At 39.6% G+C, this 72,089-nt stretch overlaps 1 long non-coding RNA gene across 4 annotated transcripts; it reads right to left on the bottom strand.

Annotated features, from left to right (window-relative positions):
• Positions 1–45,239: 45,239 nt before the first annotated feature.
• On the bottom strand, positions 45,240–49,334 carry LOC145613515 (uncharacterized). Of its 4 annotated transcripts, XR_014106978.1 has the most exons (6): positions 48,984–49,334; positions 47,935–48,026; positions 47,319–47,387; positions 46,903–47,014; positions 46,299–46,356; positions 45,240–45,839 (listed from the first exon to the last, which is right to left on the bottom strand). It is a non-coding gene; the product is annotated as an uncharacterized LOC145613515 (long non-coding RNA). The 4 variants fall into 4 exon arrangements; XR_014106976.1 differs by having other exon boundaries at positions 45,240–46,356; XR_014106974.1 differs by lacking the exon at positions 46,299–46,356 and having other exon boundaries at positions 45,240–45,942.
• Positions 49,335–72,089: the final 22,755 nt, after the last annotated feature.

Genomic DNA, 72,089 nt, shown 5'->3' with positions numbered 1-72,089 from the left:
GCATATGCAATGAATCGATCCAATAAATCTTACATTGTTGAAAACCAAGCCAAACATATTAAACAACCATCATATTTCCGTTCATGGCCTATACATATTGATAGTCCTTTCAAAGAGATTTCAACAGTATTTTATAAGCCCAATTCCGAGTTAAAACGAAGAAGTTATGATCAAAACACTAAAGCGGTCCCTAAAAACGACACCCTTGCACTCCAACGGCCATATCTTTTTATCTATAATATATTTTAACCTAATTCTAACGGAATTAGAAAGTAGACATTCAAATATTTCCAATGATATCTCACACACCTGAATCCAACTTCGTAATCAAAAGTTATGGAAGTTTTAAAAACGCGTTTTTGTATAAGGCAAACTGCATACCAACGCATCTCAGTAAGTTACGCGCGGCTCCCAGTGCAACTCAGAGAGTTGCGCGTGCCATCTGATGGAGTGGCTCTAAAACCCTACACATTGATCCCTACACCTATATATAGGGGTCTTCGTTCAACATTACAAGGATCGAAAATTCAGAATTAAAACCCTAATCTATCAACTTCTCTTGCTGTCATAGTACTTTTTCTTCTCTCTTCCCAAATACTTTCCAAGCCTAATTGAATCCGTTGAGTAATTGGAGGTATGAAGAAGAAAGAAAGTCCATAAAAACATTAAACGAAGATTTAACATAAAAGAAGAACGGTTAGTTTCCTGAGCACTTAGATAAATCACTTTTCCTTTATAGTTTAAATAACTTTAATTGAATAAATAGTGTTATTTTATCAATCTAAACAAAATTTTAATTAATTAATTCACATAGTATTCTTTTGTTAATCAAGACTAGAATTTGATAATTAATTGTTGTTTTATCGCTTAAGACAAGACGAATATTGTTTATTTTGTTCTTTTCACGAATATTGATTAAACAAAGAATAACGACTTTTGCAATGTAATTCCTATGTGATTAATGCTTGTAAATAAAATCAACTAACTTAGTCTTTAGGTATCACGTTGCATATATTGTTTGGTAATGAAATTGTGAAAAAGGACGAGCTAGTGGAGGCCGCACTAGGGCTAGAATATCGATTCTCCTTTAAAAGGAACATTATTTTAGTACCCTCGCTCCCGAACTCATTTCTGTTTTATGTAGACCAATTTGGGCATGGGTAAACTTATGATTTGTGATAAATATACCATGAACTCCACTTGGGAGAAAGGCATGAACGAGGTTTAGAAATTTTCCCAAAACTCATTGGCGACTCCTACTTGTTTCTTACAAAAAAGCGTGATGATAGAATCACTTCTAACTCAAGGTCCCCCAAACAGTCAGGAATTCAAATCCTAATACACCCTAATAAGTGTAAAGTCCTAGGCTTTTAAATTTTCATGGGCATCTAAGGAAGGACCCCTACGATGGGATCACCCTCCTTACAGTGGCGACTCAACAGGGGACTTAGAGGTTACAAGATAGTTCTTAGTTATGGTCCAAGATTTCCAACACTAGGTTGCCTATGGGTTGTAACGGGAATTAACTTGGATAATCTCTGGTTAGAGAGCGAGACTTGAACACAAAATATCTTCCATTTGCACAAAAGTAAAAACCAAACAAGCAACATTGCATCATGCATAATCATAGCACACTTTAACCTTTGGGGATTGGCTCATTGACTAAGGGCTGCCAACACCAGGCTTCTATCCCGAAATCAATAACAATCATCCCACCCATATCGTCAACAAAATGTTGAGAGAGCAATGTCATGAGTCAACACGTTGCGTAATTGATTTGTGCATCGTTTCTTAAGATATGGTACCCTTGGACACCCAAGCCTTGACCTTAAAATGACATTGTATGCTTTGATAGTTCCTTTTATGTGCTTATGTGATTACATGAATAAGTGCTTTGTGTCTAATCTAACTAATTCCAACTTGTTACCTCGAGATATAATAAAAAATAATAATAATAATAATAATAAAAAATTCACAAAAATTATGGTTTGACTAAAGCAAAATACCAAAAAAACAAAAAAAAATACAAAAAAAATGTTTTTTATTGTTCTTTTTGCGTTTTCGCAAAAAAAAAAATGTCGAACCTACCAGGTGGCATGCACAACTATCAAAGTTGCGCGCGCCCTCCAAGCGCAAGTTCATCCGGAGAAAACGTTGACTTTGACTCGTTACGAGCAATATCATCCGGAGAAAACGATATTACTGCTTCAAGGTTAATCGTTGAGTAGGTGCTAAAAGTATCTCTTTGGCTAACAACGTTGTCTAACTTAGTTACCTTTACTTTGATCGTCGTTTTTGTTTTTTCAAAAAAAAAAAAAATCGAAAAAAATGTTTTTTTATCGTTCCTTTTGCGTTTTCGCACAAAAAAATTCAAAAAAATGTTTTCTTATCATTCTTATTGTGTTTTCACAAAAAAAAAAAAAAATGCATGTGGCAGATGCTACTCTTGAATATGCACTTTCCACCTTAGTGCTAGATAAAAAAATTGCGCGCAATACTATTTTTTATTATAATGATTACGTACTTTATAATCAAACTAATGACATTACTTCTTATGTGGTTAGTCATTAGAAGTTCGCATCCCTTAATAGGACGTCATCAATATGTTTATTCTTAAATGTGCCTATTTGGTGTTTATCACATTTTAGTTGTAATTGATCAACCTTAATTTAAGAGTATATTTTTTTTTACATCTTTTATGTTTTAAGAAGAAAATCCCGAGAACCTTACTTCGGATGTTTGCCACACACACACACAAAAAAAAAAAAGAGAAATAGAACAAAATAAAATTATAATTTTTTTTTTTTAAAAAAGAGAAGATAATGAATGATAAAACCGAGAAAATGATTTAATTATTTCTTTGATTTTACATTCAAATGTCATCATTATTTTTAAGCAAAAAGTAATATATTATCCTTTAAGGATGAGTAATATGAGAATCATAATTGAAAAAAAATGATATAGATCTCTATTGCTATCTAAATGATCAACAAATACCATAGTATATTTGATCATTTTAAGGAGTATGTTCGGGTTGATTATTATTCCTAAAAATTTGATGAGCATTTTCAATCAACTTTCTTGTCTTTCTCTTCTACCTTTTTTTGAAAACAATTCATTTAAAGTAAAATCCTTAGGTGATTACCTTGTTGAAGTCAACACAAATCATGACGTTCCATTAATGATTATTCGTAAAAAAAAATTGAAATTTTTCATCGACAAACTTGCTTAAAGTGAATTCATATTACAAGGATTAAAAAAAAATACAGCAATCATTTTGACTTTGAATTGTTTGAATGCTTGCCAGAAAACGCGCTCAATTTCTCGTGATACACATTACTAGATCATCTTCCAGATTCGCATACTAGTCCAATCATGGGTGACAAAGCAGCATTGGATAAACTTAGAGAGGAACTCCAAAATATAAAGGCCCTATGAGAAGAAGAAGCCCAAATGAAGGCTCATAAAAAAGCAAAAAGGGCTAAAATAAAAGCAGAAAAAGAAAAAGAAAATATTCTGCAAGAAAAAAAAAAGCCGAAAGACTAGAGGCCTTTGAGAAACTTGTCCTTTGAGCTAGCTGATGGACTAAGTACTTCAATTATGAGCTTGCACCACAACCTAGTGGCAAGACTCTTCCAAAAAAGTTCTTGACTACGGATTTACCAACCTTTAAGGTTATGGATAATCCTAGTTCTCACTTAATGAGGTTTATTGGAATTATAGCATTAAAAGGGCTTGAGCAACCATTGGACCCAATATAAAATATAACATCAAGCTCACAACTACCTTGCGCGATCCTGAATTGCTTAAGCAAGGGGGAGAAGAAGGCTTCATTGGCCTCTTTTCTAGGTGGAGATCAAAGGTTGCTCTTCTTTCACAAAGATCTCCGGATCATGAACTTGTCTTAAAGTTCATAGACAATATGTCTCCACCATACAAGTGTCATTTACGATACCTTGGTTTAAATACATTTTAAAAGGTCTATACTGTGGTAACATTAATTGAAAGGGACTTGATGAATGAAACCATGAATCATATAGATGGACTTGATTTTTAGAGAGGATTTCAACTACGTCGGAAACGGACAAAGCTCAAAGACGCAATCTCAAGAAGTTGTCAACAATTCAAGATGTAGCACCCTAGGTCTTATTTTGTTTCTTTCCTATGTTTTTTGATAGACTAAGAGATTCATGCTGTCGAATCTACTTATTTTTTACTCTCATTAATTAATGAATAAAAAATATATTTTCAAGTACGTCTATCTTGTTCTCTTTTCAATCTCTTTCTTGTTATTGACTCGAATTACATAAAACGTAGGAATACATACTCAACACTTTAAGAATCTTGATGAGTTTTTTCTTACAAGATGTATTGAATTAAAAGAGGTCCATGTGAGGCCCACAGAGAAAGGATATGATGTTTTCACCAACACGGGAGGCAACTTGAAATTCCACAATTATAATCCCATGTTCTTAACTTTAGAGAAAATCCATCTTTTTGGCATCCCTTTTGAGCCTCGTCAATTGAGCGTTAGTTATTCAACCTACATTATTCCATACCTTGGGATGGGAATGGTGCAAAGATACAAATAGGAAATTGGGGGAACGAAACATAAGAGGGGGACACAAAGTTAGTCTAAACCCAAAAGGAAAGATCAAATGCAAAAGAAAAAAAAAAATTGTTCTAAACCCAAAATAAAACTTGTCAAAAAAAGAGAAAAAAAAAAAACAAAAGAGAGATGACAAGGAAAAGACACCTAATGTAGGAAGTTGCTACACAAAGCAGAAAGATTTAAATTTGAGAAGCACCAAAAGTAAGGGATTTTATACTTGATCTTGTCAATTCTTCATAACCCCAAGCCTAGCCACACAACCTTGGAAAGGCCCTCCTTGAGGTAGACCATAATCATATACCAAAATCATCATTCCATGAAAATATGGCCAATATTAGGCCTTTGCACATATGGACCTATTATTGAGTAGCCATGCCCATATATAAAATGCATGAAGTGTTGAGTTATGATTACAAGATCATATAAAAAAATTCAAACGATTTGGATGATTTGATAGCCATTGGCTTTATTACATCATGTTAGTAAAGCAATCGAATCAAACTAAATTCGATGTTTTCCATATCTTTTGCCAATGAATAATGAGATGATTATTAGTTTTATAAAAACAATCATCTTATTTTATTTTAATAATAGGGATATTTATTACCAAGGTAACTCAGGTTCTATATACATTGCCTAGAAAGAAAAAGAGTTAATACAATAAATTAATTTGATATATCGACAACCTTGACGTTAACTTTAGATGTCTTTTACAACTCTTGAACATTTGTCTTCTCACTTATTATGAGCAACTAATATGTCTGCCTGCGTGGGATATCTCCATCTTCTCTAAACGAGAAACATTGATTGAACATGATCGCTACATGAAAAATGATCGTTTTCGCTATCATACGTATACCTCACTGCCAAGTCATCACGATGATTCAAATATTAAGTCAGTAATTCTTGCTTTTCGATAACATGTCTAATTTTCTTTCTTTATTCTTCTAGGAGAAAGTTGGATTCCCCTCCCTTTTTATGTAAATCCGTATTTTTGTTCATTTCTTTTTTAGGGGGTAAGTCGGGATGATCCCTCCCATTTGGCAACTAAAATACTCGAAAATTGTATAATTTTTTCGCTCTTTGCCTCAACTTAGAGGATTAAAAAAGCCAGGACATCCCCACTTCTCTTTATTTACAGATTTGAACACGCTATTTATGCTGCAAAATCAATGTCATGCAAAGCTTATTACGAACCATCTTAATAACATTAAATGACAAAGGGAAGAATACCACTTACTATTATTTGACCAAGATAATTAATTATGTTACTTGATCAAACAATTTATGATAAACATATGCAATATTCCGCAAATCGAAAATACAAATCTTTAGGCCTTAAATAAACATGAGAAACATCCCCTAGCATATGTATACATTATTTAGGGTAAAATTACCCTAGACACGTGGACCAATGAGAGGAGGCCACGTGGTGAGTTCAGGATGGCTAAGTGGCCCAATACCCTCTTGACACGTGGTCCCCTCAGATAAGCCCCTGAAATGGCGGTCTTCGAGGGCCTAAATCCCAAGAAGCGCCGTAATTCGGCGCAGCCCACCAAAACCTAGGTCAAATGACCTAGATAGGGGCACTCCTACCAATGACCCTATAAATAGGGAGATATTTCTCCATTTTGGGGACACATTGAATCATATATTACACCTACTTTCTCTCTCTAATCAAAGAAACACCTAAGCTTGGAATCCAAGCAGATCCCTACCTAAATTTCCGTACTCTTTATTCTCTTTCAAGTTACTAACTTGATCGTCGGAGGCGGAGCTCCACCACCCGGAGTCTCCGTTGTTTTCGCAGGTACGGCTCAGCTGGACCAATCTTTGTGACGTAACTCTCCCGAGGGACAAAAACGCCCAAAACATTTGGCGTCGTCTGTGGGGAGAGTACCTCAAGGATGGTTCAAGAGTCTGTACCACCTCCAAAGCGTCCGGTGGACGAACCGGAAGTCTTCACTGACCAAGAGCATGAAGATCCTCAGGTTGAAAACAATAGCCGATGATGGCTCCTTGATAACCAAGCGCATTCGGCCCAGAGACACTCTGGAGCGGGGTGGCAGCCAGGCGGGTACAAAACGACCCCCTTGGCAGCCGGAAGGGGAAACTTATACGGCCAGCGGATCAGCTCCCGTCACTCGAGACAAACTCATGAAGTTCATGACAAGTTTCAAGGGTGAAATTAAAGATCTGATCACGAAGAGTCGGGCTGGCCCGATCAGGGGTCAGTCGGCAAAAAAGACTCCTCTGGAGAAGGGGAAGTCAGTCAGGGATCGGCAGCCAACTCCTCATCCGAAGGAGAAGGCAGCCGGGACCATTGATTAGTCCAAGATTATTCTGCCTAAGAGGAATGTCAACAATCCCCGCCGGACTCAACGGCCGGAGGGAAGAAAAAAATCAACTCTTAACGCCCGGGAGATCATCACCTGCAAGAGAAATAAGCAGTTGTCTGAGTCGGCTTCTACGTCGAGCTTTCCAGACAACTTCAGGAACACATCTGCAGGGAATGTACCTTCCTTGCATGAGAGCCAAACAGACGGTAATACCGTCCATTCTGGTCCTCAAATGATTGGGACTGCAACATATGTACCTTCTCAGGTCTACGGTCTGTATTCTCCCCATTTCATGCAGCCGGCCCTCTTCGCAGGTCAGGCGACATACAATAATGTCCAGCCACTAGACTGGCAGCTTCGTCTGCTCTGCCTGGGTGAACAACCTTCTGCGTTCACCCGGGAGATAACCGAGGTGGCACAGCCGGCCAAGGTTAAAAATGTGTTAGTAGGAACCTATGACGGTACCTCCAACCCGGAAGATCACCTCATGACTTACACCAACCTCATTTACTTACAAGGGTTGGATGATGCCACTTGGTGTCGATGCTTCCCAACTACATTAAAGGGCATTGTCCAACAATGGTTTGGCAACTTGCCAGCTGGGTCCATCGATAGTTTCAGGAAGCTTGCCTTCCTGTTTGCTTCCAACTTCTCGACGAACATCCCTGCGAAGAAAACAATTATTTACTTGAGCACAATTAAGCAGGGAGAGAGAGAAGGATTGCGCTCCTATGTCAGGCGGTTCAATCTGATCAGAATTCAGGTTTAAGGACTGTCTGATGAGGTAGCTTTTACAGACTTTTTCAAGGGTCTGAGAGACGAGTCAACTTTTAAGTTCGACCTAGTCAGAAAAGGGGCTTTCACTTTAAAGGCGGCCCTGAGGGAGGCGGAAAGCTATATTCAAGCAACCGACCTCTGCTCGCCTGGTAACCAGTCAGACTCTAAGAAGTCTGACAAGTAGAAAGACAGTCGGCCTGCTCAGTCGGCCAAGAAAAAAGAAGAGAGCAAGAAGAGAAAAGAATTCTGGGCGGTTAGTGATTCTGACCAGCCGTCTCAGAAGAAGAAGAAAGAATTTAAACCGTACGTTCCGAGGTACGAGTTTAACAAGGACTGCAACTCCCTCCTCATGGAGATCAAGGACCGGCTATCTCTAGAGAAGCTGAATCCAATGAAAAGTTTCATTCAATCAAGGAACAAAAATAAATTCTGCCAATACCATGAGGAAGTTGGCCATGACACCAACGACTGTCTCAGCCTTCAACGGGCGTTGGACCATCTGGCTAACAAGGGGATAATAAAGTCCTATATCATAGCAGGCGGGTTCTTATGCGGTGGCCCTACCATCCGGGGCACCAAGAGCCATCTTCGAAAGATGGACAATGATGATGATGATGATCAGGCAGGAAGTTCCTCCTTCCCAGACGTTCTAATCACTAAGAAGGATAGGGGCATTGTCCGGTGTCCGCATGATGACCCGGTTGTCATTGAATGCAAGGTCGCCAACCAGCTGGTTGGACGAATCCTTATTGACACCGGCAGCTTGTCAGACATCATCAGCCTCCGGTGCTTGCAAAAGCTGAAATACAACTTCAGCAACATGCATCCGGTTATCCACCCCTTGGTTGGTTTTGGGGGTGGGATGGTTTACCTAGGTGAAAAAGGGAAAGGGTGACATCTGGTCGTCAAGTTCTTGGTCGTTGAGGAACTGACCGCCTATAATATTATCCTAGGCCGGCCAATTCTCAACGAAGCCAAAGCTGTAATAATCCCTTCTCTCATGCTCATCAAGTATGAGAGGGATGATGGCACTGTTGGTTCCTTGAATGGGGATCAAAAGACGGCCCGGGAGTGTTACCTCTCAACCGTCAAGGATACGGTAGCCTCAAACGGGCAAGCCCCGGAACCAATAGACCTTGACAATGTCAAGGATTCTACCCCAGCCCCACCAGCAGTCGGGAAGAAAAGAAAGGCTCCCCTGCTGTTGGAGGTGAAAAAAGAGAAAAAATAGCAATCACTTACCGTGGAGCGGTCAGCCGAGCTCCGTCCCCAGCCGGCTGGAGACCATATTGATATACCTCTGGACGACAGCCTTCCAGAGCGTACTGTTAAGGTTGGGACGACTGCTTATGCTACGTTGGGTGCAGATCTGCACCTCCTGCTAAAAGAATTCAAAGACATTTTTGCCTTTGAAGTGGAAGCGATGCCACGCGTTAGCCCGGATTTTGCTGTCCACAAACTCGCCGTGGATCCTAAAAAGAAGCCCATCCGGCAAAAGAATTGAAATCACGGCGAGGAGAGAAGTCAGGCGGCAGCTGCCGAAGTAAAAAAGCTGCTGGACGCTGGGTTCATTCGGCCATGAAATTTTCCCGACTGGGTGGCGAATGTTGTGCTTGTAAAGAAATCGAATGGTACCTAGCGTATGTGTGTTGATTAAACAGACCTCAACAAGGCATGCCCCAAGGACAATTACCCGCTTCCAAAGATCGACAGTCTGGTCGATTCGACAGCCGGGCATGCCTTGATGAGTTTCATGGATGCCTACTCCGGCTTCCATCAAATACACCTGTGGAAAAAAGATCAAGAGAAGACGGCCTTTGTCACTAATCAGGGGTTATTTTGTTACCCTGTGATGTCGTTTGGCTTGAAAAATGCGCCGGGTACATTCCAACGGATGATTAATACAGTCTTCATTAATCAAATCGGGAGGAATGTGGAGGTGTACATTGATGACATAATAGTCAAATCCAAGCAGCAGGTGGATCACCTTGCTGATATTCGAGAAACCTTCACCACACTCAGGCAGCATAAGGTTATGTTAAATCCTAAGAAATGCGTCTTTGGTGTTGAGTCTGGGAAGTTTCTCGGGTTCCTGATTGATCAAAGGGGGATAGAGGCTAACCCCGAGAAGATATAGGCGGTAATTGACATGAAGTCAACCCGCACTATCAAGGAAGCACAAAGACTAACCGGTTTCCTGCCAGCTTTGGGGAGGTTCCTCAGCCGGTCAGGTGACAAATGCCTTTATTTCTTCCAAGAAATCAGGAAGAAGACCAGATTTGAGTGGGGGGATGATGCTGAGGCGACCTTTCAAAAGGTGAAAGAAACTTGCACTCTTTGCCAAGGCTTGTTAGCCCTCTGCCCAAAGAGTCGTTATATATGTACCTAGCCGTCTCAGATCATGCTCTCAGTGCTGTTCTCCTTGCTGAGAGAGACGGCATTCAGCTCCCGGTCTATTTCATTAACCATGTTCTAAAACATGCTGAACTCCGGTATCCCATGATTGAAAATTTGTCCTTGCCCTATATATGGCCTTCAAGAAATTAAAGCCGTACTTTCTGGCTCATTCGGTGGTAATTTACACCGATCAACCCCTCAAGTGGCCAATGTCTACCTTGGAATCATCCGGCAGAATGCTTAAATGGGTTATTGAAATGCAAAGTCTTGAAATCAGTTTTGAACCTAGAAATGCAGTGAAAGGTCAGGCGTTTGCCGACTTCATTGTTGAAATGATACGACCGGTTCAACTGGATAACATTGATCAGGTTTGGAAGGTGTATGTAGACGACAGCTCGACGAAGAACGGCTGCGGTGCAAGAATTATATATGAGTCTCCTGAGGGGGACAGATTTAAATATGCACTGCATTTTAAGTTTCAAGCCTCAAATAACGAGGCGGAATATGTAGCCCTGCTAGCTAGAATTCGCATGTGTAAGGCAGTAGGGGCAACAAAAATTGACGCCTGTTCTGATTCACTGTTGGTCGTAAGCCAGTATGAGGGAAAATATGAGGTAACTAATCCGGCTATGATCAAGTACCTTCAAGCAGTCAAAGAAGAGGCCGGGGCACTTGAGGAATTCCATCTGAGTCAAGTGCCCAGGTAAGATAACAACCAGGCGGATGCGTTGTCCAAATTGGCATCATCCGCCTGCTGTGATACGCCTCGGTCAGTCTTTTGGGAAGTTCTTTAAAAAAGAAGTATATATGAAGAGCCCATTGGAATCCTGGACCAACGCTCTACTTGGATGGATGGCATCTGGGCATATTTAACAGACGGTACACTTCTTGATTCACCATAGGAGGCCGCCGTCATGAAGAAGCGAGCAGCAAACTTCGAGATGAGAAACAGAGAGCTCTTCATGGCGGGTTTCCTTAAACCTTTATTGAAGTTTGTTACCCTAGAAAAGGGGAAAGAAGTTCTTGATGAATTGCATGCTGGATACCGTGCCTCTCATATAGACGGTAGGTCCCCAGCCGTCAGAGCCAGGTGGCATTACTTTTGGCCTACTCTTGAAGCAGACGCTAAAGAGTTGGTGAAGAGATGTGACAAATGCCAGAGGTTTGTCAAGCTTATTCACCGCCGGCTACTGATCTGATGGCAATCCACAGCCCAGTCCCGTTTGCTAAGTGGGGCATGGATATCTTGGGTCCTTATATGCCTGGTCCAGGCGAAAAATGTTATATTTTGGTGGCTGTGGATTATTTTACTAAATGGGTAGAGGCTGAGCTGGTCAAGAACATCAAGACAAAGGATGTCATCTCTTTCATTTGGAAGAACATCATCACCCGGTTTGGGGTACCTATGTCAATGGTGTTTGATAATGGCCCTCAGTTCGAAACGCCTCACCTTTTGACTTGGTTGAGAGATCAGGGTATCTTACATTGTTTCGCATCAGTCGGCCGACCCCAAGCAAACGGCCAAGTTGAAGCCTTCAACAAGCTCATCTCAGACGGCATAAAAAAGAAAATTGAAAGAGCCGGTGGCTTATGGGCAGAAGAGCTTATTAATGTCCTATGGGCCATCCGGAAGACTTCTTAAGGGGCAACCGGTGAAGCCCCATTTCTTATGGTATACGGTGCTGAAGCCGTCTTGCCCATTGAACATTAAGAGCCGACTCTCAGAGTCATGCTTTATGATGAAGAGGCGAATTGGGAGGCCATGCGGCTAGCATTAGACTCCCTCCCGGAACGAAGGGGCAATGCTGCCCTGCGCCATGAGATATACCGTCTGAGAATGACGAGAGCCTACAACAAGAAAGTACGCAAGCGCCCTTTGAAAGTTGGCGACTTTGTGTTACGAAAAGTGGAGGCTACCGGTAGGGCCAACGAAGCTGGAAAGCTAACTCCTAATTGGGAAGGCCCCTACCGGATCTATGAAGAAGTCAGGGATGGCACTTACCGTCAGGAAAATCCAGACGGTCGGCGCCTACCTCGAACTTGGAATGTAGATAACTTAAAAAAGTACTACTTCTGAGAAATGTAAATTTTTTGTAAACAGTGAGTCTATCAATGAGAAATCCGGCTTTGTTTGCAACATTGTTTGGTTATCTTTATAATTACTTACCCGCCTGGGTCATGCTCAGACGAAACTTTTGCTTAAATATCTACGTTTGACACTTATCGTAGATTCAACGATATAACTACTTATCCACCAAGGTAGTACTCAGACGGACTGTTTGTTTAACCCGCTAAGTTTGATACTTAGTACAATTTAATGATATAACTAATTGTCCGCCTGGGTAATACTCAGGTGGACTAATTGCTTAACCAACTAAATTCGACATTTAGTGTAACTTCAATATTATAAAAACTAGGCATAAAAACGCTTAGTGGCTATACAACCGGTCTAGAACAAGACCAAAGGCCAATGGCCGGATGGTCCTTATTTTATAAAACTACCTGTCCCAATATGGACAATGGCGACTGGAGACACTCCTCCGGGTGCAATCGTCGTAGAGAGCCGACTCTTTGTCAGATCTACGTACCTATGCAGATGGCAAAGATTGAACAACCAAACTAGTCAACTCATAGCCGTCTAACCAGAATAATCTATGAGAACGATTAAGTCCTCGAATACCGGATGCCCTGAGGCATCAGTCGGTTACCGGCTAAAGTTTTCACTTGGATTATTTATTCCAAAGTTGCACTCTCTCTTCCAATTGGGACAAAACAGTTTGTGTAATGGCAATGCAATAATCCCAGACGGAATATTACCGTATGGGTAAGAGGCCCAAAGCACCCGTTCTAATGGGCGGCTGTGCACTTGGTTTGGGGCAATCACCATTGTGATTGATTGGCATAAAAAACCTCATACTTCTCCAAGTATCAAGTGTTTTCTAGCCAATCTATCAATCTGAAATAAAACCAACCTCACAGCCGTCCAGGGGCAAGAGTAGCCGGACTGCAAATTGCCGCATGCTTTTTTAAGTTAGGCAAAACACTAAACAATTGCAGTAACACGCAAAAAATTCAAATCGAAAAAATTTAAACGCAATATATAAAAACAACCGACTGAGTCGGATTACTTCATAAATATTTGAGAAGGCACAAAGGCCAGAATATATTGTTAACCGGAATCACATCCGGTGAAGAAGAAAAATAAATTGCTTACCCAACTCCATAGTTGGTAAAAATACAAAGTTACTCGACATACAAGCCGGCAAAGAAAAGTTTTGGCATACTGCCGCTGAATTGGGGAGGCTGACTCAAGGCTGTGGGGGAGGCTGCTGCTCCGGCTGGTCTTGACCGGTTGGGAGGGCTTCAGATTGACCATCAGCCACTTGAGGCTGGTCAGCTTCATTTTTCTCTTCCTCAGCCGACTCCTAATTGTCCGAGACTTCATATCCCAGCTCGGCAGCCCAATCTTAAAAGCGAGGCGGAGGAGCCTCACCCAGCACTTGGGAATCATACGTCTGCCCGGAGTTTGGTGTTTTCCTTGTCAGCATCTTCTAATGCCTTGAGTTTAGATTGAGCATCCTTCAAATTTTGCTCAAGGTTATTAGCCCGGCTGGTGGCTTCATCATTTGCAGTTGTCAAGCTCCGAATCAGCTCCTCTTGTTTCAACTCTACTGCTTTAATCTCTAAATCACACATATAATTAGCATATTGAGAAGAGTTGAGGTTTTCAAGGGCCCTCCGTTTGGCGTCATTTACCTCTTCTTGCTTCCGCCTGAAGGGGCCTCGGAGCCCGTCTACCCTCAGCATTACCTGAGAAAAGAGCAGCCGGATTATTACTTAGTTAAAATGAAGAAAAATATTATAATTAAGGTTGGGATTTTTTTATCTCAACCAGCTGGCCCATTATCCGGTTAAAGTCCACTACCTGCAGATCAGGTATGGAATTTTTCTCTGACCGGGTGAGGGTCCTCACCATCCGTTTGGCGAAACCAACAAGATCTGGCTCGTCGGATGTAAGATCTGCACCAAAAGTAGAAGTACTCTCTGAGAAGGAAGCAACATAGTTGGCATTCATCCGTTGCCGGCTGCTGACTGAACCCCCGGAGGGGTCTACCTTAGTGTTGACTCTCATGAAGTCAAGAGGCTAAGGTATTTCAATCTTTCCCTTACCTTGGGTATCCGGATGGGGCGTGGGAATCACCTCCCAAGTTGTTGCCGCACCGGCTACAATATTAGGTGGCAGGCCACCCTTCGATGCCGTAGAGACATCCGGCGCATTCTTCTGCGAGCGCTCTGAGCTTTCGCTCAGAATCTTCATTGCAGAAGGGGATTTGCCACCGGTCGTGGGACGATTGGTCTTGGCAGTAGAAGTTGACTGGGGGGGTCCCTCCTGGCCGCCTTGGCAGCCGGGACCTTTTCTAGATCCTCCCCTTGCCTTTTGAAAAGCTTTGAGAAGGATCGAGGCACGCGTTTAACAGAGTCTTGCAAATTAAGAAGTTTAATATACCCAACCGGCAAACTGTCTTGCAAACTGTAGGTCTTACCCCGCCTTTCTTGGACTCTTTGGCTTCAACGACTGCTTTCTTTACAATAGCAGCCTCCTTGCGTAGTAGCGCCGCTGACTTAGCCGGAGTTTTGGCTGGGTCAACCATCTTCAAGGCGTCGGCTGCATAAAGAAATTAAAAGTTAGAAGAAATTATGGGAAGTTTGTAATGTAAAAATAAAATTACAAACATTTCGGATGCAAGTGGATCTACCCTTGGGAAACATGGGACTTAAACCACAGGCGGACAAGAAGCATTCGTCCTTGAAGTAGTCCGGGTGGGGGATCCAGTTTTTGGGACAATAATATGAGTCCCATCCCCCATGGACTTAGTAGTGGTTTCAAAGAAACCCGGCTCAATTATTTGTTCCCGGGCCCTAGTGGAGAGTGCCGGGAGGGGGCATTTCCTACCCAGAAGAGCCGGGTCCTGGTTGTACTAGCGCAGTGTCCGGTTGTGTCTCAAGGTTTGGAAGAAATCAGATAAAACTTATCTTTCCATCCTGACCACTTGGACACCTTGTCCAAACTCATTAAGTACTGGGGAAGGGGGATAGAGTGTACCAATCCCCGTGACCGCGTGGGGCCTTGCTTAGGTAATGCATGTGAGCAAAGGCGGAGAAGCTGGGAGCGAGATTTCTAAGCTCGCAGGCGGCGATGTAGCTCAAAATGTTCACCCATGAGTTGGGAGTGAGCTACCAAACTCCCAGATCATACCCCTTTAGGATTTTCCTAATCCCGGTATGGAGGGGGAACCGGAGGCCGGCTTCTATAACCGCGCCTCGTAGCAGACAAAATAATGGTTTGCATTCTCAATGTCATCGTCCCATGCCATTACTGCGTCGGCAGGCGGGACAATAATATCCCACCCCTTTTCAAAGGGGTGCTTCTCTTTGAAAGCCCTGAAACCGTTCTTTAACGGGGCTATGTCACCCGGAAGCATCATAATCCTTTTCGGGTTGGGGTTGTCAGTGACTTTCGCCAACTGCTGATAGTTAGCCGCGAAGTTATCCTGATCAGAGCCAGAAGTTTCGGCCCTCGACCTTTCATCGGCCTCATCACCGTCGGATCCATTAGAGAAGGCGGCTTCTTCACCGCCTGCCTCCCGTACGTCAGAACTCCCGGAGGAAGAGGGAGCCTCTTCATCAGAATTGCCGCTCTCCTCCAAATCCTCATGTTCCCTATCCGCAACAACCTCATCGGCTGGCACTTCCATAGTGCGCTGGCTCCTAGACTTTCTGGCCAGATGTTTGACTCTGGCCATTGTGTCTTGCACAGACACAAAGAGGGAGGAATTCGGAGATGAGCACAGCAATTCCGACAGTCTAGAAAAGGCACCCCCTGTTCTAGACTCAGCCGTTCTGGGAGACCGGCTGAGTGTCCTAGGCAGTGCCGAGTGTGTGGATTGAGAAATCATTTTATTTCTAAAACTATGTATACAGGCGGAAAAAGAACGGCACATGGTTCATCATTTTCAAGAAAACATTCATTAGAAGATACGCTGTATACTTGCTTAGCTTCCTGACCTGAGCAATGTTCATTGTTTCATGCATCGCATAATGTGCTGAGCAACATTTATATATCAGTGATTTGTAATCATACAAAGCATATCGATCTTAGCTCCTTGACCTAAGCAACATTCATTATGGAATAACCACTTCTTAGCTTCAAGACCTAAGTGACGTTCAAGATCGTTTCTTTACACCATATGATACTTAGCTCCATGATCTAAGTTCATCTATCGTGTCACGTTATATAATTGTCCTTAAAGAAACATTACACTTTATTGAATTAAACTAATGATAGTAAAAAAAAAAAAAAAAATTGTAGTGAATACACTTTATTCGAATTAAACTAATGAAAGAATTGTGTAACTCTCTAAGGTTTTACTATGTCCTCGATTGTCACAAATGATGGAGGAGTAGTTTCCATCGCAGTATTTTCAGAAGCCTTGGAGCTCTCCCCTACACTCTTCTTTTTCACCCAAACATTGTTTTTCAATTTAGGGATTGGGGCCTTTGAAACATGTTTTCCTTTCCCTTTGACGATAGGAGTTTTCTTGCGAGTGTTTGGTGAAGGTTCTTTAATTTTCACACCTTATTGCTCGGGTTAAGAGGGAGATTTCCTTTTTGTTTCCTTCGAATGAGCCTTAGGGGATTAGAAGTCTAATTTCCTTCTCACTCCTTTGTTTTGGCCAGTAAGAGGAGTAGTAGTGGTTAAATGCATCAAAGGCTTTGGTGGATTTCAAGTTGTGGCGGATTGAAGTTGAGACCGAGCCTTGTTTAATTCGCCCTTATCCGCCACATTCATCCAAGCTTTCTAAAAGGAAGATAATACAATACTCGCAGTAGGATTTTGTACTACCCACCTAGGAAGACTTGACCAATATTCCATCCAACGAGGAACTATTTCGGGTTTATAGATAACATTTGTAGGGGCATCACACTCTTGTGGAGGAATGATTTGTTTCATTCGGTATTGTTTCATTACCCTACAAGGAAAAATATAAGTGGTACTAGATAAGCCTAGAAGCCTAATTTAAGGGCAATTAAAATTATTTCCCACCATACTACATATGTTCCACCAAGGAATCACAAAGCGTATGTTGGGAACCCCGTGAAAGAAAAACGATGTCCATTCTTCTTTATTCTTATGCTTGTAAAGAATTCGACGTCCAGGGAATGTCCTTACTCCGTTAGCTTCAAGATTTTGTGGCTGATCAACAATTCGCAAACCCTCCATGAGCCAAATCTAAAAAAAAAGAAAAAAAATTAGTTTGCGATTTACACAAGAAGGTGGCGCGCGCATCAAAATCAGTTGCGCGCGCCCCGCGCGCATCGCAGAAGAGTGCGCTGGTCATACCAGCGCAACTTCATAACTTGCGCTAGAATACGACGTAAAAAAAATGTACTTTTAATAGGAGTGGACTTACCTCTATTTGCTAAAGCCAAAGGAGCAAGTGAATGACATCCCTCTATTTGCTTTATGGACACCATGGAATAATCTCCACACACTTTGCCTATCCAAAGTAAACAATTAACAACAAGACAATAACATAAAGCACGAATTTTAAAGCGTTGTTTAGTGTAGGGAATATTTCAAGAATTATCCTTAGCTTGAACCCCACTGTGATCATACACTAAAGTACGGTGGTGTCCAAAGGGAAAGAAGATAGAGCAAAAGAGTCGCCAACAAGTTTTAGGAACTTGTAAACCGTTCACGAGGTGAAGGTTACACCCCTTAACGATCCAAGAGATCGTCAAATCCAATAGGCCTGGAACCATGACCGGTAGTTCGGGGATGAAGGTACAAATCCAACCTAAAAGAGATTTAATCTGCCCTAATAATAGGCCTCTACTTTATTCTGATCGTATTCATGTGCGCTTTCTGACTAACATACAATCAATAGGTTTACTCCTAAACCTGTTTATCTATGTTGGTTAAATATTAATGCACAAATAAATCTATTATTGGCGATCACTTGAATTATAATCAAATTAACCATAAACAAGATTATTAATTATCTTATATAAGCGAGATTACAAGTACAAATTCCCTTTAAGCATGCATAAAAGGTGTGATCAAGTAATAACAATAAAATATAAATCAAGCAACATAATAATCATAACAATTATAATTAAAATAATCATGTTAAAAAATAAAGCATAATAATAACAAGATCCTGGGCATGATACGAACAAGATTAATAACAAACCCTAGCATGTCACTAAGCAATAAAAATCATAGCTTTAACCCTAACATGATACTAACAACCATAATATTAGGAAGAATACAAAAGGCATCATACTTTTAATCATACTTGATATTAGCACTTTTTAGTTGTTACCCTAAACATGATACTAGGAAGATCAAAACACCCTAACATGACGCTAGGAATCATCATAACAACCTAAGCATGATTTCTACATCATAATATCAATTAAAATCAATTAAAGCACTTACTTGGATGCCTCGTATCTCTTTCTAATAACAAAATACACACGTTAGTAACTTCAAGGAAAATAATAATCATAATAAATTAAATTAAATAATTGAAATAGAGATTTGGGACAAAACCCTCAGAAATTAAAACCTTTCACGTCTAGGGCGAAGGCAACTTCGAATTTGGCTAGACGCTTCTAAGTCTTGTGAATGCGGAATTTTGTTTGTAAAAAAGGCTAGTTTAGAAAGGAGAGAGAAAGAATAAGCTTTAGCTTTAGAGAGAGAAGATAACAAGAGAGTTGATGAAAACGGAGATTTTAGGAGGCTATTTATAGAGAAAATCAGCCAAAAAGATAGAAAAACAAATCAGAGTTTTGACGAGGAAAAAACAAGTTAGCGCCAAGCGCTGACCATTAGCGCAAGGCGCTAACGCTAGCGCCAGGCGCTTATGTCTGGCGTTAGGCGCTAATTAATTCTTTCACTCGTTTTCTTAATTCAGATAAAATTTAACCGTACAGAAGGACAAAATCGTATTTTCCTTAAAAACACTATTTTATTCTAATTAAAACTCCAAAAAGTCAACAAAAGTCAATTTATCAATGTTAATTGAATTAGGAATGAAAAGAATCTTCTAAAAGAATCTAGAAGACTAAAACCATTCCTAATTGCTTTAGTAATGATAAATCCATATTAGGCCCTCCCCTAGATCATTAGGCCGCATATAAGGCTCAAACCGGGACAAGTTTAGTAATTTGGCCATAACTTCATCATTATTCATCAGAATTGGGCTTATAATATATCGTTGGAAAGCTCTTTTCAAACCCCATCCAACTACACCATTATTGAACTCTTATTATGGACCAACAAAACTTTATTGGCTGTTTTCTTAAAATAGGTTTTCAAAAACAGAGAGAAAAGAAAAGAAATTAAAACTATCCGCAACATTAGACTTTCCACACTTTCACTTCATTCGATTATGATTCGACGTGAAAGGTACTCATCACCGGGTTTGGTTTTGGGGAGACACAAATGGGTGTCTAAAGAAGCCCCCACTTTGACTGAGTTTGCAGAAACGCATGTTTCGAAAAACAAAAGTCAAAGTAGCGATAGGGAAGGAGAATGATTCAGAACGTTCTGCGATCCTAAATCACTCTTATAACGCCGATATCAGTAAAATAGCATTATTTAAACAGATAAAGAGTTAAGAAACGCGTATCTTGCACCGTCGAGCACACGTCTCTGAAGGTAACCTATTGGCTGCTGCATTGCTGTATTTCTGTATTTTTGACGACACCCTGCAAGCTAGAGAATGCCGCCTGAAGACTTCTACGCTTGTAACTGCCTCCAATTCCGTCTTGATAGACTTCTGCAAGCTAGAGAACCCCATCGAAGATTGCTTCGCTTGAAACGACCTTCTAGCACTTTGTGACCATCTTCCGCAAGCCAGGGAACACGATCGAAGACAACTTCGCTTGAAATCACCTCCAGTTGTTTGTGACAACTCTCCGCAAGCTAGGGAACGTTGCCAAATATATCCTCGCTTGAAGCTATTGTCATTAGTTGCGATAATATTCCGAGGAAAATTACCGAAGACCCTCAATTGTCGATCGTTAAAAACTCACTTGAACTTTGCTTCCGCTATGCCTGTATGTCGGCGCTTTTGCTGATTTTGAACCTATATGTCGGTGCCTTTTGCTGAATTTGAACAAGTATTTCGGTGCCTTGTACTGTTTGAACCAGTATGTCGGTGCCTTACGATGAGTCAATGCTTAGGCACTTTAAGCTAAGTGAGACGATCATTCATTAGGTCGATCACTTTATTAAATTGTAATCAAGGCGATTACTAAATCATGTCAAATTTCATAGAGGGGCTAACTGGCGTACCAAGGAACCCAAAATGTATTGCAAGAGGTTGGAACAACCGCACTGAGTGGCTGAATAGTGTGTCGCCGCTGATATAATGCTAGCGCCACACATATAGATCTAGCTCCCAACGCCGGCACTAGCGCAAGGCGCTAAGCCTTATCGTGCGGCGCCAAGGCCTGTCGCTTGGCGCTAGAGTCGGGTCTTCCATAAATACCCCTTTCTTCTTCATTTTTGCTGCTGATGCTCGTTTTTTGCTCGAGAATTTGCTTAGAACTTCTATTCATCCGTTTTTGCCCGTTTCTCAACCGAATTCGCTCAAATTTGTTGCAAATCAAAGATTATTCCATCCATTTTCCCGATCTATGTAAGATTTTTTTTCAAACTCACTCCGGTTTTAATGAATTTTGCATATGTTTGATCACGAATTTCTTGAAAATTCGAAACATAAATTGCTTAATTCTTTTTGTTTGTCAAATTTTATGTCATGAAATTGCTTGATTATGTTTATATATTGCCTTGGGATTAATTTGAGACTTGTTTGACTCAATTTGGTGAATAAACGAACAAATCACCGTTGTTGGACCTCTTAAGGTCGGGAAGACAATGTGGCTTGTTCTTGATGTTTTTGCTAGCAATTCTTGTCCAATTTGTCACAATAATTACTATAGTATTGCAAGAAATTGTTTGAATGCTTGAAAAAATGCCGTATATGCTCAATTTGACATTATTCTCTGTTTTAGTACTACGTACTCTGTTTTTTTCGAACATAGTATCATGTGGCTAGACGAACCTTAAATACTATAGAACCTTAATTTATGATGATTCTGCACAATGTAGCATGGCTAGACAGCGAGGTTCGGATTCACGGTCCCGAGACGTACGACAGGAGCACGAGCCCGTATAGGACGACGCCGACCCGTCCACTTCTCTCGGTCCATAGGAGACTCTGGGAGTCTTGCGGACTAGCTGCGCTTTTTGAGTCCTCAGAGGCCATGATTGCCTCTAGCGGGGGTCATCACGTGGTTCGTGCTCTGGTGGAGTTCTTTTGGGACACCACCAACACTTTTCACTTTCCTTGGGGTGAGATGATGGTCACCCCGACCGACTTCAGTCTTATTACAGGACTGGAGTTCAGCTCTGTCGCGCTGTCGTTTGACAACGAGATCATCTTCTTTTCACCTGAGGTCGAGGAGTTGTTGGGTCCGATTGCTGTTCGGGATCGTGCTGAGGTAGAGCCTACTCAGTTCAGCGCAAAGGGGATTTGTCGTTCGACTCTAGCGGCGGCTTTCGATGACGATGCGATCACCCGAGAGCAGAGGGTGCATCTTTGTGCTTATCTTGCTGTCAGGGACGTTCTCCCCTGACAAGGGTAGTAGAGTGCTGCGTTACTACCTACCTGCGATCCGTGATGTACTTTTGATCGGGACTTATGACAGGGCCAGCTTGGCCTATGCTGATTTCATTCAAGCGTTATGAAACTCGTGTCGACACCGATCCTTCACGGGGAACGTCGCTCTATCCGGCTTTTGTAGAGTCGTAGAGGTATACTTTATCTCGCTTTAAATTTATGCTCTAAGCTTCGGTTAGCACTTGCTGATGCTTTTTGCCTTTAATAGATCTAGTTCTATGAGTACTTTCCCTCGGTTGCGCCGGCGAGACCGTCGCCGCGCAGGTTTCCAGTGAGTGCCTCTTGGGGAAGCCGCCGTGCTGGGATGTCTACTGCTTATGTCCAAGATTGGATCATCTCGGTATGGTTCTTTTATATATTTGAACACTTTGCATTACCTTCGATGGATTCTTATCAGATAGGCATTCTTTGCAGGAGCCTAATGTCTACTACCGGCCGTGGGTCGACTTGGTTGTCCCTGTGTTATCCGCGCAGTATACTGCTGAGCGTTGCTACTTTTTGGGGACATATGGAGCGATTGCATACCTTAGAGAGAGGGTTTCTATTCAGCATTCCTCAGACACTTTTGTCGTTCTTGCTCCTTCACCGCGTCACATGTTCAATGCCCTGAGGTTTGTGAGCATGTCAGAATGGGCTGGTACCCCTTGGCGATCTTATACGATCCCTGGGCGGTGCTATGAGGAGGAGCTACTGCCGTTGTTAGCTCTCGTACATGTACTGGCTGAGGAGGTGGCAGTATGATTTTCAGCTTTTACCTTTCGTTATGTAGCCCCCAAGTAATGTTTTATTGACTTCGATTTGCTTTTTTCAGGCTAGACCAGCTGAGTTCGTGCCACCTTGTATGTCCATCCATTATCAGGGGACATACGAGCCGATTGAGGAGATGATTCCACCGGCTCCTAAAGGTGAGCGCTTCGTGGAGCGGTCGATCCGTCATCACCAGACTCGGGTAAGCTTATTTATTTGCAAATTTTGTCCATATATGTTATGCATTATTACTGACTTTATTTCCTTGACAGTTCTCGCGCGAGGTGGTCACAACGATGGCACGGTGCATAGATGCCTTCTGGAGACAGCTCGTTCGGATAAGGAATGTGGCTACTTGTCGTCGAGACGATGCCGTTCAGGAGGTAGTCTCCTTTCTTATTTTTGCATTACTGCTTTTATTTTGCTTGTTTCTGATTTAATTTCTTCTTGCAGGGTCAGCCCATTCCTTCTCGTACCCGTACGAGACCTGAGGTGCGGAGGGAGCCGGCGAGGTCTAGCTCGAGACATCGCCGTACTGGTCGTTCTGAGGCTGCCTGCACCGAGGCGGTACAGGTCAGGGACAGGCTACCTCGGCTCTTGGAGCTGGTGGGATGTACGAGGTCGGCTCGTAATCGCAGCAGCCTCCGCAGCCGCAGCCTCAGGTTGATCTTGGGTGGACAGGTCCTGTGCTGAGTTTTCCACCTCCCGAGGTGACCGAAGCTGGAGCTGGAGCTGGTGGAGAGGTTACTCCTGGTACGACGCAGTTTTATGAGATGATGGGTGTACGTCCTCCGGCGCCGTAGTTTATTCGTGTGCTTTTTATTTATTTTATTTGACTTTGTATAGAACTTTGCTTTTAATTAGACATATTTGTATATTCATATTACTATGAGTTTATTTAAAATTTACTTTTTTTTTTTATTTTTTCATTTTATTTTTATGTGCATGTTTGTGTGTGCAAAGAATTGTGATAATTACTGATTTTGCGTAAAAATTCCGTCATTTTTATTATTGATGGAGGGTATCCGACTTTCTCCCCCAAAAAGAAAAAAAAAATGAAAAAATAAAAGTAAAAATATTGGATTTATAAAAACTTAAAAGTTAGGTCTAAATAAAATCCAAAAATAATATGATTAATATGATTGATATATTAATTAAGAAGAAGGAAAAAATATAATTAGAAAAAGGATATAAAAAGAATAAAAGACCGTAAAGCCATTGGTCAGACTCGAATCAGGCAAGAAACGCGGTTTTGAAAAGCTCATATGATAAGACACGTCAGTGCCATCCGGCGCCATGCGTTTTGGGTTAGTGCCAGACGTTAACTCTTAACGCTTGGCGCCAGGCTCTAGCATAAGGCGCCAATGTCTGGCGTCTGGCGCTGATAAGCGCTGACTCTAAATCCTTTCTGGATTAAAACTGCGCCGATTTTGTGCATAAATAGGCCCCTACCCAGCCGATTTTCTTCATAATTTAAGCAGATTAAATATAACCTAAGCTCTTTGAAAAAATAGTAATCATGTCTCTAGTCTCTAAAAGTTTTACCAACTTCACTCATGAATGGTGTCGGTCTCTAACTTCCAAGGAGAGAAAAGAGTTAGATGTTTTTCATATGGGGGGTATTTATGGTGTCAAGGGGGTAGATCTTGATGTAGACTTTATTCATACCGCCTTGTAATATTGGGATGTGGATACTCATTATTTTAGATTAGGGTATGATGAAATTAGCCCTTTGCCGGACGAATACGGTGCTATTTTAGGCTTCCCTGCATTAGATCTTGTAGTAATCCCTAGAATACATGAATATTATTTTAAGGATTTGAGAGCTTCTTTAATTTAAAAGACAAAGATCTAACATATATAGTAGATGGTAGCAATGTTAATTTGAAAGAATTTGCTCGCCATTATTTTGATAGACCTTATTCTGAGTCTTTTCTTGTTTATAGAAGAAGGGCTTTCCTTTTTTGCATGCTTAATCAATATCTTTTCACTAGTGGTAGAACTAATGAGGGTCAAGCAATCATATCCACTGTTTTGGAGTAGATTGAATCTGGGAGAAATCCAATGCCTTTAATTGTTGGAGAGACTATGCTTAGTCTTGATGAATTAAAGAGGAATCCAAAAGCGCCTTTTCGGGGCTCTCCAATTTTATTACAGGTAGAAAAAAAATATTTTTAATTACATAAATCAAAAACATATTTTTGTATAGTAATATTAATTTATTGGGATTGAATTTTTTTTTACAAATGTGGCTAATGGAAAGACTGGAATTAATTAGTCCTCCAGACAACATGGAAAAGTACACTCCAAACTGCTTTGTGCGAAGGAGGAAACGCTTCTCTAAGATGGGGCGCCCTGAATGGAAGAAGGTCTTTGGATCTTGCAATTTTACCATCAAGTGAGTCATCCCTTGGTGGAAAATAGAAAAGATAGTTGGTTTCAACAAGCAACCTTTCCGCCGTTTTCCAAGCTTGTCCAGAATGGCTTTTTCTTATCCCTGCAGGGTAAAAAGACAGTACGACCTATTGCAAACAATTCCATTCGGGGATCTTTGTCATCCCTACGAATTTCCTGTCTCTCAAGAAGTAGACAAATTTGATGCTTATTGGAGCGCTAGACCTTTATGGGAAGTGATCACCCAAAAGGTTCCTCCTTCTTTGCCCAATGATGTGAAGAAGTGGCTTCTGAACAAACCTTCAAAGGACATGAAGAAAAATCAGAGTAAAACTGATGTGAAGAGTCGTCTAGGCGACAAAGTGATTCATGTTAAGGAATGCTTGGGTGAAAGAGTTTAGTTCAAGACTCCTACAATGCCTCAGAAGAATAGCTCTACGAAGGATAAAGGAAAAAAGAAAAGTTGACACTTCAGAGAAGAAGGCTTGGGTAGAGAAGAAACATGGGGTCCTAGCTAAGGGAGAAACTATTTACTCCAAGATTGAATGTGGGTCCTCTAAAGGATGCCTACTAGCTAAAGTTATGGATGAAGAAGAGGACGAGGATAAAAATTGGAAGAGAGAAAAGAAAGAGAAAAAAGATTAAAGCATTGCTTAACTTTCAATTATTAGACTTAGTTTTAAATTCAAAGTTAATTTATTTGAGCTTTATTTAAATTCCATCAATAATGTAATTGTTAGTTAATTTTATTAATGAAATTGCAGCTTTTAATTAAATTATCTCCTTTAAATTTAATTTATTAAAGCAATGAAAACTGAAAATTTAAATTTCCAGAAATTTTTCGAGTACGGAAGTCGAAATTTTTCCGAAAAACACCGAAATATCCCTAGGTACATTCCAGAAAAGTGGCGCCATGATTTTACGACTGGCGCTAAGGTTCATCGGTTGGCGCCAGAATTTTTTTTGTGACGCCGATGTTTCGTCGATTTTCTGTCAAAATTTTTTATTAAGTCTGGGGTGGAGGTTTGAAAAAAAAAAAGTGGTCGCACCCGTAAAGGGTTGCCTACGTATCCTTTCTTAAGGAATCAGGCCAAACGTAGCTCTCTTGAGTGTCCTACTCAAGTAATTATGGGTAGTATTTTTTAAGTTGGTCAAGATTTGTCATGTTCGAGAACTCATTGCCATCCATATCAGCTAATTTTGCTGCACACCCTGACAGGATTGTTTTGACAATATTGGGTCCAGACCAATTAGGCCTAAATTTTCCCCTTGGATCTAAAACATTTTTCCTTAATGCTTTTAACACCAAGTCTCCTACTTTGATGTTTCTTGTCTTGACCTTCTTATTAAAATGCCTAGCCATACGAGTTTGGTAGCATTGAGTATGATGTAGAGCTTCTAGTCGTTTTTCATCAAGTAGAATTAGCTCCTCATATCTCGCTCTAGTCCATTCAACTTCATCGAGTTTGCTTTCTAATGCAATGCGTAGAGATGGTATCTCTAGCTCTACAGGTTGTACGACATCCATTCCATAAACCAAGGAAAATGGCGTATTTCCAGTTGATGTGCGAATGGACGTGCGATAACCCCACAATGTGAACTGAAGTTTGTCAGGCCAATCCTTGTAATTTTCCGTCATTTTCTCGATGATAGTCTTTAAATCTTTGTTAGCCGCTTCGACTGCTCCATTTGCCTTAGGTCTATAAGGAGAAGAACGATGATGTTGAATGCCATATTTTTGTAGCAATTCCTCACACTCGGCTTGAGAGTGAGTTCCATTGTCACTTATCATTTCATGTGGGACTCCATATCGACAAATAATATTTCTTTCGATAAAGAGTGCTACATGTTTTGCAATGAGTTTAGCGTATGATTGTGCTTCGACCCACTTTGTGAAGTAATCAATTGCCACTAAGATATATTCGTGACCTCCTATTCCTGGGGGAGTATTTTGCCAATAATGTCAATTCCCCATGTAGAGAATGGCCATGGCGAAGTGTAGGTGTAGAGTAGAGATGGAGGAACATGTTGTAGATTGGCGTAAATTTGGCACTTAGGGCATCTTTTTACGTTTTGATGCCAATCCCTATTCATGGTAGTCCAATAGTATCCTTCTCGCATTATCTTTTGGACTAGCATTTTGCCATTTACGTGAGTTCCACAAATTCCTTCGTGGACTATCCTCATTGATCTTTGAGCATCCTTTTTTCCTACACATAAGAGAGCTCGACCCTTAGGTACCCTTTTGTGTAACTCGTTGTCTATGAGTACGTATTGGGAAGCCAAGAGTCTTAATGCTCGTTTTGCTCTTTTGTCAACATGGGGAGGGTATTCTCCTTTGGTGACATAGTTGAGTATATCAGTGTACCATGGTTCTTCTTCTTCTTCTTCTTCTTGGATCACTTCATCATCTTCTATAGCTTGAATATAAGCCGGTTTATGCCTTTTTTCTATAGTAAGAGGCATTTGCTCGATTTCCGTAGGAATCCTGACTATTGAGGCTAGTCTTGCCAAGGCATCAGCAAATTGATTTTCTTCTCTAGGTAGATATGTGTATTCCACCTTCTCTAACTGATTAGTGAGAGTATCCATATAAGTTTGGTAAGGGGCTAGACTTTCGCTCCTTACTTTTCATCTTTTAGAGATTTGATTGATGATCAATGAAGAGTCTCCGAATATTCATAATTTTTCAATGCCAATTCCAAAGCTGTTTCAAGGCCTACCACGCATGCTTCGTATTTAGCAGTGTTGTTGGTAACGTCGAAATCAAGCTTTATAGAGATTGGAACATGCTCTTCTTTAGGTGATACTAGTAATACTCCAACGCCACATCCCTTTTGGTTTGAGGATCCATCGAAGTATAAGGTCCAAGTATCATCTTCCGTGACCATCAAGTCTTCGTATGGAAATTCATTGTCGTGTATTGGCGTCGAATCCTCTATTGGAAAGTCTGCTAGAAAATCCGAAATCACAGATCCTTTGATTGCTTTTTGTGGCATGAACCTTACATCGAACTAGGCTAAGTTGACTATCCATCTTGATATGCGCTCATTGAGTGTAGATTACTTGAATAAATACTTGAGTGGATCTAATCGGGAAACTACAAAGATTGTATGCACGAGCATGTAATGTCTTAACTGGGTTGTGGCCTAGACCAATGCGAGGCACAATTTCTCAAGTAGTGTATAGCGTACTTCATACTCGAGCATCTTTTTGCTTAGACAATAGATCGCATTTTCTTTGCCTTTTACTTCTTCTGCTGGCATGGCTCCCATTGTCTCTTTGGTGACTGTTAAGTACAACCTAAGAGGTATTCCTGGAAGTGCTAGTGCTAATACCGGAGGATTTGCGAGATAGGATTTGATCTTTTCAAAGGCTTTTTGACACTCGTCATCCCATATTACTGGTACATTATTTTTTAGCTTTTTGAAGATTGGTTCACATATTGTTGTCAATTTTGATATGAACCTGCTTATGTATTGCAACTGGCCAATAAATCCTCGAATTTGCTTCTTGGTTTTAGGCGGTGGCATTGACATGATTGCCTTGATTGGTTGGGTCTATCTCTATTCCTCTAGAGCTTATGACATAACCCAAAAGCTTGCCTGAGGTTACTTCAAAAGCACACTTAGATGGATTCAACCTCATGTTGTATTTTCTTAGCCTTTCGAAGAACTTTCTCAAGGATATTTGGTGACCTAGGCGATCTTTTGATTTCACAATCATATCGTCTACATATACCTCAACTTCTTTATGCATCATGTCATAGAGCAAGGCAGTCGCTGCTCGTTGGCAAGTAGCACCCGCGTTTTTCAACCCGAATGGCATTACCGTGTAGCAATAAGTACCCCATGGTGTTATGAAAGTTGTTTTCTCCATGTCTTCTTCCACCATGAGAATTTGATTATAGCCTGCGTATCCATCCATGAACGAGAGAAATGTGTGATTCGCTGTATTATCTACAAGAATATCGATGTGTGGTAAAGGGAAGTCGTCCTTTGGACTTGCCTTATTTAGATCTCGATAGTCGACACACATTCTTACCCTTCCATCCTTTTTCGGAACTGTAACGACGTTGGCGACCCATTCAAGGTACTTGGATACCTTGATCAAACCTGCAGTTATTTGTTTTTGAACTTCTTCTTTTATTTTAAGAGTTACGTCGGGTTTCATTCGACGTAACTTTTGTTTTACAGGTTTCATTCCTGGAATTAGCGGTATGGTGTGTTGAGCTATTTCTCTATTAATGCCTGACATATATTCATATGACCAAGCGAATACATCGATGAATTCTTTAAGCAAGTTGATTAAATCGGTTCGTTCTTGTTCGTTAAGTGTTAATCCGATTTTTACTTCTCTTTTATTGATTGAATCTTTTGAGATATCAACCGTCCCAATTTCCTCAATTATCGGTGTTTTCTTTTCAAGTGTTTCCATTGCTTTAATAAGTTCTTTGTCATTTTCATTTTTATTTAAGCACTGCTCGTCATCTTGGGTTAAAGAAGAACACAAGGAGTAAGAGGAAGAAGAAATGTTATTAAATTCAGAGATCATTACATCGAAGAGGGATATATCCTTAGGGACTTGATCGCTAACTATTCTAGGGGAAGAGATAGAAGGAGGGGGTGCTACAACTAAAGACTCAGATGACTCTATAGGGAGAGACTCTGACTCTGACTCACACGACTCTTCGAACATCGGTCCTTGCCCCGTTATGATGGAGATTTTCCTTCCGCTTGGAGTAGTTACCTTGACGGTCTTGCGCCACCCTTGTAGTGATCCTTCCGCCGGAGTGATAAGCTTTGAGGGGTCAAAGCTTTAGCTTTGTAGGACCGTTTGGATGAGCGATGAGTTATCCTCTTTGTATGTTGGCTCATCTTTTTCTCGCCCAAATAGTAATCCCATGACATTAAAGTCAAAGCATGGGGGTGCTTTCTCCTTATGAATAGAAGTTGGGATTTCATCTATAAAACAGCAATCTAGGAAGATCTCGAATCCCGGTTGCCTTATGCCATTTACAACAAACGGTTTAGGAAATTCGTAGCATGGATAGTCCTCTCCTTCTTATATGAATTGTCCATTTAGGGTAAGAGGATACTGATCCATTAGGATTGCTTTCTTTTGGATGCGAGCGTCCCTATGTGCTTTTGATTTTTCCTGGGCTCTCTTGAGATCTTCTCGAGTCGGTTCAAAACCAAGTCCGAAAGTGTCTAATTTAGGGAGGCCAGGTGATTCCAGCGATTTTGCTATTCCTTTCTTCTTTCCTAGGGTCATCCTAGGAAAATGTCCTTGTTTCTTTAGAATAGCGTTCACTACCATATTAGAGTGGGGGTCGTGGCAGAGAGGGCTCCTTTCATCTTCCTCGATTAAGGAGACCTCTTCATTAAAGCCCCACAGATCTTCATCATCTTCATCGTGCTCCACATTCATTATTGGATTTTCTATAGCTTTAATCCTCATGGGTGAAGCATCGATTGTAATGGGAATCCGTCTAACTATGGCCTTTACCTGTTGGTGGAGAGATGAAGGGACGGCCTTTAGGTCATGAAGCCAAGGGCGTCCCAACAATAGATTAAATGAAGCTCTTGTAAAATTACTATCAATAGATTAAATGAATATAGTAGCGTGTTCTATTGCTCCCGCCGTTATATTCATAGTAATTTTACAAGAGCTTGACGACGAGTGTTGTCGTAAGCTCTTATTCCTTGCGTTGACGAGGTTAGGTCTTCATCTCTTATGCCTAGCATCCTCGCAGGTCTAAGTGGACAGACATTAATGGCCAATCCATTGTCTACAAGAGTCATAGGGACATTCATTCTCTTGCAAACCACTGTGAGGTTTAATGCCTTATGATGCTTGTCACCTTCTGGAGGTAAATCCTTGTTGGAAAAAGTGATCAAGTTGATAGGACTGGGAGATCACTCGTAAGGAAGTTAGCCAACCCCTTAATAGTGGTGTCAGAGTCTATCCCTATCTTGTCCTATGTTCTCGAGATGTTGCTAGAAGTTTCCATACATTCATTTCAACTTTAGTTTTCTTGAACTGTTTGATAATATCATTGTATTCTATGATAGGTATGGGAACTTGCTGCGTGGTTGGCATAGGTTGTGTCGAAATAGGAGGTTGCATTCTCTTGGATCTTGTGAGGACATCTTTGGATGAATCTTCTTCAACCCAGAAATCATCCATGGCATATGACACCGAAGGTGGAGGTCCTACCATGTCTTTTAGATAAACGTCTTCTTCATCATTGTCCCAAACTCCATTAATACTTATGTCTTCCTCTTGTGGAATTTGGACTAGTCTTTTGTCATCAATCATTTTCTGAATTAAATCCTTAAATTTAAAACAGTTTTCAATAGTGTGACCCCCTGATTGATGGTATTGACAGTAGAATCTATCTGTCCTTTTTAACAATTCAAATGGTCTCGGTTTGAGAGGTTTAACCTCGCCACTCTCGGAGAGCATTTTGAACATTTGAGCATGTGGAATCCCAATTGGAGTGTATAGTCTATTACTCTTCTTGGGTTTATCGATTACTTGCAGAGAAAAGGGTTTCTTTTTTGTGGATGAAATCTTGTCCCCCTTTTTCTGAAGCTCTTCTAATTTTTTCTTTGCAACTTCGAGAGCTTCACGTAGCAAGTTTGACCCTTCTAGCATAGACAATGTAAGAAATTGTATGTCTTCTTTACTTGCTAATTCTGGAAAGTCATCCATGGCGTCGAAAAAGATCTCCTCCTCTTCTTCAATAACATGGATTTCTTCGATAGGTTTGATGAGAGATGAGAGATCAACCTCGTTTTCCTCATCAGAAATGGCCAAAGAGTGAGTGAGAGGTGCATTATCAATGCTCGACTTCTTACTGGCAGGAGGCAATGGTAGTTTGTTGTTGTCAATTAAGTCTTGGATAGCTTCCTTAAGCTTCCAACAATTCTTGGTAAGATGGCCTTTACCTTGGTGATACTTGCAATGTGCATTGGGGTTCCAATTAGTCGTTCTCTTCTCGACCGGTGGGTCCCTAAATGGTCCAATAGGAGTTATAAGACCTTTTGCATTTAATCGATCAAAAGCGGTGTCATAACTCATACCTATAGGAGTAAATTTCCTCCTAAATGGTTTCTTTTGTCCTTGATTATTCATAGAAAGGACTTCACTTAAGTTAAAGGTACTAACATTATTTGAGTGGGTAATTTTGGATGAAGAAGGATTGTCGTTCTTCTTGCCTTTCCAGCCACTATTGGAGTTACTGTTAGCAGCTTTCAGTTTAGCCAGGTCGTCTTCAATATTGATTCCAATTTCATAGAAAGCCTTGAAAGTATGGAGATTATTCTGGTATTTGAGGTGCTTGGAGTACTTCTCTTGAAGGTTTTTGATGAATAACCTCACAGATTCTTTTTCACTTGGCACCTCGATCATCTTAGCTGAGGTTTCTCTCCATTTATTGAAGAAAGAGGTAAAACCTTCAGTCTCCTTCTACTTAAGGATTTCAAGTTCCCTATAGTCAGTCTCAACTTGAATATTGCACTTGTATCTATCAATGAAAGCGTTTACTATAGACTCCTAAGTAGAGGTTCTTTCTTTCTCAAGAGAAAAGAACCATTGTTGGCAAACGGTTTCAAGAGATAGTGAGAACAAAGAGGGAAACACCTTCTTGTCAATACTCTTAATACTCATTATTGTTTCGAAGGCTTTTAAATGAAAGTAAGGGTTGTCAGTCGCTTTGAATTTCAGGATGTCGTTGGCATTGAACTTATGTGGAAGAAGATCCTTGTCCACCGAGACCCCTTGTGAGCTAATTCCTTGAAACTTATAGTCACTAGACAGTTTGCTCAGACTCTCTTGCATGAGGTCCATCTGTTGTTGTTTCACAGGATCATCAATCTTGAGGGTTAGAACCTTTAACGTCTCAGTCACATTAATCAGTTGGTTCCTGAGCTCATTAACTTCTTCTTGAGTTTCCACTATTGTCTTAGCTTTCCTTTTACGAGCGATCGGTTTGTCGAAAAGTTGGACTTGAATAAAAAGGTTGTCTTTGATCAAACGCCCTTCCTGTCTTGACCACGCGCTGTAAATTAAACCGTTTTTGTTTTAATTACTTGACTCAAATTGACTTTTGACTTCACGGTTTGAAGAAGGAAAAAAAGCAAAAATAGGGTGCATGTTTTTGGCGAAAATAAGGTATATATTTTCGGAGTTAAGTATAGGGTTCAAACAAGTTGATTTAATTGGAGGATTAATATCCAACACCCATTTGTGTCTCCCCAAAAAGAAACCCAGTGATGAATACCTTTCATGTCATTTTATTATCAAACGAGATTAAAGTTTGAAAAGTCTAGTGATGAGGATGTTTTTATTAAAATATCTCTTCTTTCTGTTTTTGAAAATATATCTTTCTTACCCTATTTTTGAAAAACGCGCATTCCAGTTTATTTTGGTCCATGATACGGGTCCAATAATAGTGTAGTTGGATGGAGTTTTAAAAGAGCTTTCAAACGATATATTATAAGCCCAATTCCAATTAATAATGAAGAAGTTATGACCAATATACTAAACTAGGCCCAAACCGGTTTTTACCTACGGCCCAATGATCATGTGGAGGGTCCAAAGGTCTAATCCTATTCCTAAACTAATTAGGATTAATTAGAAGCTTCTATAAGTTTCTAAAAGATGTTAATTATCCTTTTTGAAAAGATAAGATTAAAGAATTTGAGTTAACTAAAAACTTTCCATTTTTAATACTTTCCTTTTTTTTAAATCCTAATTCTATTCGAATTTAAAGATGTTCAAAGACAGTAAGATATTATTTTTGTGCCTCATAATATTTATCCAAATCCTATATGGTTGGATAGATATTGAAATTATCTTTCTAATGATATATTATAATACTAAATCCGAGCTATAACGAAAAAATATGAATGGAATATGAAACTCTATCAAAAACTGACACCGTCCTATTATTTCGGCCATATCTTTTTTTATACAAAATATTTTAATCTGATTTTTATTGGGTTGGAAATTAGAATTCAAGATATTTCTATCGACATATTATATGTTTTATTTAAACTTATGGATCAAAAGATATGATAAAAACAAAATCCGCAAAAACTGTTGTCCATCGATTTTTATTTCGATTAAAATTCGGATTCTTTTATTTATTCTTCGACCATATTTTTTCTCTATAAATAGAGGTCATATCTCCCCCTTTTCAATCACCATTTCTCATAAACTCTCAAACAAAACTCTCTAATTCTCTTCTCTCCCTAAGCTAAGGCTTATTCTCTCTCCCTCTTTCTAACCTAGCCTTTTACAAACACAATTCCTAACACATTAGATCTAAACACACCTAGCCAAGTTCGAAGTTGCCTTCGCCCTAGAAGTGAAAGGTTTGATTTCTGAGGGTTTGGTCCCAAATCTCTCTTTCAATTATTTAATTTAATTCTTTACTTTTATTATTTTCCTTGAAGTTACTAACGTGTGTATTTTATTATTAGAAATAGATACGAGGCATCCAAGTAAGTGATTTAATTGCTTTATTGATATTGTGATATAGAAATCATGCTTAGATTATTATTTTGATTCCTAGAATCATGTTAGGATGTTTTATTCCTAGTATTATATTTAGGGTAAAGAATAAGTTTCTTAAATCAATTATGATTTCTACGATGCTTCCTATTTTCTTTCTTAATAGCATGTTAGTATCATGTTAGGGTTAAAGCTTTGATTTTTATTGCTTAGTGACATGCTAGTGTTTGTCATTAATCTTCTTATTATCACGCCTAGGATCTTGCTATTAATATTATGCTTTAACATGATTAATTTAATTATTATTATTATTATGATTATTATTATGATTATTTTGATTATTATTATGTTGCTTGATATATATTTATTGTTATTACTTGATCACACCTTTATGCGTGTTTAAAGGAAATTTGTACTTGTAATCACGCTTAATAAGATAATTAATAATCTTGTTTAGGGTTAATATGATTATAATTCAAGTGAACCCCAACAATAGAATTGTTTGTGCATTAATATTCAAACAACATAGATAAATAGGTTTAGGGTTAATCCTACTGATTACATGTTAGTTAGAAAGCGCACATGAATACGAGAAGAATAAAGTAGAGGTCTATTTTTAGGGCAGGTTAAATCACTTTTGGGTTGGATTTGTACCTTCATCCCCGAACTTCCAGTCATGGTTCCAGACCTATTGGAGTTAACGATCTCTTGGATCGTTAAGGGGTGTAATCTTCACCCCGTGAACGGTTTACAAGTTCCTAAAACTTGTTGGCGACTCTTTTGCTTTAGCTTCCTTTCCTTTTGATGCCACCGTACTTTAGTGTATGATCACAGTGGGATTAAAGTTTAGGGTAATGCTTGAAATATTCCCTACAGTTTTTTGGCGACTCCACTGAGGAGGATTCCTAGTTTAATTCCTAAAATTTATTTTTGCAGTTTTTAGAATGAGTGGATGAGACTCAATAAGTTCTAAGTATTTCATGTGCGTAATTTTGATTAACATTATTGTTTTATGCATAAAAAAGGTTTTCATTGGAAAGACCATCCGTAATGAGTAAAAAACATAGGATTTTTACACGTAAGAAATTTGAGGAATATCTTTCACAACTAGAATCGAAATAATGCTGCGAAAAATTGGAAAATTTTAAGAACACACACAGGTGCTAAGGCATGTAGGAACTGGCGTCTAGAAAACAGAGCCTGTCGCCAAAGATATGGCTCTGTCGCCAGGCGACAGGGCTAATATCCCGGCGACAGTCCTTGTTAGCTAGTGCTGCGTTCTTCCAATACCGAGCCAGAATTATGCGTTCTTGTTTCGACCAGTTCTAACATTGTTGGCTCGATTCTACTTCATGATTGAGTTTTTTTCACTTTTCTAAAACCCATATGTGTTCTACATATGTACATAAACCTCTGGGAATTCATGCTCCATCTACGTGATTGAACGCTCTGAGCAACAAAGGGTACATCCGAGAATGTTGAATTCACCAAACCATGGAAGCGAGTTTAACTCGCGGGGTCCCATCCACTCGCGCCAACCCTTCCAAAGGTAAGGCTTCCGCGCGGTGCATCTGGACTCATATCCATGGACCCTATTTGACTAACCCATATCCTTGAACTTTAGAGAACTAGAGCCATGGTTAGGTTGCAAACTCATTGCATCATGTTGTAACTACTTGACTACTTGTGCATCTCTTACTTGTGCATACTTACATGTGACTAAACTAACCGTTTGGTTTGACTTGTGTTTGTAAATAAGTCTTAATAAAATAACCAATGACTAAAGGGCTTTTGTTAATTAATTGATTAATTAATTTGAGGCTTTAAGCTAAAAAAAATATACCTTAAATCGAGTCATAGTTCCTTTAAGTCAACCCGGATTTTTATTCCCATATACTACACAAACCTCAACTTGATTTTGTCATATCCGGAGTTATAGAAAGAACTACAAGTCGTGCATCCTATGGATCAGTAGCCCCGAGTTATATCTGTAATTTGGCGTTGGTTTCGTCCCAATCAGAGTCACAGATTGAAAGTTATGACTAAAATACCACAACCTGTCCAGTTTAATGCATATACATGAAGTCTTAACTTAGTATTTGCTTGAATCTAGTCACATTGTCTAGTCATATGGTCATGACACAAGTCTTAAAATGTCATCTACACTCACTAGTCGTAGCACACACTTTGTGTATATGTCACTATAACCATGTCTTAGAATCATGCATGAGTCGGTTTTTTCCATCATTTGAGTTGGGGGTACATTCTATTCCTAATTTTTTTTCAAATCTCTCCATCTACATCATCTTTCCATTTTCTACATGCTTTCTCCATATCACAACCTTCATTCTTCCTACCTTCTTCACTCCATGGATGTTGAATCGAGTTTGAGTCATGTCATTGACCAAAAAAAAAAAAAAAAAAAAGAGGGTAATGATGAAACAAATGCACAAGGCAAGCTTCTCACCAAGATTTCATGCTTTCTTCTTCTTTTTTTTCAAACCCTTTCCCCAATAAGTCTATCATAGGCACCCTTCATCCTCCTTGAATTTATTTCTTAGAGTTTGATTTTTACCATTCACTTTTAATAAAGTGAGCATTTATTTCCTTGCATATGATCATTTCATTTCATTTAATAAAAATAATTAAAAAAAAAATCGAACTAAGCACAAGGTATACTAATGATTTGAGGCACCCCTTGTAGCCACATCATATCACCTTTCACCTTTCAAATATGCAATCCTTTCTTGATAAACCACTTTAAGCCTCGTCTAACGATTGACCTTTCTTTCTTCAACCCACATCTACCTAACCTTGGAATGGGATGGTGTGTAACTTATGCAATTTTCAAAGAACAAAAGCTTGAGTGAATCAAAAGATTAAACTTCAAATAGCAATAAATAAAAAATAACAATAAAAGTGTACAAAAGGGCAAGTGTTCCAATGTCTTTGATATGAAAATGTCTTTGATATGAACACGTCTCAGATTGAGTCTCTTATCGAGTGCTCGGTACCGTGCCTGAGAAACATGAATGTCAAGTGAGTGATAGGCCTCATGATCGGGATTGCCCACACTTATAAAAAAAGGTTCTTAATAAAAAAAATGCAAAAACAAAAAAGAAAGAGAGATAAAAAAGAGTTAAAAACCTCAAGCATAATATTACAAAGATTCAAAAGCAAGGTTGCACACGTTGGGGGCTTATCTAGGGTCTTGAGCCTTTATCCCTTTCTTCTTCAAACCTTTAGCCTAACCACATTGCAACCCTTCAAAAGACTTTTTTGAGGTATACACACTTGTGCGAGGTTCGGCTAAAGCTATGTTCGTCCTGATTCCTAACGGATACGTAGGCAACCTCACATCGAGGTGCGACCGTGATAAACATGCATTCATATTAACATTCACACACTCACACCATGATCATCTCAAAGGATCTCCAATGCTCATCCCTATTCATTTAGACCTAGACTTGGGGTCTTTATCCCTACATCATTAGCCTACCTAGCTTAAGAGTCACCATTATTTGAATCTTTTTAATATATTTTTCTCTCACACTTAGCCCTTGCGGCCTAACTTTAGTGTCACTTTCACACACATCACAGATATATGACCAAATATAGTCCTTCCTTTAGGTACCCTTTGTTATGAAATCTTAACACAACGCTGAAAGCATGCCTTGTCACATCACTCATCATTGCATAACGAAGTATGAAGTGCTTAGCCTCCGTGCCTAAGTTACCTAAATACTTCCATTATCAAGTCAGCTAAGATAGCCTAAGATGAATTGTTCCTTGCATCTTAAGAAACAGCATCAAACACATATATTTGACTAAGCTTATTCAACATGCACTTTCAAAAACTTCGCTTCTTTCGTTTTCCGCATCTTTCTTTTTCGGGAGAAAGTCGGTACCCTCCATAAAAATGACGGAAAATTTTTGCTTTTTTGCATTTTCAAGTCGTACGATAACATTACAATGCACACACGAGTCATGTACACATTGAGTCATGTCGTGTTATCACATCGAGTTAAGTCTACGCACACACGAGTCACATGAAGTGAGTCGTCATACCTTGAGTCATTTCAAGTCAATGAGTCAAGCAACACTAAGTCTTAGGTCAACCCTAAAGAAAGATAAGCAAAGTCCTATAGTCCAAAATATAAATGCAGGTACATTCCATCGAGCAAGAACATTCCTGGAAATCTTTAAAAAGCCGCGAACAAAAACTTGACTCCAGCGTCAGACGACAAGGCTGTCGCCTGGCGACAGAGCGAGAACGCGGCGACAGAGTCTTCCAGCAAGCGTCGGTGTAGCGACGAGATGCGTGGCCCCCATATTAAATTATGCGGATCTCATACAACAATTTCGGGTTCCTTGGTATGCCAGTTAGCCCCTATAAGCAATTTGAAATGATTAGTAGTCGGCTCGATTACAATCGCAGTAAGTGATTGACCTGAAGATGATCGTCTCACTTAGCTTAAGCGCCTAAGCATTGGCTCATTACAAGCACCAAAGCATCAGTTCAAAAGCAAGCCCTTATATGACAATTTTTCCAAGATTGGATTGTCATCCCCAACTGACAATATTTCCAAATATGGATTATCGAACATCTTCTTCAACGACAATTTTTCCAAGATTGGATTGTCATCTCTAGCAAAGTTTCCAAGCGTGGATTGTCGTGCTCCTTCTCTGTTTGGCAAATTTTTCCAAAATTTGGATTGTCATCGATGGCAAGTTTTCAGAGATTGGATTGTCATACACCCAGTTCACTATGGCAAAATTTCCCAAAGGATTGTCGTGGTCTCTACTCATAATAAATTTCGGCAAAGGTTCCTCAACGTTGATTGTCATTCATTTCAGTAAGTGGCAAATTTTCCTGAAGTGGATTGTCGGTCAACTCTTTTTTGCAAATGTTCCAAGACACGGATTGTCAATAGTGGCAATATTTTCCTAAACGGATTGTCGCATAGCATTGGCAAATTTCCAAGGTGGATTGTTTTCAAGAGTTATATTCCAAGATGTGGATTGTCGATCGTAGCAAGGTTCTTATAACAGATTGTTACGAACCATTGTAAACTTTTCCAAAATATTGGATTTTGGCAATTTTTCTGAGACACGGATTGTCGCTTCATCGTAGCAATATTTCCAAGGACGGATTTAGACGTGGCATTGACAACTTTCCCTAAATCGGATTGTCATACATCATACAAGAGTTGTGTTCGCAACTATTCCCAAAGAAAAGAGGATTGTCATCACCCAAAACATCAACAGAAAAGTTCAAGCGAGTTTTAAAGGCCAACAAGTGTTGGTCGTCGGTAATTTTCTTCAGAATATTATCGCAACGACTGAGGAGGAATTCAAGCGAAGATATCTTTGACATCATTCCCTAGCTTGTGGAGGGTTGTCACAAACAACTGAGGATGGCTTTAGGAGAAGAAATCTTCGATCATGTTCCCTGGCTTGCGGAAGATGGTCACAAGGCGGTAGAAAGGTCGTTTCAGGCGAAGCAATCTTCGATAGTGCTCTCTGGCTTGCAGAAGACTATCACAGCAGAAATTGGAGGCAGTTACAGGCGTAGCAGTTTTCAGGCGGCATCCCCTAGATTGAGGAAAATCGTCAAAACTCTTTGTTTAGAGACGCGTGGACATAATAAACAAAACAAATCCATTGTTCAGAGACGAGTGAACACCAAAACAACAAGATGGCGTTCCCTAGCTTGTGGAAGGTAGTCAGAACATCAAATGCGACAGACCGGTTACCTCCAGAGACGTGTGCTCGACGGTGCAAGATACGCGTTTCTTAACTCTCTTAAATGTTTGACTAACGCTAGTTTTCAGATATCGGCGTTACAAGGATGATTTAAGATTGTAGAACGTTCTGAATCATTCTTCGTCCCTATCGCTACTTTGACTTTTTTTTTCGAAACTTGCGTTTCTCCAAACTTAGTCAAAATGGGGGCTTCTGTAGACACCCATTTGTGTCTCCCCAAAAACAAACCCAGTAATGAATACCTTTCATGTAATTTGATTATCAAATGAGGTAAAAGTGTGAAAAGTCTAGTGATGAGGATGTTTTTATTAAAATATCTCTTCTTTCTGTTTTTGAAAATATTTCTTTTCTTACCCTATTTTTGAAATACGTGCATTCATGTTTATTTTTGTCCATGATATGGGTCCAATAATAGTGTAGTTGGATGGGGTTTGAAAAGAGCTTTCCAACGATATATTATAAGCCCAATTCCAATGAATAATGAAGAAGTTATGGCAAAAATACTAAACTGGGTACAAACCGGTTTTTACCTACGGCCCAATGATCATGTTGAGGGTCCAAAGGTCTAATCCTATTCCTAAACTAATTAGGATTAATTAGAAGCTTCTATAATTTTCTAAAAGATGTTAATTATCCTTTTTGAAAAGATAAGATTAAAGGATTTGAGTTAAATAAAAACTTTCCTTTTTTTAAACTTTCTTTTTTTTAAATCCTAACTATATTCGAATTTAAAGATGTTCAAAGACAGTCAGATATTATTTTGGTGCCTCAAAATATTTATCAAAATCTTATATGGTTGGATATATCTTGAAATTATCTTACCAATGATATATTATAATATTAAATCCGAGCTATAACGAAAAAGATATTAATGGAATATGAAACTCTATCCAAAACTGACACCGTCCTACTATTTCGGCCATATCTTTTTTTATACAAAATATTTTAATCTGATTTTTATTGGGTTGGAAAGTAGACTTCAAGATCTTTCTAAAGACATATTATATGTTTTATTTGGACTTCTGGATCAAAAGATATGATAAAACCAAAATCCGCAAAAGCAGTTGTCCATCGAGTTTTATTTTGATTCGAATTCGGATTCTTTTCTTTAATTTATTCTTCGACCCTCTTTTTTCTCTATAAATAGAGGTCATATCTCCCCCTTTTCAATCACCAATTCTTATCAACTCTCAACCAAAACTCTATAATTCTCTTCTCTCCCTAAGCTAAATCTTATTCTCTCTCCGTCTTTCTAGCCTAGCCTTTTACAAACACAATTCCTCACACATTAGATTATAGACACACCTAGCCAAGTTCGAAGTTGCCTTCTCCTAGACGTGAAAGGTTTGATTTCTGAGGGTTTGGTCCCAAATCTCTCTTTCAATTATTTAATTTAATTCTTTACTTTTATTATTTTCCTTGAAGTTACTAACGTGTATATTTTATTATTAGAAAGAGATACGAGGCATCCAAGTAAGTGTTTTAATTGCTTTATTGATATTGTGATAAAGAAATCATGTTTACATTATTATTTTGATTCCTAATATCATGTTAGGTTGTTTTATTCCTAGTATCATGTTTAGGGTAAAGAATAAGTTTCTTTAATCAATTATGATTTCTACGATGCTTCCTATTTTCGTTCTTAATAGAATGTTAGTATCATGTTAGGGTTAAAGCTTTGATTTTTAATTGCTTAGCGACATGCTAGGGGTTGTTATTAATATTGTTAGTATCATGCCTAAGATCTTGCTATTAATATTATGCTTCAACATGATTTATTTAACTATTATTATTATTTTGATTATTATTATATTATGTTGTTGTTGTTGTTGTTGTTGTTGTTGTTGTTGTTGTTGTTGTTAAAAGTCATACAACCTACAATAAATTAGTGGGAAGCCGAGATACAATATGGGCCCCCACTCCTCTAAATATAGCAAAGCCTACCCTAGTGAATATGTGAGCTGCAGCACGAGCCCCAATGTCTTGCGTCATTGAGAACCTTTGAATCCGCTTCAGCAACGCAACAGCCTCCATCTCTAAATCCCCAAGCGAAGAAAAGGAGAAGGGAATGAAACCATATCCAATCGCCATACAACGAGCTTCATACTTAACCCGCTTCCGATGAGCCGCATCAGCCACAACCCGTCCCGGAACAAAGTCAGATAGCCCTGTCTGTGTCAAAGGAGAAGACCCTGTGAAGTCGACACATACATCACGACCACGATCCCATGAATAAAGTAACACATCGACAGGTCTGAGGGCCCCGTCATTCCCTCCAGACAATCCTATGTCAACTTCCTTTCTTGCTGAAATCCCAGATCTGTAGCAAATATCAACAAATGTATCCCGAACAACATTGTGCCAATGTTTAATACCAACAATGCCAGCACACGACACCGCATGGTCACCGAATACATCCCCAGTAAAAACCCGAGAGCAAGCAGAGCACGGTGTCGAGACAGAGAACAATGGAACACCCATCCGATAACACAGCACACATCGGTAGGTCTTAGCGTTCATCGTCTGACCCAATCCAGAAATAGGGACTGCCCGAAGCCAAGAAGAGGTGTGATCACCCTGCTGCGACTTCCACAATGTCGACTGCTGATGAGACAAAGAAAAGGTGAATTCTGCCGAAGCGGTAACCTTTGTGAAATATATATCTGCCATTTTCTTCATGAGTTTAGGGGCAGCGACCTCATAAGGATTACCTAAAATGTCAGACTCAACCGTTCCAGTAAATAAACTCAACGCATCCTTAAAAGCTTGACCAAGACCCACAATACTAGTACGACGCAGAAGCTGCGTTTGCAACCCAGTAGACTGCAACCGGGAAGCAAGAAAAGCATAGTGACGAACATCACCTGCGGAGTAAACACCAAGCCCTCCAAACGCAAATGGTAAGGTGGCAAGCCGCCACTGCCAATCACCAAACCCGGGCCCCGAAGCAGTAACAATACGCTCCAAGGAAGATCGAAGAGCCTCCTCGAAAACGCGCTGAGCCGCCTCAAATGCACCTGGAGGACAAGTACGCAAGGAAAAGTAGAGTTTAGAAACTCCAGTACATGCCCTAAGTAACAACAGCTCACACTGAGGATCATCCAGCATAGCAACCTTATCCATAAGCGCAATGGTCTTGGTCACCCTCTGCATCACAAGCTCGCCACTAAACCCGGAATCAGAACTAACAGGACCACCAAGCAGCTTATCACCATGAAATGGTCGAGCAATAGAAGGGGGAAAAACACCCACAAGTCTGCTACGAGGGTCTTCTGTAGGCCAGAAAACTTCAGTTTTTTCCACATTGTGATGCAACCCAAAACGAGGTCCTTCCTCCATAATCAACTGTAGAACCTTCCCTACCACCAAAGTGTCTCCAATAATAGTGCCGTCATCCAAATATCATGCCTGAAGACATACCTCAAAAGCATCTTTGATTTTAGACACAAGAGGCTGTAAAACAAAAGAAAAAATGAGAGGACCAAGGGGATCACCCTGCTGCACCCCCTAAGATGACCATAAGGTGTGGTCCCCATAATACAATCTGGCTGGATTAGAGTAGCAGAAATCAACCCACCGCGAAATACCCGGACAACGACGACGGACTTGACGTAACATGACCGTACGATCAACTAGATTGAAGGCATTTTGAAAATCCACCAACAACATAGAAAGACCAACGTCAGAACCACGATCCTCAATCAACCGATTCACAGCATGAAGAATAGCCTCACCCCCTGAAGAAACCCCAACGCCAAATTGAAGACCATCAAAGTAACTGCCCAAAGACTGGCCAACCATAACAGCACCGACCTTCGAAACCAAACGTCGCCAAACAGTACCCACAGCTATAGGACGTATACCACCACCGGGCTTGATAAGTGGTGTGAGAGGTGCACTAGCAATATACTCTCCTAACTCCATATGACATCTGCCAGCAAGAAAGAGATTAACCACCCCGGAAATATAGGCAACCAACTCATCTGAGACAACCACAGCAGAACCACTCAAGCAATCCATAAGGTGCTGAGCACGTAAACCATCCCTACCACAAGAAGTACCACGCGGAAAACTCTTAATCCGATCTAAAACAACAGCAGAAGTAGCAACTAGATGAAGTTGATCAACCGGTATATTAGTAGGCAAGGATGGAGCTGGAAAAGAAGGGAATTTATACTTGTAATCACGCTTAATAAGATAATTAATAATCTTGTTTAGGGTTAATATGATTATAATTCAAGTGAACGCCAATAATAGATTTGTTTGTGCATTAATATTCAACTAAAATAGATAAAAAGGTTTAGGGTTAATCCTAATTATTGCATGTTAGTCAGAAAGCGCACATGAATACGAGAAGAATAAAGTAAAGGCCTATTATTAGGACAGGTTCAATCTCTTTTAGGTTGGATTTGTACCTTCATCCCCGAACTTCCAGTCATGGTTCCAGACCTATTGGACACTAGTACAAAACTAACCTTAAGTAACACCCAAAAAGTGTTACATAATGTGGTAAAAGTGTTATTATAGACAATAGGTAACACTTTATTGGGTGATACTTCCACCCATGTTACCTAAGGTCTTATGTAACACTTTGGGTAACATATGGTAACACTTTCAAAAGTGTTACTATAAACCCTCTTATGTATTACTTTTTATATAATTAGTATCATTTTTAAAATGTTACTTTTTATATCTTATGTAACACTTACTTATCTTAGGTAACATTTTTCAATCATATAGTATCACTTTATCCGACATTATGTATCACTTTTTCGAACTAATATAACACTTTGTTGATTATTAGGTAACATTTTTTAATCATCTTTTGACATATAGTATCACTTTATTAGACATTATGTATCACTTTTTGCAAACTAATGTATCACCTTATTAATTAATATGTATTATTATTATTATTATTATTATTATTATTATTATTATTATTATTATTACTATTATTATTACTATTATTATTATATATTATTATTATTATTATTATTTAAAATATTCAATTTTTAGATTTTTAAAAATAAGTATTATATTAACATATACAACTACAAATGTGAAATTAATATATATGAGAGAATAATTTGAATTGGTATTATTTCATAGTTTCATTACAAAAAAAAAAAAAAAAAAAAAAAAAAAAAAAAAAAAAAAAAAAAAAATCCATGAACACCAATTTTTTTTTATTTGTCTAAATAATCTAAACAAAAAGAAAGTCAAATTCAGTCACTAAACAACCAAATTACAAAATACTCCGTAGAAAGAGAAAAATAACAGTCATTCCAGTAGCAAGCAGTCACCACGTACTAGACCAATCGTAATAGCAGCTAGCAACTGCTAGCGGTAATATAAAACAACAGCAGCTAGCAGTAACAGCGAACAACAGAAGCTAACAGTACCAGCAGCAAGCAGCAGACATCAGTACTAGCAGTTTACAGTAGCAGAAGCTGTTTACAGCAGCAGAAGCTGTTTAAGCAGCAGAAGCAGTTTACAGCAGAATACAACAGCAGACAGTAGTAATAGCTGCAATAGTGACAGCAGTAACAGTGAGAGCAACAACAACACTAGATGTCTGCTACAAATTCTTTAAGGGAAGCCAATAATGTTGATTTAGAACTAAAGTCAACTGACACAATGAGAAATAAAGAAATAGTTAGCAGCCAAGAATAAAAGGCTTTAACAATCTAAAGAGGTAAGAACACATTATGCCCTTGATTTGCAACAAGTAAACCAAAATCAGCTATAATAAAGTTTGAACATATCATACAAAAGACCTCAAAATAATAACACATGCACTTTAAACTATAAATAAAGCAAAAATCTCACAAACTGGAAGTCTTAACATAATAATCAATTCATAACAATGTGTATTTAGAGAAGATTAAAGGATTCAAAACTTCAGATTTAATCTTAAAAACTGTAATGTAATCATAAAAGGATTTAACAACACTTTGAGTAATTTTTTTTCTTCATTCTATATACCTTCTCTACTTCCTCCATTTATATTCTTCCGCCATGCAAGAAAATTAAAGCAACTTATCTGCAAATAGAGCATACATAATATATGTTGGGATCAAATTCTTTGAGCCTAAATTTGCAAGAGCCATTAATGTTAATTTTGAGCTATTTGGCTTAATTTCTTAGAGCCTAAGTATTGTAGGATTAATTAAAAGTAGACTATTAATGTTAATTTTGAGCTATTTGGCTTAATTTCTTAGAGCCTAATTTAAGTTTGCAAGAGCCATTCAAATCAAACCATTGTAACACATAACTAAAAAAAATGATATGAGCGTGTGTAACTTATTTATAGATTAAATTATGATATATTATTGCTGACGTATAGAGTGAAATTCCAATAATACAGCATATGAATGTTATTTTACTACTGCCACATCGCCAATATCTATCTAAAAAGGTGAAATTTTCTTTTAAGTTAAAAAAAATCTATCAAACTGACCAAGATTCGTAAGTGTATAGATGATAATACGAAGGGAGCTATTGTCAAAACAACAAATTAATGTCATACAATTAAACTTCTATAAATTAAGAACAACATACAATAGAAATATAACTAATAAAAAAAGACCTTAAGAATGGGGGAAGTAGCAGTCACATTGGTGGTGTTACCAATTTGTTTAGCTAGGCAGGCCATATAAGAGAAATCTCCCTCACCAACCGCAAGTATCCTCTGCTTGCTCCTGTCATGCATTTTTGTTTATCAGTTTAGTCACTGATAATAATTTGGTTTTCCCTAAGTATTCACTGCCCTTTATCTATGCGTCCCAAAATTTGTTTTAGGCACTGGATATTTATTCTTATCGATCATAACCACTAATATACATAAGAGCTTGTGGCAGTTGTAAAGATCCGTTTTTCAATTTCCTCTTCAAAGTAGTGGAAGTTTTAATTATATACTGTCAAATGGATTAGTCACTCTTATTTCTAGGAACATGACTGTTAAGAGGACAGAGAAAATCTTTGAAATAGAGAAAGAAGAAGTACCTGCTATAGTGAATGTGACTATGGTGACAACAAAGATGATGTTGAAGAGGTGCTTAGGGTGCTTCAGATCTCCATCAGACAGAGAAAGATGAAAAGTTATGCCAAAGTAACTAATAGTCGTAGAAATGAAAAAGGTAAATAAAGAAGTAAACTCATATGCTTTACACGTGAGGGTAAATACGTAAATAAACTTTTTGAGGGGTATTAAAGTCCTCACACTTTTCATAAGAGAAAGCTTATACTTTTTATAAGGTAGGGAAAAGTTACTTATATTGATGAGGGGCTATTGATACTTAAGTGTTTGGGATTTTGTTTCTACATTTCACACCACCCTGCATTACATTATCTGATTTAGAGTACCTATATAGCTTCTGAACTGTTAAGTTGTGATGTGCATTGAAACACAAGAGAGATATTGATTAATTTAAGCATCACTTACCCAAAGACCAAATCCGAACAAGATTTTTCAATATAATAAGCCCATATTTGTGTTTGACAATGCATATCCTTAGCTTATAAATAACTTCCATATAGCTATTGTAAGTCACTAAGTTGTAACAAAAGAATTCTCACACCAACATAAATACAACAGTTCCAAGAATCAAGAGACACCTACCTGATCCATATAAAATCCACCCAACTTTCTTAAATCATGAGATGACAGCCTTAGCAGTCCTAGATGCATCCTTTTTCGTTGGCTTGATGAGACTCCATGACCATTAAAACACAACGTATCAGTCATATTTAGGAATTCAGCAGATAAACCATGCCATCTAACCCAAATTAATGACTCAAACTCATAATGGGCAGACAGCAAAACCATATAAAGAAACACTGCTTAATTACGTTCAAATTGGTAATCACATATGAGTTTTACATATATCAATATATAAATAATTGTTGTTCCACAATTATCAATATATATAATTATTCATAGCAATTAACAGAAGATGCAATACCCCAAAGATAGATTGTATTAATATTAAGTGTGAACTCAACACAATTTCCTTCTTTCAAGAGGAAGGAATTCTCTTCCAAAACTTCTACTTACAACTTTTCCGAATGAGCTTACATTCTTACTACCCTTCCCTCCCTTCTATTTATTATAATATTCCCTCATAACAAACTAATAGTGATAACAAAACTAAACTCCCCCATATTAGTTAATTATTCTTCCTCTAACAAATCTAGTAACAGTTTTCCACATCAGCTAACAAGTTGCATCAAATTGCTGCTGGTTTGGGATTTATCTCAATTAGTTAGAAAACTTTTATTTATGGATGAACATACTAATAACATCAACATTTTCGATTCATGTTTTTAAAGATTAAATTTAAACAATAATAGCCAAAGGTAAAAATAACTTAAAACAATTGAAACTGCAAATTAGTAAACATTCAATCATCTATTTCTGATTATTCATCAAAGGCAAATTATATGGAAACACAAATTTAATAATCGAAATCATAAAAATTTATCCAAAAAGTTAGAAAAATTTCCTCTTGGAGTCTGAAATCTACCGCAATGGTAATTCATATGCATATTTCGAACACCTAGGGCGGTAAAAATCAAGTTTACACGCAATAGTTCAATAGAAAATTAATTATAAGCAATAGTTTAATATTATAATCGAGTTTAGAAGAACGCTAAATTGAATATACTTACAATTAAATTAAGAATAAACCCTAGATTACGAAATTGAGATTCGATAATTGCATAAAGAGTCAACTAGTTATCCGAGAGAATTCATCTCAATGGATATCAAAATTGGCCTCAATTGATTTCAGAAGTCGCCCCAAAGGAGAACGTTGAGTGCGCTTGAATGGGAAAGAATGAGAGACGAGGAGATGTATGTGTCGGAAGGGGACTTCGGTGGAGGAGGGCTCTGGTGGAGGAAGGCTATAGTGGAGCACCGTGAGGAGGGCGGTTACGGTGGAGGGGGATTGTGGTGAAGGACGTAGTGCTAAGAGGAAGCTAATGAAGAAACGAATCGAAATGCCAAAATAAGTTTAGGGAGGTAATGAAGAAAGGTCGTTTGTTTTAAATGGTACCTTTACTTAGTGAGCAATACTTAATACTGTATCAAAGTGGTACAATAGAGTGTTACTTAATATCAAAATGTTACAGTAAAGTGTTACTTAATATCAAAATGTTACAATCCAATGTTACCTAATGTTAAAGTGTTAAAGTAGTGTTACTTATAAATAAGTTCAGTTTCTAGCTTTCAAAGTGATACCATGTGATGTTACCTTAGGTCACTTTTGTACTAGTGGGAGTTAACGATCTCCTGGATCGTTAAGGGGTGTAACCTTCACCCTGTGAACGGTTTACAAGTTCCTAAAACTTGTTGGCGTATTTGTTGCTCTAACTTCCTTACCTTTGGACGCCACCGTACTTGTATGATCATAGTGGGGTTCAATTTTGGGGTAATGCTTTAAATATTCCCTACAACAGGTTTGTCATTTTACTGTATTGACGTTAAAAATGTCTGACTTTTCTCCTTTTTTCACGTCCAAAGCAAAAAGGAAGGCGTTGTCATGCAGCATAAAAATGCAACAGGCGTATCATACGGCGCAAAATTGTACGGCGTGGGTGTTGCGTAAAATTTAACTTCAGCTCAAGCTTTGCGAGATCCACCTCTCGGAACTAAAAGGTGGAGGATTACTTTAAGTGTTAGCTCACGAGTCGACAGGCGCGCCGAACCATCAGGAACAGACACTTCTTTATTCGAAGCAAATACGGTAGTTAGTGAGCTTACTAGCTTACCGGACAGTTAGGGTGTTCGTCCACCCCCTTTATAAAGAAGCGACGATATGATGTCACGCCTACGTAGTCACGTGCCCCCAGTCCTGAGACACGTGTACTCATCTTGTGGACAAAACTGCAGTGAGAGTTGTTAACTTTCTTCCCTCTCACTAGATTTGGATATGTGCCTCCAGTCATGAGATATGTATTTCTATCTTGTGGACATCCGACTCGAATACCAGACCATTTTGGCTCGAATACCGAAAACCCTTTTTCATCGTTTTACTTTGTTAAAGTCAGGCTAAAGTTTCAATGAAATATCGAGGGACTTTAGACCAACAATGACATGATTAAGAGAAAAGCATCCCCTTTTATTCTTTTAAAACCGATCTCTTCTCATGACTTGACATCACCTAGAACACCTTTACTTGTAAAAGCATTCTACAATTGCAAAGGATCAATCTAGATTCTTTAGCGCGTTAAGACTAAGGAAAAACTTTTTCTAGCCTTAATAGCTACTTGATTCGAACACTTAGCGAACTAAGGATCGTTTTCGCATCCTTAAACATTTCTGAAAGATTCTCTATTCTTTGAGAACTTCGCAGAATGAGTCTCGAATTTATTTCCTTGACTACTTTGATCATCGTCTATACTAGACTCGATCAAAGTGGGGGCTAACTGTAGACATCTACTTTTGGCCTCCCATCCCGACAGGAAGTACAATGACGATAAATAAAACCATTTTCGTGTTAGATTGAAGTTGAGAATGCTTATAGATAACTGGTTAAGCTACAAAACACAAAAAAAAGCCCAAACTAAATAAACAAAGCTAAAACGAAGTCCAATTAACTAAATCCGATCAATATTAAGCTTAAGCCCGTGCTTAAAACCCAATAATGACGGATTTAGGAGCGCCTAGGTTAAATTTTAATGCTGCCGCACGAAAATCCACGCGCATCTCAATCAGTCGCGCTGGGCAGGCGCGCGCAACTAATTCTGTTGCGCGCGACACTCAGCTTAACCTCCAGAGATGCGCTCGCGGAAGATTCAGAATTTTATAAAAATATAAAATTGAATCTTACCATAATGCCGCGCGCAAGAAAATCAGTTGTGCTGCCCATAGCAGCGCAACCCAATCACTTGCGCTGGGATGGATTAGATGCGCGCGACACCTGCTGCGGCAGAATTTTCAAAATCCTAAACCTACTTATTCCTTATAAATAGAGGCTTAATCCGAGGCTTAAAACACATAAAATATTCGAAACTCTAGCGAAATACTTGTGAACTTGTGCTACCTAAACCCTCTTGTCCTAAACACTCACCCCTAGATCTTTTGTTACTACGGTGGAGGTTCCCCAACAAGAAGGTGTCCATAAGTGTTCTGAACGGAGATCTAGCAAAGCGAAGTGGTAAATTCCCGAGCACTTAGATAAATCACATTTATTTTCTTGTTTAAAGGAACCTTAATTAATTAATTAGTGTTGTTTAACCATCTTTAAAGGACTAATTAATTATTTTCACATAGTATCTTGCGTTAAATAAAGATTAGAATTGGATAATTAATTGTTGGTTGATCACTTAAGCCAAGGCGAATATTGTTTATTTTCTTGTTCTTTTCACAAATTTGATTAAATAAAGAATAACGACGTTTCAATGTAATTCCTACGTGAATTAACGTGTGTAAATAAAGTCAACTAACTTAGTTTTAGGTATCTCTTTGCTTATATTGTTTGGTAATGAAATTGCAAAAAAGGAAGAGCTAGTAGGGTCGTACTAGGGCTAGAATAGCGATTCCTTCCTAAAAGGAACGTTATTTTAGTACCCTCGCTCCCGAACTCATTTTTGGTTTATGTAGACCAATTTGGGCATGGGTAAACTTACGATTCGTGCTAATTATTCCATGTACCCCACATGGAAGAAAGGCAAGAGCGAGGTTTATGAGTTTTCCTAAAACTCATTGGCGACTTCTACTTGTTTCTTACAAAAAAGCGTGATGAGAGTATCATTTCTAATTCAAGGTCTCCTAAACAGTCAGGAACTAAAATCCTAATACACCCTAACAAGTGTAAAGTCCTAGGTTTTTAAGTGGCCATGGGCATCTAAGGAAGGACCCCCTACGATGGGATCACCCTCCTTACAGAAAGGCAATGAAGGGTAAGGCGTTTGCCGACTTCATTGTCGAAATGACAAGGCCGGTGGCTCTGGACAATCTTGATCAGGTTTGGAAAGTGTATGTAGATGGGAGGTCTACAATGAAAGGCTGTGGAACAGGCATAATCTGTTAGTCTCTTGAAGGAGATAAATATGAATATGCACTACATTTCATGTTCCAAGCCTCAAACAATGAGGTAGAATATGAAGCCTTGCTAGCCGATATCCGCATGTGCAAGGCGGCGGGGGCAACAAAAATTGACGCCTGCTCTGACTCTCAGTTGGTTGTTAGCCAATACCATGGCGAATATGAATCCACCCATCCGGGAATGATCAAATACCTTCAGGAGGTTAAAACGAAGGTTAGGACACTTGAAGAATTCCATCTGAGTCAAGTGCCTAGGTCTGAAAACAATCAAGCGGATGCTATGTCAAAATTGGTATCCTCCGCCTCCTGTGATACGCCTCGATTAGTCTTCAGGGATGTTATGGAAAAATGGAGTATATTTGACGAAGAACCCATTGGATTACTTGACCGAAGCTGTACCTAGATGGATGGCATTCGGGCGTATTTGACAAACGACACACTTCCTGATTCACCCTGGGAGGCATTCGTATTAAAGAAACATGTTGCAAACTTTGAGATGAGAAACGGAGAACTCTTTAAAGAAGGTTTCTTAAAACCTCTGTTGGAGTGTGTTACCCTAGAAAAGGGGCAAGAAGTTATTGAAGAATTGTATGCTGGGTACTGCGCCCCCATATAGGCTGTAGATCTTTGGATGTTAAAGCCAGGCGGCAAGGTTACGTTTTGCCTACCCTAGTGGCAGACGCCATGAGGATGGTCAAAAAATGTTACAAGTGGCAAATTTTGGCACGCTAATCCATCGTCCGGCTAGTAACCTGAGGGCAATCCATAGCCTAGTCCCGTTTTCTAAATGAGGCATGGACATTCTAGGTCCTTATACGCTTGCACCAGACGAAAAGCGTTATATTCTGCTGGTTGTGGATTATTTCATTTGGAAGAATATTATTTCATTATTATTCTAGTGGTTGTAGATATCTTTCATTTTGAAGAACATTATCACACGATATGGGGTACCTATGTCTATGGTGTTTGATAATAGTCCTCAGCTTGAAACGCCTCAGCCCAAGACTTGGTTGGGAGATCAAGCGATCTCACATTGTTTTGCATCAGTCGGTCCACCCCAAGCAAACAGCCAAGTTAAAGTGTTCAACAAACTCATCTCAGACGGCATAAAAAAAAATAGAAAGAGTCAGTGGTTTATGTGCTGACAAAAAAAATCATGTCTTATGGGCCATCCGGACAACTGAAAAAGGGGCAACCGGTGAAACCCCATTTCTCGTGGTTTACCGTGCTGAAGCCGTCTTGCCCATTGAGTATTATGATCCGACTCTACGAGTCATGCTGTACGATGAAGAGGCAAACTGGGAGGCCATGCAACTAACATTGGACTCACTCCTAGAACGAACGGGCAATACCACCTTGCGTCATGAGATATATCGTCTAAGAATGACCAGTGCATACAACAAAAGAGTGCACAAACGGCCCCTGAAAGTTGGGGACTTTGTGTTACGAAAAATGGAGGCAACCGGCAGGGCCAATGAGCATGGATAATACTTATTTTATAATTTCGTCTGCTCCAACATGAGGCCAATGGCTAAATTAATGTTAAAAAAATGAGGTCAATGGCCGGATAATACTTATTTTATAAATTCGTCTGCTCCAACATGAGTAAGGCGTCTGGTAACGCCCATCAAGGTGGAATCGTCATATAGTGTATCTCCCATACGGGTAACAAAGTGCTCTACAAACTCAAACAGACGGAAAAAATTGAACGACCTAATTCGTCAACTCATAGCCGTCTGACACGAAGAATATACAGAACGATCAAGTCTATGAAATCCGGATGTTGAAGGACAACAGCCGGTGATCGTCCGAAGTTCCAACTTAGATTATTTTTCAAGATTGTACAAGTCCACCCAAAGGGGCAAATGGACAAAGTAAAATGGATTGCATGTACCCTGCACCGGTCTTGAGCCGTCTAGGGAACATTTGTCAGGCGGCCATTTGCCTCTTGCCTCATTGCGTACACCCTAGACAGAGGAAAAGAAGTATAGTGTGACTACTTCTCCACCTGGGCAGACAGCTTCCTCCTTGGATGTGTGGACGGTTGTGTACTTGGTGTGTGGCAATCAATACTGTGATTAATTGACTTAGGAACATCTTATACTCTTTAGAGTATTAAAAGTTCCTTAGTAAATCAATCAAAGAAGTACTAAAACCAACCACACAGCAGCTAAGGGAAAGTACAACCGGTTTATAGAATGCCGCTTTCTATAAAAAAAAACTACGCAAAATTGCAAAAATTCAAGTATATACTTGTGCAAAAATTTAAGTGCAAAAATTGAAACAAATTGAACAAACTGACTTAGTCGGCAAACCTCATTAATTCAAAACCGGCCAAAAGGCAGGGTGATATTGTTAGTCGGATATACATCCGGTGAAAAAGCAAATATTAAGATTGTTATTTTGACCCCTTAGTCGGTAAATAGAGAAATACACGGCTCACAGGCCGGAGAAAACAAAAGATGGCATACTGCCGCTGAATACAACAAGGGTGGCTGAATCATGGCTTCTTAGCTTGCTGCGATTGGTCTTGATCGGTTGTGAGGCCTGCTTCATTTTACTCATGGAGGACTTCAGTTAAGATCTGGTCAGCTTGGTCCTCCCCCTTCTCTTCTTTTCCATCTAAAACCTCAAAGCCTTGATCCAGGGCCTACTCCTTAAAGGGAGGCAAGACCTGCTCCTTTAGGACTTTAGCATCATACACCGCTGTGGCGTAATCGTACCTCAATTTGAAGTACTCATAGTCTATAGCCAGGTGGATAAGTTTCCAAGCAAGCTTCAGGCAGGCTTTAGTGTCCAGCTCGTTTTCTGCCACCAGCCAGCTCTGTTCCCTAGAGAGCTCTTCTTAGTGATTGTTTCTCATTTGAAAAAGCTCCAGCCTAAGCAAGTTGACATACTCCCTTAACTGAGCGTTCTCCTTGTCCGCCTCCCCCAACGCCGCAATGTCAGATTTGGCATTCTTTAACTCTAACTCAAGGTTGGAGGCCTAGGCGTTGGCTGTGTCATCTGCAACCGTCATACTCTTCAACAAATCCTCCTGTTTCAACTCCACTTCTTTAATTTCTACATCACACATTAATTTACTATATTCATCAGAGATGAGAGCTTTATTGGCCCTTTGTTTAGCATTATTTACCTCTTCTTGTTTCCGCCTAAAGGGGGCCCTTAGCCTGTCTACCATTAGCATTGCCTAAAGGGATGCAGACGGCAAGTTAAGCACTTGAATAAGAAAAGGAAAAGAATAAAGTAAAAATTGAACTTTGAGTTACCTCAGCCGGCAAGCCCTGGATCCGGTCAAAGTAAACCACCTGCATATCAGGCACTGAGCTTTTCTCTGATCGAGTGAAAGACCTAACCATCCTCTTAGAAAATGCCTGGATGTCAGGCAGCCTGAGGTAGCATCTGCACCAAAGAAGTACATGGTGAGAAAGCAACACAGGCGGTATCCAATTTATTCCGGCTGCTCATCAAAACGCTAGAGGGGTTGACTCGAGTCTTGACTCGCATGAAGCTAAGCGGTCAAGGGAGTTTGATACGAGTCTTACCTTGGGTCTTGGCCTGATAGGACTCTCCCCCTTCAGCCATTGCAGTGCCGACTGCAACATTGAGTGGCTCGCCACTCTTCAATGCAGTAGAGGCACCCGATAGTTTTCCAGCAGCGCGCTGCGAGCTCTCGCTCAGAGCCTTCAGCACAGCTGGGCTTTTATCCCCGATTTTAGGATGATTTGGATTAGCTGAAGGGATTGATTTTGAAGGATTCTTCATCACTGTCTTAGCCGGGGTCTTTGTTAGCTCATCCCCCTGGTCGCTTGAATAATGGAGCGTGGAGCGTGGAATGGATCTATTCCTACTCTGAAAATGAAGAAAAAAGGTCACACCCGGCAAATAATTAAGTTAAAATAAAAATCTAATAATCATGGCAGGCGGCCATACCCCGCTCTTCTTAGACTCCTTGGCCTCCAAGGCGGCCTTCTTCTCGAGCAGCTTCTCCTTCCTTAGCTAGGCAATAGATTTAGCAGGCATCTTGCTTAGGTCCGCCATGTTCAGCGCTTCTTCTAGAAAAAAAATCAAGAGAACAGTTGGTTAAACAAACCAATAAAACAATTACTGCATTAATAGAGGCGGCAGATTACCGTATGTATAGTGAATCTACCATGTGGTAACATGGTGCTAAGACCGCAAGCAAAAAGGAAGGCCTTGTCCTTAAAAAAATCTAGATGGGGTATCCAGTTCTTAAGAACAATTATATGGGTCTCATCATCCAGACGCTCAATCATAGTTTGAAAGAACCCAAGCTCTATTATTTGCTCGTAAGCCCTAGACGGAATGTGGGGGAGGGCGCACTTCTTTCCAAGCAAAGCCGGATCTTTATTTTACCGGCGTAAGAACCGGTTGTGTCCCAACTTGGGCGAGGAGATCAAGTAAAACTTCTCTTTCCAGCCGGTCCACTTGCACGGTTTATAGAAGGACATCAGATATTGCGGATGGGTGGTCAATGTGTACCATGCCCCATACTCGCCTAGCGCTCTTCTCATATAGTGCATATGAGCAAAGGCTGCAAAACTTGGCTCAATATTTTGAAACTCGCAGGCGGCGATGTAACTTAATATATTTATCCATGAATTTAGGGTGAGTTTCGAGACGCCTAACTCGTACCCCTTCAAAATCTTTTTAATTCCCCTGTGGAGAGGGAAGCGAAGATCAGCTCTAATCACGGCCTCATAGAAGCCGAAGTAGTAATCGGCGTTATCGATGTCATCTTTCCAAGCAATCGTTGCCTCCACAGGCGGAATCTCTATCCACCAGCCTTCCCCTATAGGACGTGCATCCGCGACTGCTCGAAAGCAACCTCTCAAGGTAGTAATGTCCTTAGGGATCATTCTAGTTTCTAAAGGATCTAGTAAGACTGGTTCCCTAAGCGGCTACTGATAGTCAGCCGCAACATCCCCTTGATCAAAGCCTGACGCTTCTGATCCGGACCGTTCAGCGACCCCTTCACCGCCCAACTCTTCTTCATCTGAGCCTTGGGTGGTGGTAGCATCCTCGCCGCCTGACTCCCCAAATATTGAGTCACTTTAGGTGGAAGGGGTGCCACCCAGAGAAGAGTCTGCTAGCTCCTCCGATTCCTCGTACTCCTCATCCGGAGTAACTTCATAGGCGAGCACTTCTCAAGCACGCCGCCTCCTAGGCTTGGTAGCCGTCTGCTTAACTCTAGCCATTGTGTCCTATATAAACACAGAGACGGAGGGATTCGGGGATGAGCAAAGCAGGTCAAAATGTCCAGAAAGAGCACCCTTGATTCTAGACTCAACCGTACCAGGAGACCGGCTGAATGACCTAAGCATGTCGTGTGTGTCGAGGAAGAGTCCATTTATGTTTTGGAAGTCAATGTACACAAACGGAAAAAGTATAAAAAGCTCTTAAACTCTGAAAATCTAAAAACAGCCTCATACGTTGACCAGTTGTGTTCTTCAAGAACGCAAATGGAAGCTTTGAATACTCGCTACAGGCGGGGGCATAGTCTCTCTCTCTAGAATTTCCCTCTTTCTCTCTCTAAGAAGTAAAAATGAGTCAAACAAGTGAGGGAATAGAAGGAAATAAATCCCTATTTATAGAGGGGTAAAACGGGGGGCATCCCTGTCATACCTCAGAAGGTGAATAGTCTTTTTACTGTTCACCACTCCTAGACAGAGGCGTGTCACAGGCGCTAAGTGGCCTGCCACATCACCCCTATGAGGTGCAATTGTTTAGGTGAACAGTCTTATTTTTTGCTATTTTAATCTTTGGAAGTCACTCAAGCTTTTTATGAAATTGAAAATTACATAAGTTGCACCCCATCCCATCCCAAGGTTATTTAGATATGGGTTGAAAAATGAAAGGTTTATCGATAGACGAGGCTCAAAGTGGTTTATCATAAAAGGATTGCATATTTGAAGTATGAAAGGTGATATGATGTGGCTACAAGGGGTGCCTCAAATCATTGGTATACCTTGTGCTTAGTTTGCATGGATTTTATACCTTGTGCCTCAAATCATTGGTTTATCGTTAGACGAGGCTCAAAGTGGTTTATCATAAAAGGATTGCATATTTGAAATGTGAAAGGTGATATGATGTGGCTACAAGGGGTGCCTCAAATCATTGGTATACCTTGTGCTTAGTTTGACATGGATTTTATACCTTTTGCCTCAAATATGCAAGGAAATAAATCATATGCAAGGAAATAAATGTTCATTTTATTTAAAAAGTGAAGGGTAAAAATCAAACTCTAAGAAATAAATTCAAGGAGGATGAAGGGTGCCTATGCTAGATTTATTGGGGAAAGGGTTTGAAAAAAAGAAGAAGAAAGCATGCAATCTTGGTGAGAAGCTTGCCTTGTGCATTTGTTTCACCATTACCCTCATTTTTTTTGTTTGTCAATCACATGACTCATACTCGATTCAACATGAATGGATGGAAGAAGGTAGAAAGAATGAACGTTGTGATATGAAGAAAGCATGTAGAGAATGGAAAGATGTTGTAGATGGAGAGATATGAAAAAATTAGGAATAGAATTTACACCCAACTCAAATGACGGAAAAAAACGACTCATACATGAACCTAAGACATGGTCATGGTGACATATACACAAAGTGTGTGCTACGACTAGTGATTGTAGGTGACATGTTAAGACTTGTGTCATGACCATGTGACTAGACTATGTGACTTTACTCAAGCAAAGACTAAGTTAAGACTTCATGTATATGCATTAACTGGACAGGATGTGGTATTATAGTCATAACTTTTGATCTGTGACTCTTGATGAGTGGCATTTATGCCACAATTAAGGTTCATTTTGATGGTCATTTTCCCACATTTGCGGCTTCTTTGCATCCTTTTCTTTGCACTTAGTTCCCTTTCCCTTTATGCATCTTCTTTCCTAGATTTTTCCCCTTTTCCTACTCTTTACTTTGATTTCCATGCTTATGCTTTGTAGGAACCATCGGGGTTTTCAAGAGGAGGAAGCTAAGCTCAAGAAAAGCTGAAGGAAGCAAGATTCAGAAGAGGCTCGGCCGAACCTCCTGAAGGTGTGGCCGAACCTGCTCAGTGGTCCGGCTGAACGTCGAGGCAGAGTCAAGAAGCAATTTGGCAATTTTGCAGGAGTGGTCGAACCTCAGAAGTTTGACCAGACCAGGATCAGGGAGGTTCGACCGAACCTACCCATGGTTCGGGCGAACCTACCCTATAGTCCGGCCGAACCTACCCAGTGTTCGGTCGGACCACTCCTCTATTTCAGCTGGCTCTGTACGGACTATATAAGTCCCATCTTAGAACGTTAGTTATAATTTTCTGCACTTTTAGCTTAATCTAAAGAGAGAAACACTATTAGTCTTCAATTGGTAGAGATAGAAAGTGTTCATTGATGAACTTGGATTTTGAAGAAGAAGCTTGTTTAATCTTTTGTAGATCTTCAACTTCAATTAATGAGCAATCTCTTACTCTTTCTCTTTACTTCTGCATTTAATTTTGCTTGTTTACTTTGATTTTCCTTCTTTGCTTATTAATCATGTTGATGCTTATTAATTTGATGATTGATATTGTTCTCAACATGATTTGTGAGTAGTCTCTTAGCCAAGGGTGTGGGGATGGTGTAGTTGCTAATTGTTCATACTTTTAATATTGAGATTAAGTTAATTGTGATTAAAATCTTTGCATGCTTGATATTCTTTGATCTTCTTGCAAGTGCACATTGTTAGTTGATTAAAGGTGAATCTTTGCTAACAAGGAACGGAAGTTGATTTAGTTAAGATTCATTACTATCGATTGTTCTTTGATTGCACCTCCCAATATATGGTTCTAGTGTGGAAACTTAGAGGCTATGTTAGGAGAAACCGATTAACCCCGAAAGGTGATTAGATTGAACCTTATATCGATATTCATGCATGTTTAGTTCACCATTGATTTGCTTTTATGTTATTGCATGATCAAGCGGCATCTACATCTACCCATCTCCCTTGGTGTTTAGTTATATTGATTTTAACTCGTTTTATCTTTAGTTTAATCTTCTAGTTATTCCTATTCTGTGTCCTGAGATAGCTTAAAGTCTAGTGATGAATGCGGAGTTTATGTGCTTCTCCCTGTGGTTCGACCCCTCTTCTTACCATATACTTGTATTAGGATAAGTCGAGTGTTAAAAATTGTATTTGATTTACGTGTAGTTGTCTAACGACGCAATTATTCCTCTATCAACTCTGATTGGGATGAATCTAACGCCAAATTAAAGATAAAACTCGGGGCTATAGATCCATAGGTTTTACGACTAGTAAATCTTCCTATAACTCCGGATATGACAAAAATAGGTTGACGCTTGTGCAGTATTTGGGAATAAAAATCCGGGTTAACTTAAAGGAACTATGACTCGATTTAAGGTATATTTATTTGCTCAAATTAATTAATCAATTAATTAAGCAAAGCTCTTTAGTCATTGGTTAGTTTGTTAAGAATTATTTACAAACACAAGTCAAACCAAACGGTTAGTTTAGTCAAATAATAAGTATGACCAAGTAAGAGATGCACAAGTAGTCAAGTAGGCACAATATGATGCAATGAGTTTGCAACCTAACCATGGCTCTAGTTCTCTAAAGTTCGGGATATGGGTAAGTCAAAGAGGGTCCATGGTTATGAATCTTGATGCATCGCGCATAAGCCTTACCTTTAAAAAGGTTGGCGCGTGTGGATGGGACCCCGCGAGTTAAACTCGCTTCCATGGTTTGGTGAATTCAACATTCTCGAATGTACCCTTTATTGCTCAGAGCGTTCAATCAAGTAGATGGAACATTAATTCCCAGAGGGATATGTCCATATGTAGAACACATATGGGTTTCAGAAAATTGAGAAAAACTCAATCAGGAAGTAGAATAGAGCCAACAGGGCTAGAAGTGGTCAAAAAAAAGAACGCTTATTTCTAGCTCGGTATTGGAAGAACGCAGCGCCAGCCAACAGGGACTGTCGCCTGGTAACAAAATTGTCGCTCGACGACAGAGCCATATCTTCGGCGATAGGCTCTGTTTTCTAGATGCCAGTTCCTACATGTCTGAGCAGCTTTCTGTGTTCTTAAAATTTTCCAGTTTTTCGCAGCATTATTTCGATCCTAGTTGTGAAAGATATTCCTCAAATTTCCTACGTGTAAAAATCCTATGTTTTTGGCTCATTATGGATGGTCTTTCTAATGAGAACCTTTTTTATGCATATGACAATAATGTTAATCAAAATTACGCACGTGAAATAATTAGAACTTTTCGAGTCTCATCCACTCATTCTAAATAATTGCCAAAATAAATTTTGGGAATTGACATAGAAATCCTCCCCAATGGATTCGCCAAAAATTGTAGGGAATATTTCAAGCATTACCTCAAACTTGAACCCCACAAAGATCATACACTAAAGTACGGTGGCGTCCAAAGGGAGGAAGCTAGAGCAAAAGAGTCGCCAACAAGTTTTAGGTACTTGTAAGTCGTTCATAGGGTGAAGGTTACACCCCTTAAGGATCCAAGAGATCGTCAACTCCAATTGGTCTAGAACCAAGACTGGAAGTTCGGGGATGAAGGTACAAATCCAATCTAAAAGAGAAAGAACCTGCCCTAATAATAGGCCTCTACTTTATTCTTCTCATATTCAAGTGCGCTTTCTAACTAACATGCAATCAATAGGTTAACCCTAAACCTGTTTAATCTATGTTGGTTGAATTAAATGCACAAATAAATCTATTATTGTCGATCACCTGAATTATAATTATATTAACCCTAAACAAGATTATTAATTATCTTATTAAGCGTGATTACAAGTACAAATTCCCTTTAAACATGCATAAAAGGTGTGATCAAGCAATAACAATAAATATAATCAAGCAACATAATATTAATCATCATAATAATAATCATAATTATCATAATCATGAATCATAATCATATTAAAAATAAAGCATAATAGTAGCAAGATCCTAGGCATTATACAAACAAGATTAATAACAAACCCTAACATGTCACTAAATAATAAAAATCAAAGCTTTAGCCCTAACATGATACTAACATGATATTAGGAAAGAAATAGATGTTGGGGTTTGGTGAGTCCGACTCACCGCGGAAACAACCCCGACCCAAGGAACCACTCGTAATTAATAAAACCATAAAGCATAAATAAATAAACACAAGAAAAGGAAGAACGAATCATACCCTTGAAGCGAGCTTCGCCCTCTCAAAACGGGGCTCGTACTTGAAAGCCTTGAGCAACGCAAATGCCGTGCCTCCAACGGTATCCACCCACAAAGGACGAACACGACTTTTTAGGTCCGCTACCTTGGAGTTAGCAAGGTCTTACCAAAACCCAAGTGTTAATGGAGTTTAAGAGTTTTTCCCAAAATATGGAATGCTCTTTCTAACTCCCACTCAAGCACTTTACTCCAAATCCCAAGGTTGGTATTTATAGAGGAAAGTATGAGTGGGAATTTCTATCCCATCAATGTTGGATCATGAAATTCCACAAATTAATTTAAAGCTAAATTAAATTAAAATTGCAAACTAATAATAAATCTACAAGTGGCATTACCATGTGAAATGGGTTGGTGAGGACCACATGGAGAGTAGGTTACCATACTTGCTCCCCACTCAATACTCTCCTTGTGCTACATGTCCTTACCCACTTGCTCCCATATTCCTCAAGCTTCCCCATAGTGACCGGCCCTATGGCCCAGCCACGAGCCCAGCCATGAGCCCAGCCCGAGCCCAGCCCCGCACCAAGATGCGGGTTGCTGCTGTGCGCGCAAGCCACGCACTTGGTGCGGGCTTTGCTGCTGTGCGTGGCTGCTAGTGCTTGCGCTGCTAGCACGCCTAGCTTGCGGCAGCTAGCTGCTGCACGCACCACGTGCACGCGGCTGCTAGCTGCTGCTGTGCGTGGCTGCTAGCACGGTGCGCTAGCACGCACCTAGCCAGCCATGCTAGGCTCGGCTTGGTGCGCTTGCTAGCCACCTATGCTTGGACATTTTTGCCCCTAGCATTCGGATGCTTGGGGCATTTCGATGCTAGGGGTATTTTGGGAATATGGTCGATTTATTATTATTTTGCGCGTCTCGTCTTTTTATTATTTTTGACTCGACTTCTGACGATCGGTTTCGACGCTCCAAGCTCGAATTACCGACGTCTAAATATTTAACACTTGGGCGACGAATTAATTTCTTCCGAATTAATTCGTCGAGTCGGTTCGTATATTTTTCTTGGGTGTGACCCGAAGGGTTTAGTCAAGATTAAGCTGTAATATTAATATTACTGATCGGAAGCGGCCTCCACTCAGGCATTCCGATCACTTGACCTTACTAAATATATTAGCTTTCTAATAATTCTTAACCCGCTATCAGAAAAATACACATGTTCGAAGGACACCATTCCTTTCAATCTTCCACTTGTCCTTCCGGACAAGTGTGCATTTAGTGTATAGCCCCTTTCCTATGTCTCTTCATGAACTACAGAGTAAGATTACTCGTCATCTTTGTTACGTCCAGAAGTGTTTCTCGAAATCCGAGTTTGACTGTCAATAAGCAGATGATTTCTAAAATCCATCTGAGCACGGCCATTCATTTTCACAGTCTCGCTCTTCGAGAGGCCTTGTAAACAACAAGACATGTTCCCTATTGTTATCAGGGGGACATTTCTAGTCTTGTAATGTAGCTTCTCTTACTAAGAGGACCTAGCCGCCCGATATCTGTCGTTATAATCCCCAGTTACGGCAGACGTTTGGCGGATACCAAAGCGGACTAGTACTCAAACAAGAGACCTCCCACTACTCATGGTCAAGGAAAAGAGTTCCGATAGTAATAATGAGAAAAATACTTAGGACGATTTTAAATCTCTTAAAGTATTCTCATAGGTCGATCTAGTATGGTTCTAAACCAATACCTGTGCAAATGATTTATATCCTCATAGCACAAGAAACGGTGCTATAAATCATACTACACACTAATCTCTAATGGTCATTAATCGTCCACAAAAAATATGACCTTGATTAGGGATAATTTTCGATTAAAATATTCAATGTTCACTTAATAGGTGTTTCTTTATCCAAGCCATTGACTTGATACCCTATTTTGAATATTTATTAAAATCGAATGGACTCATTATTTAATTCTAAACCACAATTAAATAGAGATGGAGTGAATTAAATTGCATGAAAAATTTTAATTACTCCAAAAACTGAATGGTTCATCATAGTGCTTTACATTAACATTGTCCAAAATTTGATTAAAACACTATAATATGGAAATCAAAGCCAGTTCGCGACATGCTTGATTCCCATTGCCTCAATGTGTTTGTTGTGTTTCACTTGAGACAAGGGTTTAGAAAGTGGATCGGCTACATTGTCATCCGTTCCCACTTTGCAAATTCTGATTTCACCCTCTGTCTTCCATTCTCGAATCATGTGAAATCGCCTCTTGACATGTTTGACCTTCTGATGTTCTCATGGCTCTCTAGCCTGAGCAATAGCTCCATTGTTGTCACAATGGAGGTCTATTGGACCCTTGATGGAGGGTACAACACCAAGTTCATCAATGAACTTGCGAATCCAAACTGCCTCCTTGGCTGCCTCAGACGCTGCCAAGTACTCGGCTTCAGTTGTAGAATCAGCGGTTGTGCTTTGCTTTGCACTCTTCCAAATAACGCTCCTCCATTGAGACAGAATATGTATCCGGATTGTGACTTGGAGTCGTCTGTGTCTGTCTGGAAGCTTGCGTCGGTATATCCCTCAACAACCAATTCATCTTTACCGCCATAGACCAGGAATTTATCCTTGTTCCTTTTCAGGTACTTCAGAATATTCTTGGCCGCAGTCCAATGCACCTCTCTTGGGTCTGATTGGTATCGGCTCGTAGCACTCAAGGCATACGATACATCCGGCCTAGTACATATCATGACATACATGATCGATCCAATAATCAAAGCATATGGAATACGACTCATCCTTTCTCGCTCATCAGGTGTCTTTGGATACTGCTTCTTGCTTAAGGTTATGCCATGTGACATGGGTAGGTGCCCTCTCTTGGCTCCTTCCATTTGGAATCGAGCTAGTACCTTATCGATGTAAGTACTTTGACTCATTCCTATCATCCTCTTTGATCTATCCCTATAGATCTTGATGCCTAGTATGTACTGAGCCTCTCCCAAGTCTTTCATTGAAAAACATTTCTCGAGCCAAGCCTTTACAGACTCTAACAACGGAATGCTATTTCCAATGAGCAAAATGTCATCGACATATAAGACTAGGAAGGCGATGTCACTCCCACTAACCTTCTTATAAACACAAGACTCATCTGGATTCTTGATAAAACCAAACTTACTGATGGCTTCATCAAATCACATATTCCAACTTCTGCTTGCTTGCTTTAATCCATAAATGGACTTCTTAAGCTTGCATACCTTCTTAGGATTGTTCTGATCGACAAAACCTTCAGGCTGTGTCATGTACACAGTTTCTTCCAAAATTCCGTTGAGGAAGGCAGTTTTGACGTCCATCTGCCATATTTCATAATTGTAATATGCAGCAATCGCTAGAAAAATTCGAACGGACTTAAGCATAGCTACTGGAGAAAAGGTTTCATCATAATCAACGCCGTGAATTTGCCTGTAACCTTTTGCTACCAACCTTGCTTTGTAAATGAATACATTTCAATCTTTGTCGGTTTTTATCTTGAAAATCCATTTACATGCTATAGGTGTGTAACCTACGGGTAAATCAACCAAGTCCCATACTTGATTTTCAAACATGGAGTCCATTTCGGATTTCATGGCCTCTTGCCATTTTGCAGAGTCGGGGCTCGTCATAGCTGTCTTGTATGTTGCCGGCTCATCTCCATCCACTACTAGGATGTCCTGATCTTCGGTTAATACAACACCGAGATATCTGTTAGGTTGAGATCTTGGCCGAGTTGACCTACGTAGGGTAATGGACTGTGCATTTGCATTGTCGGTTTGACTTTGCATATTTTGACTTTGACCAATGTTAACAGATGCTTCGTGAGCACATTGATTGTCAACTTGTCCTTGTTGCTCGTCCTCTCGAACTTCGTCGAGTTTGATTTTCCACCCACTTGTCATTTTGGAGAGATGCTCCTTCTCCAAAAAGACACCATCACGAGCAACAAACACTTTTTTCTCGGATTTGTTGTAGAAGTAATACCCTTTGGTTTCTTTTGGATAACCCACAAAGTAAACCTTGTCAGATTTCGGATGAAGTTTGTCAGAAATGAGTTTCTTGACATATGCTTCGCATCCCCAAATCTTGAGAAAAGACAACCTTGGAGGTTTATTTGTCCATAATTCATATGGAGTCTTTTCCACTGCCTTTGACGGAGCACGATTCAGTGTAAGTGCCGCAGTTAAAAGTGCATGTCCCCAGAAAGAGATTGGAAGTTCACTAAGACCCATAGTCGATCGGACCATGTCTAACAGGGTTCGATTCCTCCTTTCAGATACTCCATTCCATTGAGGAGTTCCCGGAGGTGTCAACTCTGAAAGTATTCCATGTTCTTTCAAATGGTCATCGAATTCTTGGCTCAAATATTCGCCATCTCGATCCGATCGAAGTGCTTTGATTTTCTTGCCGAGTTGGTTTTCAACTTCGTTCTGAAATTCCTTGAATTTATCAAACGATTCAGATTTGTGCGACATTAGATAGACATAACCATATCTACTATAGTCGTCCGTGAAGGTTATGAAATACCGATAACCACTCCTTGCGGGTGTACTCATTGGCCCACATACATCGGTGTGTATTAGTCCCAACAAGTCACCGGCCCTTTCTCCCAACTTGGAGAATGGTTGCTTTATCATCTTGCCTAATAAACATCCTTCGCAATTCTCAAAGGATTCTAAATCAAATGAGTCAAGAATACCTTCTTGAGGAAGCTTCTTGATGCGTTTGATGTTAATGTGGCCAAGACGACAATGCCACAAGTAAGTTTGACTAGACGGTGTAGTCTTAGCTTTCTTTGCATTGGTATCAAACATTTTGTCTAAAAACACGTGAAAGTGTCATTCCATAAATATATTCAAGACATCAAAACAAAAGTCTTGGTTGATGAAAACGACGTCCAACGTCGCAAATACATCAAAAGTATGGTGCATAAAACTAAATAAGTTCTACTTCTTTAGACAAAACATGAGATTACAAGTTTTCTTGGATAGATCACCTTCATCCTACTTGTGTACTCATTTCCACATGAAAAAGCACCGCTCACTTGGTTCCTGAAAAAGGAGTGTATTGTGAGTCAATTTTTCGGTATCTAATACCTTTTAAAATTGCTTATATTCAAGTGTTTAAGATGATACCTGAGGTTGAAGTTACTTTTCCTTTTGCCTCATCATCCAGATACTTGCTGCATTCTCTTTTGTAGTGTCCGGGGTTACCACAATAGAAGTAGCGCATCTTCCCCTTGTCTTTGAACTCCTTATTCCTTGGTCTAAGGGCAAAGATAGCCTCCTTGCAAGAATAGGTCTTTTGGAGCTCTTGGATGACTTCCCTTAAGTACAGTGTATCCCTATTGGCGGTGAGACGCATTTTAAGCTCACATATCCCGAGTAAAGAGAGCTAAGAAGCATGTGAGCCGCTTGCTCGTCTTTCACTGGTTTGCCATTTAGCTCTAGATGGTTGAATAGCCTTATCATGTTAATTACATGAGCTTGAAGTGGCATTCCGGGCCTAAGTCTCACGTTGTAGACTTTTCACCACACCTCTTGTCTTTCTTTCGAGAGACAACCATCTTGCGGTGGCTTGATCCTCATTTTGGAGAGTGACCTAGTCACATCCTCCACGTGACCACCATAATTTCCCCTAGCACTTTTGGTGACCCTCAAATTGACTACATCCTCAAGAGCTTTGAGCATCATGTCCGGAAAATAGCCGGAGAAAATCTCCTTCCATTGAACCGGGATGGAGTTTGCCATGAGTTTCGAAACTCTCTTGCAATCCATGCTCCATTCTTCATGAGCTTCATCACTCATGATCCCTTTCAAGTAGAAACTGGGGATCGGAGTGCCCAAGATATGCTCTAGGTAGCAATTTCTGAGTGTCTTTCGGAGTTCATCTTCCCATTCCTTAAAGTTCACCAAATTCAGCAAAAATGGTAACTTTTTGGGAAGTTCCGGGTACATAAGGTCGTTGTCATTAGTTGAAGACATGATTCTACAATTGAAAGAATTTTAATGAAAAACCATTCAAAATTACTTAAATAAGATTGAATTTTATTCATGCAAATTTTCAATACTTATTTAGCGTCTTATTTACATGTAAAATTGTCCATATTTTGTGAAAATAAGGCGATTCCAAGATCCGAAGAAACAAAGAGTGGTTAAGCATGCTTTGGCTTGTCTTAACACTCAATCTTCTAGGGTAAGCATTGCCTTGCTAATGGATCTAAGCCACTCTTGGTTAGACAATCGTCGCATCTAATGCATCTTTGACAATGTATCTCTTTTGCCACGGTATGTGAGGACTCCTCACTCATACCGATGAGTTAAACCAAAACCAACGTGCACACCCGGTGTGCCTTATGAGCCTTGGAGAAGTGATGGCACCTCGCTTTGGCGTAGCCTACCATCACCCTCGTTCGGTTGGTAAGTGTTGTTTTGGAAAGACAAGTTTGACTCAATATTATTAGGGACCTAGGATTTCTATGTTGATTGTTTTAAGTGAACTTAACTAATTATCGCAACATAAAGAAAACCTAAACATGCATCTAACGAATAATTCACATGTATATAAGCATAAAATATAAAGCGAAATTATAGATGCATATTGGCAACTAGCATGACCCCTTGAATTCTTCAAATCTTCAAAAGGTCTTCATTTGCAATTCAAGGCTTTGTCTTCCAAGATACGCCGTCTTCAAGACTTAACCAAACTATGCAAATACTAGTGTCTACGACTAGGAATAATCTAAATATTAAGGTACAAAAATACTTAACGGTGCGTAGACCGTATTTAGATTTACAAAAATACATAACGGCACGTAGTCCGTATTTTCTATCCTAATCGGGTCCCACTAGTTGCCATTTCATAAAACCTGTGAGAGAGAATATATATATTCCATTCATCCATTCACTATTTGTGAATGGCCCATGCAATTTACAATATCAAACAAGTAAAATGCATTTAAACAACGCGCGCACTAGTAACTAATCTAGGTGGTTAATCTGATTAACACACCTAATTAAAACTAGTCAAAGTTGTTTAACCGATTATGTAATTGACGTCATTAATAATTGAAGCTCCCACTAAATTCCGCATTTCCTTTAATTAATCCAATTAATGAAGTCGGTAGCACCCAAACTTGTCAAAATAAAATTTTGCCAATGCTACTCAAAACCGAGGCCTAGCCTCCCAAAATTTTAATTAAAATAAACAAAATTAATTAAAATAAATAAAACGGCAAAATAAGCAATATTAAGCCAACCGCATTTCAAGTGGCTTTCGCTTTAAGCGTTTTGCAAAGGAAACTCGAATAATCGCGGCTCATGCAAACCAAGCATACTACGGCTACTCACCTCACCGAACCAAGCATATGCACACACAAAAAACTCCGCACACACGGCCCGCGACAAGCAGCCATGGGCTGCTGCCACTGCCGCACGCACAGCCATGGCTGCTGGTGCGTGGTTGCTGCGGCCGTGTGCTACTGCCGCGCGTGTGGCCACACGCAAGGCGGGGCAGCCACCTTTGCAGCCACATGCGGGCTGCTATGTAGCCCGGCTAGCCAAGGGTGGTTCTTTGCCTTGTTTTGGCGTGCCATGGCCTCGGGATTTGATCCCATTTCGCGAGACATAATTAATTAATTCTAATTTAATTTTAGAACTAACTTAATGAGCAAAAAATAAAAATTTTAAACAAGTCTAACTTAATAAAATTTCAAAGTGCAAATAACCAAAATAATTCCTAGAACCATTCTTAATTAAATTGGTTTAGCTTGGTGCAATAATAAAGTTGAGGCAATTTCTCACTTTTAATTTAATCAATTTAAATTAAACTTGAGAATTTGACAAAGTAAGGGGAAGTTGGAAAAATATGCACTTTAATGTTCAAATGAAAATTCCAACATCTAAATTTTGTGAATCCTTGAAAATTATATCTTCCAACATGAAGATAACCAAATTTCTATCACAAAAATTGAAACTTTATGTTTCCAATCAACTCAAAATGATTCAAACAACAAAGTTTAACACAAAATAACATGGAATTTAGTGGTTTTTAAAGTTTCAATCACTTATCACAAATAAAGATTGAATCTTTAACACTTAGGAAGCCTCAAAACAAAAAATTTCACACTAAAAAGCAGTTAGTTTGCAATTATGTGAAAATAAATCAACCTTTAAGCATCAAATACTACCAAGTAAGTGTGCTTTAAGGGGACTTAAAATTGCAGAAAATAATGCAAATAATCAACCACATAATCAACAAGTTATGCCATTAATTTCAAGGTTAGAAAAGACTTAAAATTTTTCGTCAAAAACGAAAAATCCCTTGAAAAAGGCATTTCTGGTCAGAATTTGGGTAAAATCACAGGCCTAGAGGGATAAAAACCTTTCCAGAACACCTTTACCACCCAAAATTCACTATTTTTGGGCAAAAATAAGGGTTCTGGGCCAAATTCGACATTAAAAACGGGATTAAAATAAATAAAACCGAGCTACTATCTAATTAGCAACTTAAACCAGAAAAATAAGCCAAAATAAACCTTGAAAAACATGATTATAAAAATAAACGAGCGGGGCTCCGATACCGCTGTTGGGGTTTGGTGAGTCCGACTCACCGCGTAAACAACCCCGACCCAAGGAACCACTCGTAATTAAAAAAATCATAAAGCATAAATAATAATAAACACAAGAAAAGGAAGAACGAATCATACCCTTGAAGCGAGCTTCGCCATATCAAAACGAGCTCTTACTTTAAAGCCTTGAGCACCGCAAATGCCGTGCCTCCAACGGTATCCACCCACAAAGGACGAACACGACTTTTTAGGTCCGCTACCTTGGAGTTAGCAAGGTCCGGCCAAAACCCAAGTGTTAATGGAGTTTAAGAGTTTTTCCCAGAATATGGAATGCTCTTTCTAACTCCCACTCAAGCACTTTACTCCAAATCCCAAGGTTGGTATTTATAGAGGAAAGTATGAGTGAGAATTTCTATCCCACCAATGTGGGATCATGAAATTCCACAAATTAATTTAAAGCTAAATTAAATTAAAATTGCAAACTAATAATAAATCTACAAGTGGCATTACCATGTGAAATTTAAAGCACGTGCACGCGGCTGCTAGCTGCTGCTGTGCGTGGCTGCTAGCACGCACCTAGCCAGCCATGCTAGGCTCGGCTTGGTGCGCTTGCTAGCCACCTATGCTTGGACATTTTTGCCCCTAGCATTCGGATGCTTGGGGCATTCCGATGCTAGGGGTATTTTGGGAATATGGTCGATTTATTATTATTTTGCGCGTCTCGTCTTTTTATTATTTTTGACTTGACTTCCGACGATCGGTTTCGACGCTCCAAGCTCGAATTACCGACGTCTAAATATTTAACACTCGGGCGACGAATTAATTTCTTCCGAATTATTCGTCGAGGCGGTTCATATATTTTGCTTGGGTGTGACCCGAAGGGTTCAGTCAAGATTAAGTTGTAATATTAATTATATTAATATTACTGATCGGAAGCAGCCTC

The sequence above is a fragment of the Chenopodium album genome, chromosome 3 (genome assembly GCF_948465745.1).
Source record: "Chenopodium album chromosome 3, dcCheAlbu1.1, whole genome shotgun sequence".
In the NCBI taxonomy this organism is placed as follows: domain Eukaryota; kingdom Viridiplantae; phylum Streptophyta; class Magnoliopsida; order Caryophyllales; family Amaranthaceae; genus Chenopodium; species Chenopodium album.
Note: the sequence above shows the minus strand (reverse complement) of the source record. Positions and strands in the feature narration are given on the sequence as shown.